This window comes from Podarcis vaucheri (assembly GCF_965113315.1).
Source record: "Podarcis vaucheri genome assembly, chromosome: 1".
Lineage (NCBI taxonomy): Eukaryota > Metazoa > Chordata > Lepidosauria > Squamata > Lacertidae > Podarcis > Podarcis vaucheri.
The window spans coordinates 117,805,517-117,877,605 of record NC_138759.1 but is presented as its reverse complement, the minus strand read 5'-3'; the positions used below and the strand labels follow the sequence as shown (position 1 = coordinate 117,877,605).

General features: G+C 42.9%; 1 protein-coding gene across 1 annotated transcript; it reads left to right on the top strand.

Moving 5' to 3' along the window:
* Positions 1-14,728: 14,728 nt before the first annotated feature.
* On the top strand, positions 14,729-66,002 carry AGPS (alkylglycerone phosphate synthase). The gene is made up of 20 exons (XM_082241443.1): positions 14,729-14,994; positions 27,249-27,338; positions 29,633-29,723; positions 31,828-31,948; positions 32,069-32,143; positions 34,333-34,404; positions 35,050-35,129; positions 36,288-36,368; positions 40,162-40,287; positions 40,581-40,689; positions 43,176-43,303; positions 45,766-45,817; positions 47,719-47,795; positions 49,050-49,162; positions 52,728-52,797; positions 53,767-53,828; positions 55,478-55,567; positions 56,681-56,780; positions 57,414-57,471; positions 63,807-66,002. Exons 1-20 carry the CDS (start codon positions 14,804-14,806, stop codon positions 63,926-63,928), a joined length of 1,908 nt encoding a protein of 635 aa, XP_082097569.1. The 5' UTR covers positions 14,729-14,803; the 3' UTR covers positions 63,929-66,002.
* The last annotated feature ends 6,087 nt before the right edge of the window (positions 66,003-72,089 follow it).

Sequence of the window (72,089 nt, the reverse complement as noted above, 5' to 3'; positions counted from 1 at the left end):
TGCTTACCCAGAGCTATTTGCTTGAGACATGATTCTTCAGCACACATGCTCTCTTCTTGAATTAGATGTGAGTTGAGTGACTAGGTCATCTTGTGGCTTATGATAGGTGGGTGGAAGGTCCCCCTTTTTTGAACCAGGATTTGATGCCTTTGGTTCCTCCCTACACATTGTGTCTCACTCGCTGGATCATCACCTTGTCGTGGTGAGTGGGCTTGCACGTTCCTATGACCCTTGTGAGCAAAGCCATCAGGAATCTCGTACTCCCAGCAGGGTCACCCAAGGCAATGAGGTCAAAGGGAAGGAGCTAGACAAAGAATGATCCAAGAAGTCCTCAACGTCAGAACAGGCAGATGATAACAAGCGGTATGTTACAATGGCTATGAAGGATAAGAATCTACCGGTCACAAATTCACACACCGGCATCTTCCAAAAACCCATCCCAAACCCAAACCCCAAAAGTCCCATGGCGATCAGCAAATGACAATGGGGGCAGGATCGTGAAATCTGGAAGCCCCTAGTCATGAACCGGCACATGGGCAGTGGATACAGATTCAGTCGTTCTGACTCAAGGAACAAGGCAGTTGAGCAGCTTGGGAGCTGTATCCATGACTGAGCAGCCCTTTTTAGGATCCACTCTGCTAACTCTGAAAAGGGGAGGGGCTAGAAAAAGTGCCCTAAACATAGTCTGCCTCCCCTTTTCCCTGACTGGATTACCGTGCCCAGTGGGGTCACCACCCAGTGGTCGTAAAAGACAACTGAACTTGTGGAACATGGAATATACGGACTTTGTCAGATAGCGAGTGTCCTGAATGCAGAATTGCCATCATTGCAAGAGAGCTGTGACGTTTTAACATTGATATTGCCGCGCTTCAAGAGACTCAAAGAGCAGGTGAGGGACAACGGATAGAAGAAAAAGGAGGCTACACATTCTTTTGGAAGGTCAAAGCACACCAGTGCAAGTAGATAAATAGGTACTGCCGTGGCAGGAAGGTAAACAATGTTTCCGTACGCTCTGGTTTACGTCACAGTGTTCCGTTGCACCAGAAGTGGCTTAGTCATGCTGGCCACATGACCTGAAAAGCTGTCTGTGGACAAACGCCAGCTCCCTTGGCCTGAAAGCGAGATGAGCACCACAACCCCATAGTTGCCTTTGACAGGACAGTGGATTTGTAACTGGCTGACTGACTGAACCCAAAGGGTGCTCATCAATGGTTCCTCTTCATCCTGGAGAAGAGTGACTAGTGGGGTGCCACAGGGTTCTGTGTTGGGCCCGGTCTTATTCAACATCTTTATCAACGACTTGGATGATGGACTCAAGGGCATCCTGATCAAATTTGCAGATGACACCAAACTGGGAGGGGTGGCTAACAGAGGACAGGATCACACTTCAAAACCACCTTGACAGATTAGAGAACTGGGCCAAAACAAACAAGATGAACTTTAACAGGGAGAAATGTAAAGTATTGCACTTGGGCAAAAAAAAATGAGAGGCACAAATACAAGATGGGTGACACCTGGCTTGAGAGCAGTACATGTGAAAAGGATCTAGGAGTCTTGGTTGACCACAAACTTGACATGAGCCAACAGTGTGACGCGGCAGCTAAAAAAGCCAATGCAGTTCTGGGCTGCATCAATAGGAGTATAGCATCTAGATCAAGGGAAGTAATAGTGCCACTGTATTCTGCTCTGGTCAGACCTCACCTGGAGTACTGTGTCCAGTTCTGGGCACCACAGTTCAAGAAGGACACTGACAAACTGGAACGTGTACAGAGGAGGGCAACCAAAATGGTCAAAGGCCTGGAAACGATGCCTTATGAGGAACGGCTAAGGGAGCTGGGCATGTTTAGCCTGGAGAAGAAGAGGTTAAGGGGTGATATGATAGCCATGTTCGAATATATAAAAGGATGTCATATAGAGGAGGGAGAAAGGTTGTTCTCTGCTGCTCCAGAGAAGCGGACACGGAGCAATGGATCCAAACTACAAGAAAGAAGATTCCACCTAAACATTAGGAAGAACTTCCTGACAGTAAGAGCTGTTCGACAGTGGAATTTGCTGCCAAGGAGTGTGGTGGAGTCTCCTGCTTTGGAGGTCTTTAAGCAGAGGCTTGACAACCATATGTCAGGAGTGCTCTGATGGCGTTTCCTGCTTGGCAGGGGGTTGGACTCGATGGCCCTTGTGGTCTATTCCAACTCTATGATTCTATGATTCTATTCTTAACTGTCCAAGTATCCTTTTCCTTTTGCCTTTTTTACCTTTTACATTGTGTTCCAGTGAAAGCAGGTCGTTGGTGATCCAGATTGTTAATCTCTGTTCCTCTCAAAATATTACTGTGTAGCCTTCTCTAAATTAGAAGTGTGAGAGAACAGCTTTTATAGAAATATGGGGTGGAGACCTATTCCACAGAATCCAAAGACCTATTCCACAGAATTCAGAATGCTAAAATGTTCCAAAGCAGTAGCATCCACCCCCAAAATTCAGGTTCTGTGTATCAAAAATATCTCTAGATTTTCCTCTTTACATGCATGGCAACGCAATCCATTACATAGAGAAAGCATCAAAGCCCAGATTCCTTGCATCACATTTCCGGCTTCTTCACACCTCACAACCCCTAGCAAAGTTTGACTTACCATTTTTCAGCCTCCGGAAAGGAAAAACCATACATAAACTTGCACAGGCATACACAAAGGTATAATTTTTGCTGTGTAGTCGCTGATATATTGTCAGGGGATGATTAGCTGCTTGTGCTTAAAATAGTGCCCCTTCAGAGTTTGTGCGGCCCCACAAACCTCTGTGTGTGACAGAGCTCCTCAGACATGTCTGCTCTAGTCACTAGTAGAGTCTGACAGTGGCTGCCTGCGGAAGCGCTTCCAGCAAAGAAGTTCCTTAACGGAAACGCGTCTCCTGGACTCACGACGTGGCAGCTTCCGGCGAAGCAAGGGTCTCCCTGCAGTTGCTTCTGACTCTCTCCCAGTCTTTGGGAGCCCTACCACCTCCCTTTCCTCTGATGTCAGTTCCCTGACATCCACCTCCCCTCCAGGGCCCCCTTCTCCCCCGCCCCTACTCTCTCCTCTGGGCGGTGAGGAGCTGAAACCCCGAAAAGAATCCTCTTCATCTTCAGACGTCTCGAACATTTCCCTCCATCGGTCTTCGTTCCGACTCGCTGAATCCTCCTCCACCTCGGAATCAGAGAACCCCTCCAACTCTTCTTCTTCGTCGGTGGTGGCGAAGTATTCCCTCCGGAACCTCGCCACTGGCTGGGGTTTACGAGGGAATCTCTGATGAAAAGCTTCAATCAAAACCTCGTCATCTACATCCTCTGCCCTGACCCAGGTGTTTTCCGACTCCGGCTCCCCTTCCCACATTACCAAATACTCTACTTGCTCTCCCTTCCACCTGGAATCGAGAATCTCCGCTACATGGTAGCTGTGTTCTTTTTCCTCCATAGCTGGTCCCCTATTGACCCTCCCCTCTCTGTCCCCTATATACGGTGACAGCAACGACCTGTGGAACACTGGGTGCAACTTCATGTGGTTCGGTAACCGGAGCCTGAAAGCCACTGGGTTGACCTGTTGCGTGACTTCAAATGGGCCCAGTCTTTTGGGTCTTAACTTCTTACAACCTCCTTTAAATGGTAACCCTTGGGTGGACAGCCACACCTGGTCCCCCACCCTAATGCTTTCCCCTTCCCTTCTGGTTTTGTCTGCCTGCCTCTTATATTCCTCCTTCGCCCTGTTTAAATTAAGTTGGAGCTGGCGATGGATCGCTTCCATTTCTTCAACGAACTGTTCTGCGGCTGGAACGCTCCAGTTCTCCCCTTCCCCCCCTGGGAAGGCTCGGGGATGACACCCGTGATTAGCCAAAAACGGGCTCATCCCCGTGGACACGTTCTCTGCATTGTTGTAGGCAAATTCTGCCAACGCCAGCTTCTCCACCCAATCATTCTCTCTGTCATTCACATAACACCTCAAATATTGCTGGAGGACACCATTAGCTCTTTCCGCCTGCCCGTTGGTTTCTGGATGACGGGCAGTAGAGAAATTCACCTCTACATGCAATAAGCTCATGAGCTTCCTCCAGAACCTGGAAGTAAATTGTTTCCCTCGGTCAGAAACCACCCTCAAGGGGGCGCCATGCAGCCTAAACACATTTTCCACAAACAATTTAGCGGTTTCTTCCGCTGTGACCGCATGTGAGCAGGCTATAAAGTGGGCCATCTTGGTTAACAGGTCTACCACAACCATGATGGCTGTTTTCCCTTTGGACCTGGGCAGATCAGTCATGAAATCTATTGCCACTGCCTCCCATGGCCTTTCCGGCGTGGGTAGTGGTTCTAATAAACCTGCCGGTGCCCGCCTCTCCCCCTTGGCTCGTTGGCATCGGTCACACCCTCTCACATATTCCCGCACATCTTCCCTGACCTTGGGCCACCAGAATTCCCTGGTAACCAGCCACATGGTTTTGTGTTGCCCAAAATGTCCTGCTGTGGGGCTATCGTGCAGTTGCTTGAGTACCTTTTCCCTCAATTCCCCTTCAGGTATGTATAACGCTCCCTTGTAGTACAACGCCCCATCTCTCTCCTCAAAACCCCCGGGTTTGTCTCCCTCCCTCCTGAGACCCCTGAGTTTGTCCTGGGCGTATTCATCCTGCACCGTTCCCTCTACCAGTTCCCTTTGCCCCACCAATGCCGCCCCACACACCCAGCGGTCCTCGGGAATGACATGGGTCTCTTCGGGTGCACCCTCTCCCTCCAAATATTCAGGTTTGCGTGAGAGAGCGTCCGCCCTAACGTTCTCCGGGCCTGGTACGTAACAAATCTCAAAGTTAAATTTGGAGAACTCCTGGGCCCATCTCAACTGCCGTTGGTTGAGCACTCGCGCAGTTCTCCAATACTCTAGATTCTTATGGTCCGTGCACACTTGCACCTTCTGTTGTGCACCAATTAGCAGGTGCCTCCATCTCCGGAAGGCCTCATGAATCGCAAGAAGTTCCCGGTCGTACACCGTGTAGTTCCTCTCAGATTTGTTCAGCTTTCGCGAAAAGAAGGCACACGGTCGCCACTCTGACCCCTCCTTCCCTGGCTGCAGAAGAAGCACCGCCCCTATGGCTCTGTCAGAAGCGTCTGTTTCGACCCTCAGCTTTTTTTGTAAATCCACATGTAGAAGTTGTTCATCCGAGGCGAAGGCCCTTTTCAGTTCCTCAAACGCTCGCTCCGCCTCCCCCGTCCAAACAAACTTCTTTTTACTGCTGAGACAGTCCGTGATGGGCGCCGTCAGTTGGGCGAAGTTTCGGATGAACTTACGATAAAAGTTTCCAAACCCTAGGAACCTCTGCACATCCTTCTTGGTCTTGGGTGTTTTCCATTCCAGCACCGCTTGAACCTTGCCGGGGTCCATGGCCAACCCCTTGTCTGACAAGCGGTACCCCAGGAATTCCACCTCCTTGGTATGAAACTGACACTTCTCCAGTTTCACCCACAGTCTGTTGGCTTGCAGCCTGCTCAACACTTCTCTGACGTCTCTCACATGTTGCTCCTCATTCTCCGAATACACCAACACGTCATCTAAGAAGGCCACGCAATTCTTGTAGAGCAAAGGCCCCAGTACGTGGTTCATGAAGGCTTGAAAACACGCGGAGCCTGTTTGTAATCCAAAAGGCATAACGAGGTATTCAAATGCCCCCAAAGGGGTGAACATGGTGGTCTTCCATTCATCCCCTTTCCTTATACGTATCAGGTTGTACGCCCCCCTTAGGTCCAGCTTTGTAAAAATCTTTCCTTTTCGCACCCTGGTCAGAATATCATCAATCCTGGGCATAGGAAAAGCCGCCGGCTCTGTCACTGCATTTAGGCGCCGAAAGTCACATACCAGCCTCGGCTTGTCCGTGTTTTTTTTATCCACAAAAAACACTGGGCTACCCCCCGCTGCCTTGGACTCTCTGATGAAGCCTCTCTTCAGGTTCTTGTCAATGAACGCTCGCAACTCCTGCATTTCCCTGTCTGACATGGCATACAACTTGCCTACAGGAAGCTGTGCTCCAGGGAGTAAATTGATCTGGCAATCAAAGGGCCTATGCGGGGGTAGTTGGTCAGCTTCCTTCTCGCTGAACACGTCGCTGAGATCAGCATACTGTGGTGGCACCTTCCCCTTCTCCATTACTTCAGTCCCTGCTAGGGTGGCTTGGGCCCCTGCTGACCCCTTTTCCCCCCTGCAGTGTTCTAAGCAATGTGCTGAACCGAAGGAAACCACTCTTTGATGCCAACCCACCAGCGGATCATGTAAGGCTAGCCAGCTCATTCCCAAAATAATGGGAGCGCCTCCCAAGGTGGCCACATTAAACGCTATCAGTTCTGTGTGCCTTGCCACCCTCATTATCATTGGGACGGTCTGCAAGCTGACTCCTCCTCCCAACAGTTCCCTGCCATCGATCGTGGTCACCTGCAGGGGGTTGCTTAAAGGGATAGTCTGTATCTGATGTTCAGCAGCAAACTCCTTGCTCATAAAATTGCAGGAGCTGCCTGAGTCCAACAGCGCCTTTATTTTTAGGGGGTGTCCATTTTGCAGCTCTAGCGACACTTCAATCACTAGAGCAGGTCGAGGAGCTTCTGGCACGGGCACTTTCACTGCTCTTTGGCCTGGCTGCAGTGCCCTGACTCTGGCAACCAGGCGTTGGCTTTTACCTGCTCCGTTTCTCCCTGCTCTTCCCCCTCAACTGCTCCCACCATCCCTTGCCATTCCTTCCTCTGGGGGCAGACTCTGGCAAAGTGGCCTGGCTGTTGGCAGAGATAGCATTTCCGGGCTCCCTTTCCCTCCTTCTTCGCCCCCTCACTGGGCTTTGAAACTGCGCGCGCGGGGGCTGTTCCGATTTCCATCGGCTCTGCCGGCGGGAAAGCTGGCTCAGGAATGTCTGGAATGCGTAACTCCTTCCAACGTTCCCCTCTCCCTTCCCGCCTCTCCAAGGCTCTTGCCTCCTGGCGCGCTCCAATGGTCAGCGCAGATTTGGTCAGCTGATCCATAGACACCGCCCTGGGGCTCCTGGCCAGCTCGTCCTTCACAGCTGAAGAAAGACCTTCTTCAAATAGCATCTGAATTGGTGCTGCCGCTAAATCCCACCCCAATCTGTGAATCAGCATGGTAAATTCAGTCCAGTACTCACGGACAGATCTGCTTCCCTGCTTGCAAGCCATTAGCTGTCTGCGCACCACCCCTTCCTCAATATCGCTGGAAAACATGATATCCATTGCACGAAAGAATTTCATAGTGTCCTTTAGGATATCGTTGTGCGTTGCCATCAGGGGTCGAACCCAGTCCCGCGCCCCCTTCTCAAGATGCCCAATTACGAAAGCAACTCGCGATTCCTCATCAGGGAACTCATCAAACTGCACATTCAGGGCATATTGCATCTCAGTCCTAAAGGCATGGTAATCCTTGGGGTCCCCCCCAAACTTCTGCACCAATCCTGGTACCTTTCTGGGGAACTGAGTGGTTCTCCCCTTTTTGTCAGCATCCTGAGCCCTTCTCTCCTCGAGCCTCGCCGTCTGCAGCGCAAGTTGGACCTCCAACGCTCGGTATCTTTCTTCCAAGCTTGGACCAGCTCCACCCCCTGCTCCTCCGGCTCCGGCTGGGTCGCTCATGATGCTTTCTCCTGCACAGGCAGCGTACAGAGACTGTCAGACTGCTGTCAGGGGATGATTAGCTGCTTGTGCTTAAAATAGTGCCCCTTCAGAGTTTGTGCGGCCCCACAAACCTCTGTGTGTGACAGAGCTCCTCAGACATGTCTGCTCTAGTCACTAGTAGAGTCTGACAGTGGCTGCCTGCGGAAGCGCTTCCAGCAAAGAAGTTCCTTAACGGAAACGCGTCTCCTGGACTCACGACGTGGCAGCTTCCGGCGAAGCAAGGGTCTCCCTGCAGTTGCTTCTGACTCTCTCCCAGTCTTTGGGAGCCCTACCACCTCCCTTTCCTCTGATGTCAGTTCCCTGACATATATTTTCCTGGCTTAACTTGGAACTGTTATCTTCAAGGTTGGAACAAACCGCTTAGCGCTTCTTTATTATACCAACAGCTTAGGTTTTTAAAATAAAACATTTCAAAATGGAAGGACAGAACATGGTAAGGGAAAAATACAGTGATGCATAGCTCACTTGGTAGAGCATAAAACTCTGAATCTCAGGGTTGTGGGTTTGAGCCCCATGTTGGGCAAAAGCTTCCTGCATTGCAAGGCGTTGGACTAGATGACCCTTGTGGTCCTTTCCAATTCTATGATTCTTTAAAATCATTATACGTAATAAGTAACAAATAAGCGTAAACAAGCATTGACTTACTAGGTTGTGAAATACAGAAGTTTGTCTTTCATGCTTTTGCTTTATTAGGGTTGTCTACTTACTAGAATCATTTTTAGATAATACTGTTTCATCGTGACCCCACCCTTGAGCCAAGATTTTATGGCCTTTGTGTCCTCACTACATCCAGTGAAAACAAATGTTGTTGGTGATCTAGATTGCTGATTTCTGTTCTTCTCAAAATGTTCCCCAAGGCAAAAGGTGAAGTTGGTGAACACAGTGGCGTAGTGTGGGGGGTGCAGGGGGGGGCGGGCCGCACCGGGCACAACATCTGGGGGTTAGGGGGCGCAAATCCACGGGTTAGGGGGCACAAATTACTTGCCTTGCCCCGGGTGCTGACAACCCACGCTACGCCACTGGGTGAACAAACTTAGTGTCAGGGAACTGCCATCAGTGCCGGAGGGAGAAAGTAAAAGCCAGATGGATTATAGAGAGCCTCCAGGGATCGGGAGAAGTAGCTCATCTTCTGGGGAAGAGAATAAATGCAGCTCCAGGAGTCGGAAGTGGCGAGGCTGTCCCAGGACTCCTTGCCTGGGAGAAGCGAGGAGGGAAGGGGTCCTCCGCTGCCCACGCCCTCGTTGCGCAGAAGGCATTCGCGCAGAGAGGGCAGGCGCAGACTGGGCGTAAAGGAGCTTCTCTGTTGGGGGAAGTTTAAGAAACGCCCACTCACGGATTCTGCCAGCGATTGAGTCAGCCACGGGTGAGTGGGGCTCCGGACAGATAAAGTTTACTTTGGCAGCCCAGCCAGGGAGATATTTGCCTGCTTGCTCACGAGCAACCCCTTGGAAACATAACATTTAGATTATAACTTATTAGAATTCAGGATGGATTCCTGGTAGCATTCTGAACTCTTATTTGCAACATCATATTTCAAAAAGGACACTTCTGCTTTGAAACTCTGATAAACCTTTCTTTAAAAAAACAAGAGGCTTCTAATAGCTTTGTGAGAAGTTTAGATTTTGAGGAAATCTGCAGAAGACCAATGAATTCAAGACAACAAAAGTAAATCCCCAAGTAAATAAATAAGTGAACGGCTTGAGAGAATGGATAGCCCTTGAGTCCTTTTTAGAACAAGTTAATAAACTAACAGTGCAATCCAACTACACGTACTCAGAAATATATCCTACTGGTAAATACTGATGAGTAAAGGATTGCAGCCTACATAACCAGCCAACCATTATGAGACCAAGTAGTTATTCAAGGTAGTATGTGCCCGTCTGGATGAAAATACAAGCTTTATCTTCATCCCAAGGTGTTGGCTGTACAATTTCTTGCAATCCTCATTCAAACGAACTCTCCGCCTAATTTCACCATAAGGATTATATTTACATCAAGTCATTTTTTAAAACAAAAGATATTTATTAAAGTTTTTTTAAAATATAACAATGGAAAAAAAATAAAAAGAAACAAAATACAAAATACAACATAAATACAGTTAAAAAACAAATAATTTTCCATAACATATATTTCTTACGCTTATTTCCCCAGACCTCCTCATACCTCCCTTCTTTGTATTCCACTTCAATTTGTTAGTTCAGCAAATCCTTACCATTAAACTTTTACCCATTTATAAACCTTTTTTCCTGTATCTCCTAAAGCATTACAGCTGGAAACCCCTTAGTTTCTATCCAACATCCTTCTAACATTCATTAATTTTACAATATTTCTGTAAATAGTCTTTAAATTTCTTCCAGTCTTCTTTCACCAACTCTTCTCCCTGGTCTCGGATTCTGCCAGTCATTTCTGCCAGTTCCATGTAGTCGATCACCTTCATCTGCCATTCTTCCAGAGTGGGTAGATCTTGTGTCTTCCAATACTTTGCGATGAGTATTCTTGCTGCTGTTGTAGCATACATAAAAAAAATTCTTTCCTTCTTTGGCACCAGTTGGCCGACAATGCCCAGGAGAAAGGCCTCTGGTTTCTTAGGGAAGGTATATTTAAATACCTTTTTCAGTTCATTATATATCATTTCCCAGAAAGCCTTAATCTTTGGGCACGTCCACCAAAGGTGAAAAAATGTACCTTCCGTTTCTTTACATTTCCAACATTTGTTATCAGGCAAATGATAGATTTTTGCAAGCTTGACTGGGGTCATGTACCACCTGTATATCATTTTCATAATATTCTCTCTTAAGGCATTACATGCCGTAAACTTCATACCTGTGGTCCATAACTGTTCCCAGTCAGCAAACATAATATTATATCCAACATCTTGTGCCCATTTAATCATAGCAGATTTCACCGTTTCATCCTGAGTATTCCATTTCAACAGCAAGTTATACATTCTTGACAGATTCTTAGTTTTGGGTTCTAACAGTTCTGTTTCTAATTTTGACTCTTCCACCTGGAAGCCGATTTTCTTGTCCAAATTATATGCCTCCATTATCTGATAATAATGAAGCCAATCTCTCACTATATTTACATCAAGTCATTGCATCACCATGTAAATACAGTTTGTGGGTATTGTTTATTGTACTTTCATGTCCATTCTGACAATCCTTCTGTGGGTTTAAGAATGTTTTCATTCAGGGAGAGGGCAATGGTTTTAATTAAGGATTACTACATGAAAATTTCATAACACTTTGTTTAGCAAGGTAGTTAGAAGTGGAAATGAAATCTTTTAATAATAATTGTGTATGTGTGCACGCGCTTTAATTTCTCAAGAGAGCTAGGCACACAGGTCGAACCAGAGCAAACAACGAGTGTGATACAGGCACAGCAATCCAAACTAAATCAATCCAGTATGCTTAGTGGCTGCCAACAATATTGTTGTTGTTTAGTTGTTTAGTCGTGTCTGACTCTTCGTGACCCCATGGACCAGAGCACGCCAGGCACTCCTGTCTTCCACTGCCTCCCGCAGTTTGGTCAGACTCATGTTTGTAGCTTCAAGAACACTGTCCAACCATCTCGTCCTCTGTCGTCCCCTTCTCCTTGTGCCCTCCATCTTTCCCAACATCAGGGTCTTTTCCAGGGAATCTTCTCTTCTCATGAGGTGGCCAAACTATTGGAGCCTCAGCTTCACGATCTGTCCTTCCAGTGAGGACTCAGGGCTGATTTCATTCAGAATGGATAGGTTTGATCTTCTTGCAGTCCATGGGACTCTTAAGAGTCTCCTCCAGCACCATAATTCAAAAGCATCAATTCTTTGGCGATCAGCCTTCTTTATGGTCCAGCTTTCACTTCCATACATCACCACTGGGAAAACCATAGCTTACAATACGCTGCATCCAAATCCAGCTCAGTGTTGACTGATACTGACAACAGCCAGCAGAAAGTGCCTGAGCTCAGCAGAGGACCAAATATTTGCAGCATCTCTAATGCCACCGGACACATTGCCCACCAACTGCTTCACCCCAACCCCCACATCTCACGAGTTGCGCCAACAGCAGCAATTGATCTAGTCTTGCTGCCAACACTACTGCTACTTGAGGGGGCACTCTCAGCATCAGGTGGTGGTCTGCCGCCCTCCACCAAGGGTACTGCCTTCTCCACTCTCTCTAAATAAATACATCCCAAATTGATAACAAATCCAATCCAATCACAATACAAACAGATAAGACCAAATTACATTTCAAATTAAAGAACATTTCAGAGGGGCTTCCCACGTTCTGGATGTCTGGAGAAATTGTCTCACACATCCCCCCACACACACTTTCTTCGCTGTTGTTATGCCCGTTTCCAAATTCCGATCTTAACCTCTCAAAATATCTTCAGTCGCCGGTGCATATCTCCTCTCATATTAAAGAAATCATTATGTCCATTCGCCTGCCGGAACACAGTTTCAAGACATGTTGTTGTCCATCAGTAAGAATTCTCAGCGCTGTCTCCCTCCCAAATCTGGGCTGTTGTACAAGTCTGCTTCATTTACAGGTTAAAGACGCCGTAAGCTCTCAAGTTGTTTAACAAGCTGTTATTCCAACGTTTTTTTGTAGCCCATTTCCTGGGCTGACCTTGTGGATGGGGTCCACCCGCCAGTTTTACCCGTGAGAATGTTTGGGGCTATTCTTTATAGTCATTAAGTCTGCTGCTGGGTTCCTGTTTGGGAGTGGAACCTAAGGAAACAGTATCAGTGGGAGCATCACTTCCTCACTGGTACGACAGCTGTTCCCCATAGTGCCCTACTTTGGAGGGCATAACCTGATTTGGATGCACTGCTCAAAAGAATTCGAAGAAACAAGTGCAAATACATTCCCATCTTCTTTAAAAAAGCAGTGGTTTTAAAGCACTGTACTGTCTTCACTTGTCAGTACAGAGCGGAGCATCAGAGTTAGCAATGCAGACATTAATGGAGATGAGTTTATCTTGAATTTACTGCTGGAATAAACGATCACTGCTTGAAAGTGAGCTGACACTGCAGTTATCCAGAGGTTATCTTCTTTAATCTAAAGATACTGCAATTGCAACACAGAATGCTGGCAGCCAAATGCTTTTGGAAGTCAAGTATAATGACTATATTACATCCATATTGTTCCAGTTGCATAGGCAGCAACTACCTGTTACTTTCCCAGCTCAATTTAAAGTGTTGCTTTTGACTGTTCCTCCCTTGCTTTGGATGCCAGGTTATTTAAAAGACCATGTGCACCCTTATGAGCCGGGCCCTGAAATGGGCTTGGGATCATCTACTCTGTGGCCTGCCCTCAGGATTTTTCATCTTGGCCAGAGCAACAGGCCTTTTCAGTAGTGCTTGCACATCTTTGGAACCATGTCCTTTGTGCTTACCTTTAAACTGACCTTAAAACGCTTTTCGATTAACCTAGGATTTTATAGATGTTAGCTGCCACCATTTTTATGAAGTCAGTTTCGAATGATTTCAATGATGATTTTGATTACGTACTGTCACATGCTATTTTTTACTCTAAACTTCTGAAAACCAGCTTATTTTGTTTTGTTGAAAATGATGTTTGAGAGGAAATAAAATTAATTTGAGAGGAAATGTGAACCCCACTGCAAAAGCATTTTAAAAATACAAATAAAAATACCCCAAACCATAAAGGTAAAGGTACCCCTGACCGTTAGGTCCAGTCGTGGACGACTCTGGTTGCGGCGCTCATCTCGCTTTATTGGCCGAGGGAGCCGGCGTACAGCTTCCGGGTCATGTGGCCAGCATGACTAAGCCGCTTCTGGCGAAGCAGAGCAGAGCATGGAAATGCTGTTTACCTTCCCGCTGGAGCGGTACTGGTTGGCAAGCCCTAGGCTCTGTGGTTTAACCCACAGCACCACCATAGAGAGCACCTGACAAACTAAGACCCATGTCCACCAAAAACCAACGTCTTACTTAACAGGGTCGGCCCAGATATTTTGGTGCCTGAGGCAAACTGCAAAATTGCAGCCTCCGTCCACCCTCCCTGCCAGTGAAGAAGAGCTGGGTGAAACAGGAGCAAAGGGGGAATAATATCTGGTTGGTCTGCCTAAAATCATTTTGTGATAAATTTAGCTATTTCTTCTCTGCTTTTGCATATCAAACAAAACAGACGTAATCTGAGATTTGGGGCTATAAGGAATATGAATCTTTTAAAAATTCAATTGACATAAGTGTTTATTGTTATAAGGAAGGGGTTGGATAGTTTATACAAAAGAGTTTATTCTAGAAACTTAAAACATTTTTGTGTACAGCAACTGTTGACTGCAAACGGCTGTGTCCCTGAGGGGCAGCCTCTGGCTGTGGAAACAAAAGACAGTTAAATCAAGAGAAGTTGCTTCACAAATCGTTTTTGTTGATTGTCGACTGCAGCAATAAAACTGCTATCACAACTTGCCATAGCACAGCAGATGTGGTTTCAAACTGGATGTCGAGATTCCTGTGGGATTGGACTAGATGACCCTGGGCTCCCCCAGCTCTACAACTCCATGATTCTATGTGATATACATTGGGATCTGCCTCGCTCCATGGATCCTGCCGCCTGAGGTGGCCAACTCACTTTGCCTCATGGGTGAGCTGGCCCTGCGCCTTAATAAATTGTGCCGGCCATAAACATTCCTGGATAGCTCTTTGGTTAGAGCGGGTGCTGATTTAACACCAAGGTGGCAGGTTCAATCCCTGTATGTGCCAGCTGCATATTCCTGCATTGCAGGGGGGTTGGACTAGATGACCCACAGGATCCCTTCCAACTTGACAGTTCTATAATTCCACCAAGGCTGCCCAATCAGGGCGACACCTCTCGTACAGGTGAGGTTTTGCAGGAGGGTTTGACATGCCTGGGTCGCTGATGGGCCAGGCCCAGCGCCAAGATTCCTACGTTAAGCAGGGGGAGGAGCCAGAAGGGGAGATGGGCGGAGCCACCGCTGGCGGGTTCCTATCGTTTTCCCGCCCTCCTAAACAGGCTTAACGGATAATGCAGTGGGTAATTTGGGCGGGGGGGAGGGGGCGGGGTCGCGCACGCGCGCCGCGCGGCGTGACAGCCTATAACTGCCGCGGGCCGCCGTGTTCGACCTTTCACCCTGACGCTGACGGCTCAACGCGGAAGCGCGATGGCGGCGGCAGAAGGGCCGGCAGGCGGCAAGAGCGGCGCTTCCCCGTCGGCTGCGCACCGGAGGCTGCGGATCCTCTCGGGCCACCTGAGGAGCGGGCCGCCGGAGGCGCACCTGTCCGCTGCCCAGTGCCGAGGGCGGGCGGCGCCGGCGCCGGCTCGCCCTCAGCCGAGCACCTTCCCCAAGAGGCGGTAAGCGGGTGGGGCGGCGGGGGCGGTTCCTCCCCGGTGGGACGCCAGCCGGACGGGGGCTTCCCGAGACTGGGGGCAAGGCCTCGCCCCGCCGCCCCTCGCGGAAAGGGCCCGAAGCCGGTGCTTTCCTTGCAAGGAGAAGGGGACGGAGAGGCAGGGAAAAGCCGTTGCCGCTTTCCGCTGTTCCTCCCTTTGGCCTCGTTTAATTCGAAAAGAGAGTTTGGGGGCACACTCAAGTCTCATTTCTCCATAGCATCTGAATTAGGAGATCATATGTAGGCCCTGGGCTAGTGCCTGGCTTATTAGAAATCTAGCCGACAGGGTCTGATTGGTTGGGTCCAGAGCATGGTTAATGCTTCATTACTTGCGGGGGGGGGGGGATGGTCTCTGATGTCTTGAAAAAGGTAGGTGTGTGGCTTCTCCTAAAGAAACCGGCTTTGAACACCTCAGACTGGAACAACTGTTGACCAGTAACAAATACACCCTTTTGGAGGATGATGGGGCAGCTGGAAGCATGTTTTGATAGCGGATTATTTAGATCTGTTCTAATCTGGGTTCAGGTCTGGCCATGGGCCTGAGTTGCCCTTGGTCTTCCTAATGGATGATATTTGCAGTGGGTGGGAGAGGGGGTGTGTGAGCTTGATCCTGCTTCTTGATCTCTGGCTTTTGAGACCATCGACCATGGTATCTTCCCTGACTGGCTCAAGAATGGGAATTTGGAGCACTGTGTTACAATGATTGTGGTGCTGCTTCTGGGACTAAGAGTGGGACTGGGAAAGTACTTTTCAGGCTTCTAGAGGTTACTTTATGAAGTGCTGCAAGGCACTATCTTAGCTCCATTGTTGTTCAACACCTATATGAAGCTGCCAGGAATAATTATTAGGAGTTGGGAAACAAGGTACCAGCAACATGCTGATGACAGACAGTTCTATTTCTCCATAACATTTGACTTGGGAGAGAGCATTGGAATCTGCATGAAAGCAGTGGCGAGATGGATAAGGAAATATAAGCTGCATTTGAATCCGGGCAGGATAGAGGCACTGTGGGCGAGTGGTTCCTGTGCCTGAGAAGTTGCTATGAGCTTCTGGTGCCATGTCCAAATAAAGAACTTGTACACCTGTCCCCACTAAGGTATGAACTCTATACAGTGGTACCTCAGGTTAAGAACTTAATTCGTTCTGGAGGTCCATTCTTAACCTGAAACTGTTCGTAACCTGAGGTACCACTTTAGCTATTGGGGCCTCCTGCTGCCACTGCCGCACAATTTCTGTTCTCATCCTGAAGCAAAATTCTTAACCTGAGGTACTATTTCTGGGTTAGCGGAGTCTGTAACCTGAAGCGTCTGTAACCCGAGGTACCACTGTATAAGGATACAGCTTCTGCATTATACTGCAGGGAAGACACACCCACCCACCTTCCTGTGTTGGACAAGAAACACAAAAGTTGAGAGCGCAAGTCAGTTGATGGTAATGTCCAAAGTAGCTCAGATTCAGTTTCCCCCATTTCTGTTACATGAAAGTCTTGAAGACCAAGTTAGTTAAATAGGAGTTATGGGGGGTGCGGTGGGGTAGGGTGTTTGCAGTTTATATATCTATGAACCTGTAGAGAATAAACCCATTTATGATAGCATTTATTTAACTTAACAGTGCATTTGGTATTTCACATTTCCATTATTGAAGATTATACTAATATGCCACTACAGTAGTGACATCTTGATTAGCAGCTGCGGCTTGGTTAGACCCAGAGTTCCTTGTTTGAATGCTTGAAATTTAGTATTCCTAATTAATACTTGACAGACCACCATGGAACATGAACAGGATGGGGTAGAATAGCCAGGTAGTCAAATCTCCTGCCTGTTTAAATTTTGGTGAACAAGCAGGGCAATGTGACTGAAATACTTACAAAGTTGGGTGGTAACTCTTTCTCTTACAGAATTTTCTTAATTAAAATTGCATACAGTATGCATAAGATTTCCCCGCCAGGAAATAGTGCATTTTTGTGGAGAGTTCATTGGGAAAGCAGTGCAAGGAGAGTGGTTTAACCTCCTTCCCACAGTGCCATGGCCGAGATCTGGATTGGATTCTCCTTCAGCTGCTATTTGCTGAAATTCAAAGCGGTGGAACGTCCACTTATGAATCTCAAGCATCTTGTCTTGTTTGGCTTTAAGAAACTTGTTGACTTTATCTAGATTTACTCTCAGTGCATAGTGCCAACAGCTCCCTCTCCCCCGATACCTTTTCTTAAGAAATCAACCTTTTATTTAGGTAAGGATATTCAGACTGTGAGGCAAATGGTTACAAAACAAAATGTGAATTACTTTGCTTGTTAAGGGAGTTTCCTGGTGGGCAGTAGGAGTTCACGGAATGTGTCAAGAGAAGAGTAGGGTAGCTGCACTGTGAAAGGACTGGGATTAAGTGAACAGAAAAATCATACCTTAAATGACAGCAAAGCCCGGCATACAATGATGTGCATTATCATTAAGTATTATGTGTCCTGCTAAGATATTATCACATGATCTCTTTAACCCCCGCTTTGCCCCTGGCAGGAGCAGACTTGCTATCTAAAGTACAGTGGTGCCTCGCAAGACGAAATTAATCCGTTCCTCGAGTCTCTTCATCTAGCGGTTTTTTCGTCTTGTGAAGCAACCCTATTAGCGGATTAGCGCTATTAGCGGTTTAGCGGCTATTAAAGGCTTAGCAGCTATTAAAGGATTAGCGGCTAAAAGGCTATTAGCGGCTTAGAAAAAGGGGGGGGGAGCGAAAAAAAATCGGAACACTTGCAAGACGTTTTCGTCTTGCAAAGCAAGCCCATAGGGGAAATCGTCTTGGAAGCAGCTCAAAAACGGAAAACCCTTTCGTCTAGCAGGTTTTCCGTCTTGCAAGGCATTCGTCTTGCGGGGCACCACTGTACTACTGACTGTATCTTCAGTCATGAGAAGCCAGTTGCCCAAGAGAGATCAGCCCATAGTTTTTGACTCCTACTTGTTCCTATGATTAAGTAAGCTTTTGCGTGACACCATTGATGGGCTCAGGTTGTTCCCGAGGCCGCAGGTAGTGCAGAAAGTGGTGGCCCCATGCTGCTCAAGCCCAGTATGCTTGCCCTGTATTAACCTTTATATACCCAGTAGGTTACTGCATCTTGCAGGAGCATTTCTCCTTCAAGTTCTGAAGATCTCAAAAGCTTGCTCTACAGTAACGGAGAGCTATGCCTCTTCTGTGGAGTGGCACTCCAGTTGAAATGTGACATGTACCTTCCTTATGCACTTTTTTTGGAAACAACGACATTCTTGTTCCGATAAGTAATTCCAGCTAGATGAATAGGTTTCTGCGTAGGTGTCCATTCTGTATTTCTTGTAAATTCATCTTTCGTTAGTTTTGTGCTGTTCTGTTACTGTTTTTAATGTATTTGGGACATCACCTTGGGCATATGTGAAAGTGAGAAATAAGAACAACGTTCTTAAACACACACACTTCTCTTTTTTCTGCAGCTGGAGGTTGCCTGGTGGAGAAGGAGAAACTATTGGCATTCCAAAGGGGTGGAGGGAAATTCCCAGCTGGTGGATCAGTTCCAGAACCAAGCCAACCTCTGTGGGCCATTAGACTATACCTACACTGTTGACAAGCCTATACTGCTTCCTTTTACCATCCAAAGAGGAAGCAGAGGCATATCTCTTAGTGCTGTGGTTCATAGCACTAAGATCAGTATGTCTGTTCTTAGTTCAGGAAAACCAGATCTCCATGCCTTATGTCTTATGATGACAGGCAACAGGTGTGTGTGATTTGCTTTTCTTCTGCTTACTTCCAACAGGGACATAAAGCAGGAAATTTCAGCAGCACCAGGCATGGCATGCAAGAGGACTGGTGTCTTCTATTACTGTGTTTCTACATTCACATGCCTCTGTCAGGGGTCCTGCTTGCTGTAACTACTGAGACCAAGAAAGTACACTGAGACTCCATAGCTGCTGGCAAGAAATGTGTTTTTGGTCCCCCATTACATGTTAGGCAAATGAGTTGTCATGCTAAGTCATACTCAAACCCATTGGAAGAAATGGTCCTAAGATAGTCATGACAGTTTTAAGTCCACTGATTTCAGTGCATCTACTCAGATTATCACATTGTTGGCAAGATCCATTCATTGACTCCCTTAATTTATACTACAAGTGAAACTTCAGACTGAGTGTTTGGTATTTTTGAAAGTCCCTTACTTTCAAAGTCTCCCTTAAAGACTTTTTAAAAAAATGGCTGTAGATTCTGTTGCAGATCTTTAAAGAAGAAAAATGTTCTGCTGCATATATTTTGTTTGGGTGATATTAAAGGTAAAGGTAAAGGTACCCCTGCCCGTACGGGCCAGTCTTGACAGACTCTGGGGTTGTGCGCCCATCTCACTCAAGAGGCCGGGGGCCAGCGCTGTCCGGAGACACTTCCGGGTCACGTGGCCAGCGTGACATCGCTGCTCTGGCGAGCCAGAGCCGCACACGGAAACGCCGTTTACCTTCCCGCTAGTAAGTGGTCCCTATTTATCTACTTGCACCCGAGGGTGCTTTCGAACTGCTAGGTTGGGTGATATTAGAGGTCCACTAAGTTTGGATGGGCTTGGTTCTCGGTTATTGTTTCTAGTAGCCAAATTTTTGATGCTGTATGGAAGCAAAGTACATATTGTCTTAGCCATGTAGTTTCACATTTCAAGCAACACATTCATCAGAGGATTAAAAATAGAAAACAATAAGATGATTTTTTTTCAGAGTTGGAGAATCTCATAGCTGTTTGAAAAATTTTCTTCAATATGTATCAAGAGCACATTTCTTACTTCAATCATTATCAGCTACTTAATGGCATCTCCTCTTAAGCCAACTGTCAGATCATATTTCAAATGAACATTTTAACCAACAAGAGAAAGTCTCAGTAGTGATTTATAGGAGTTTCAAAAATAATTGAAGAAAGGAGGATTTGCTGGTCTTTGCCCTAGGGACTGAACTCCACGGTTATTGTGGGGTTTGGGCAAGGTTATGTTTTTTCCATTCCCCCGTCACTCATCCACGTTCCTCAAAGATTTCTTGGGCCCACGGCAGGGAGTAATCCTTCCAGAACATTTGGTAGTTAATTCCTGTTATCTTTGTCCCTCGGATATAATAAGATACAGTAGCCATCACTAATCACCACTTAATTATCTCTGCCAAGGGTCTTGACAGAGATGACTAACCAGCCATGAGGTCTCCCCAGAAGTCCTGAAACCCACTAGATTTCTGTGGTTGTAAGTTGTTTACAGTTTAAGTTTTTGATACTGTCTTAATTGTTGTAACCTGCCCTGGGACATTGGGGAAAAGTGTGAGATGGCGGCAAAATTATTATTATTGTAAGCTGCAACCCAAGATAAAAGGGCACACCTAGCTACTTTAAAAGAATTGAGATTCACGGATGCTGTGATTACTAAGAACCAGCATGGTTTCTCAAAAACAAGTCATGCAAGACGAATCTCTTTCCTTCTCTCTCTGGATAAAGCTACAAGCCTAGTGGATCTTGGGAATGCTATGGATGTTTTCAGTAAGACAAGTTCCCCACCATATTCTTGTAGAGAAGCTGGTAAAATGTGGGTTGGATGAGGTAACTCTTAGGTGGATTTATAGCTGGTTGACTGACCAATCCCAAAGAGTGCTCAATAACTGTTCCTTATCCTGGAAAAAAGTGACAAGCGGAGTGCCACAAGATTCTGTCCTGGGCCTGTTGTTGTTCAGCATCTTTATAAAGAACTTGGATAAAGGAATTGAGGGGATGCTCATCACATTTGCAGATGACACCAAACTGGAGCTGCAGACAGAATCGGGATTCAATATGACCATAACAGATTGGAGAACTGGGCCCAAATTAACAAAATGAAATTCAATAGGGACAAATGTAAGGCTCTTCACTTAGGCAGGAAGAACCAGCTGCACAAATATAAGATGGGGGACACCTGGCTTACTAGCAGTACATGTGAAAAGGATCTAGGGGTCTTAGTAGACACAAGCTTAACATGAGTCAAAAGTATGATGCAGCAGCAAAACAAACAAAAAAAGCTAATGCTAAGCTGCATCAGCAGAAGTCTAATGTTCAGATCAAGGGAAGTAATAGTAACACACTATTCTGCCTGGCGGGCTCTGGTCCATGGAGTCACAAAGAGTCAGACACAACTAAACAACAACAAATTCTGCCTTGGTCAGACCACACCTGGAGTACTGTGTCTAGTTCTGGACACCACAATTTAAGGACATTGACAAGCTGGAATGTGTGCAAAGGAGAGTGACGAAGATGATCAAGACTCTGCAAACCAAGACTTATGAATAGTATAAACTCTGATATATCAGTTAGGTGGCAAATGGCTCCTTAAACCATTTGGAAGTCGCCAAAACGGAATGTCTAGTTGCCATTTTGGGGCCAGGAGGCTTGAAAGTTGTATTTTTCAACACGACTTCTTGATTCTTGAAATTTGCTCTGTGCAGATAAAATATCACAAATAGAATACTACAGGATGTGTTGTTAGCATGTGAAAACAGGCAAGTTCCAAGGATACCCAGGCATGCACCTCCACATGGTGGAGGCATCAGGTGCCATTCTGGCACCCGGGCATCTTCACTTGGTCGCAAGTGGCTGATAGCCAGGTGCAACATGCCTCTGGCGAATTTCAAATGCTGCTTATGAGGAATGGTTGAGGGAATTGGGGATGTTTAGCCTGGAAGAGAGGAAATTAAACAGCCATCTTCAAGTATCTAAAGGGCTGTCATATGGAAGATGGAGCAAGATTGTTTTCTCCTGCTCCGGAGGGTAAGACCTGAACCAATGGCTGCAAGTTGTAAGGGAGGAGCTTCCAACTAAACATCAGGAATGACTTTCTGATAGTAAGGGCTGTTTAACAGTGGAATGGACTCCCTTGGGAGGTTGTGAATCCCCTTCCTTGGAGGTTTTTAAGCAGAGGTTGGATGGCCATCTGTCATGGTTGCTTTAGTTCAGATTCCTGCATTGTAGGGCTTGGCCTAGATGACCCTTGAGGACCCTTGCAGCTCTGCAACTCTGATTCTTCCACTACTACTACTACTAATTATTATATTTCAGCCTTTGGCCTGAGCCTCCAACACTGTTTTTTGCTAAAACTTTGAGAGATAGTGCCTTTTGCATACATATCTTAAGTACTCCGTGAGAGGTGTGAGTTTTCTTTTTCCAGGTAATCTCTGTTATATTAGGTCTAATTTGAGACGAATGAACTGTCATCTCCTTATCAACACGATGAAGCCTTTCTGTGGTGCAGTGGTTAAGAGCGGTAGACTCGTAATCTGGTGAACTGGGTTCGCTTCCCCGCTCCTCCACATGCAGCTGCTGGGTGACCTTGGGCCAGTCACACTTCTCTGAAGTCTCTCAGCCTCACTCACCTCACAGAGTGTTTGTTGTGGGGGAGGAAGGGAAAGGAGACTGTTAGCTGCTTTGAGACTCCTTCGGGTAGTGATAAAGCGGGATATCAAATCCAAACTCCCCTTCTTTCTCTTTTCTGATCTTCCATATTTGTTAGAGTTGTAAATGTTTGTTCACGGCAATATATCATGGAGAGTTATAGAAGAATAGCCAATGCTCTTCAAGAGAGTTGTGGATATTGTTTCTGGTTGTATATCCAAAAAGAGTTCAGTTACATATTTCTGTGTTTCATTTTCAAATTGTGATCGCTCAAAATGTAGGCCATTTCCTCCTCCTCATTCAGTGTCAGTCCTGTATTGCTGCAATTCACAGAAGTGCCTCAGTATTTTTTGACATTAACTATTCTTCCGTTAATTTTATCACCAAAGGAATTTCCATAACTTGTTATTCAGCATCCATATCACACAAATTTTTCACAATCAAGCAACAGACAGGCTTAATCAGTTTTTCAGCTGCTGTATGTGCTTTGTCTGTTGAGCAATCAATTCAGCCAGTTGCTAAGATATAATTTGCATCTTACCTGAGACTTTACTCATTTTTTGAAATATGATCGTTGGCATTTCCACTGTTCCAACTGCCTTTCAAAATACTGAAACATTGCATTTTCGTATGTTTGGGGGCCATATTGGAATTGGAAAGCTTCTCACCACAGATCAGACACATAGATTGAGGGACATTTTCATCTTCAGTCCATGTGAATCTGAGACTTGGATAAATATCCACATATTGTTGACTAACTTTCTTTTTTGGAGGTCTGCTTAGACCTGCTACTGGCGTTGAATTAAACTAGTCTTCTCCAGTACTCTGCTTGAATGGTGATTCTGGATCACACCTAGGATTGCTTTCAGTATCACTTGATGCTCATGCTCTCATTTCAAAAAGATATCTATCCATATTCTGCAAATAAAGAAAGTGATTTTGATACTATACAGTACACTGGAGTGTTCAAATGTGTTTTGATTATTCTTTAATCTTCCTCCTGCACATGCCATCGTCTCCTGCTACACCAGTGGGGTGCACCGCACCTTTTGAGAACCACTGTGTTAAGTTGTCTGTTAAGCTATGGTGTAACATCCGCATTTATGATAGTTATCAGATTCAAGTAATGATGTGGGTGGTACACACAATGAAATTGTGTGTCTTTTTAAATAAAGGTGGCATCAGATTTGGAATTGTTTTCATAGGTAGATGTGCTTAGATATTTTATTTGTGTGTTAATTTATCAGTGATATGTTTACCAACCTGGGCTCATTTGGAAGGATGAAGGGATATAAATACGATAAATAAATAAGATAGTTGTGAAAATGACTTGGATTAGCAAGGAGGAAGGAAGTTCATTCAGTCTGCTGGGGTGGGTGTTTGGAATGGATGTCATTTAAATGAATTTGTTTTTATGTGCTTTTAAATGTGTTTTTGAGAATTGAGGTGTTAATTATTTTAAGCTACCACCACTGTGCTGTATGCATTGCATGGGTAGGTTAGAAATTCTCAGATTAATTAATGGGAGTCAGTATTTCTCTGTCCAGAAGGCAATCCGTGATGGTTTGTTTTCGATTTAGCTGGAACTATACTGCACATACTCAACTTGAGGGGTGGAAACTTCTAAAAGCTCTCCTTATTTTATCCTTGTATTTATATATTAAGCTTAAACAATTCCATAGTATACACATCTGTCTACCAGCGGGATGCACTTTGCTTGAACAATGGGACTTCCCCTTCATCTCCTTTCCCCTTGCAGTTCCCTTGTGTGCCTGCCCAGTCAGTTGCAGAGAGTAGAGGGAAGTTCTACATGAAACTCGATTTTACCTATGATTTAGATTTTAAAGATTGGGGGGGGGGGATATGAAGTTACTGAAAACTATTAGCCTGCTCAAATAATTATCTAAAAATATATGTATCTAAAATTACAGTTGTGTTAGTTAACTAGTATTGTTCTTGAAACATGAGTTTGACCAAACTGCAGGAGGCAGTGGAAGACAGGAGTGCCTGGTGTGCTCTGGTCCACAGGGTCACGACTAAATGACTAGACAACAATCTGTTCCAATTTCCATATTTGTTTTGTATTATTTCCATTGGCTAGATTACTAATTCAAGCATGCATTTTTTTTTCAAACGGACAGCTTCCCACTAACATCACCAGAGTTGAAGCCAATTGTCAATTAAACCTTAGGAGACACCAGTCGCACATTTTAATTTAGGAATGTGAGATTCAATGGCACGATTAATAGAGTGGGGAAATCTCTGAAAAGGATATGGTAAGAAGATGTCTTTAGATAGGATGGCTTCTTGCAGCAGTATTCATTCATTTATTTTCTTTTAGTATTCCTTTCAGTATTACCTCTTCCAAGAAGCTCAAGGTAGCCAATACATAATTCTCCCCCTCTCCATTTTTATCCTCACAACCACCATGTGAGGAAGCTTAGGCTGAGAGACTGTTCATTCAGTGAGTGTCCTAGCTGAGTGACCTTCGAATGCTTTGTCTGCCTGGTTCCAGTCCCACATTCTAACCGCTTCATCAGACTGGCTAGAGAGTATGAGATGTATTTGTGGTGACCCAAATTTCACTGCAAATTTTGACAAATGGGGGGGCATTCTTGATGTCAGAATGAATGGCCCCCATCAGGCAAGGATGGTGCCTGACATTTCCACTATCTGGGGATCAGTGGATCTGGGCTGTTTTCATACACACCAGTACCCCATCCTGTAGAATTCCATCAGTTATATTTTATCTGCGCAATCAGAATGAATTTCTGGAATCAAATTGCTTTTTCTGTTTAGCCTCGGCAGAAGTCGTCATTAAGGAAAAGAGGTCTGAATAGGCCAATATATATGTGGACTGTCCCTGAATCAAGTGACTTTTCTTCTTTAAGTTCTCAAAGTTCTTAACGTAGCTCACAGCTGTCATCTGAACTAGCTAGATTTTTAACTGAGAATCAATCCCAGTCAGCCCATCATTTGAAAAATAAGATTTTAAAGCCATTGTGCCCCAAAATGGCAACTAGAAATTTTGTTTTGGCGATTGCAACTTTGGTTTAAGGAGCCATTTGGCACCTAGTTTATATATGAGTTTCTAACACTACTCCCTGACTTAATCTGTATGAAGTGGTAGGGTCCAGAAAAGAAATCCAAATGACAATTGGCATGTAAGAAACACACATTTAATGTGGCTGAAAGGCACTTTCCAACCTTTTGCGGATGAATGAAGTTGAACACTAGTTACATGGCTTTTTTGTAATATCTGCTTGCTTTGATATGAAGATCTTACAAAAGGATTGCCTGCCTCATTCAAATACATGGAAATATTGCCACCTTGTGGGTGGTGCTTTGTGTGCCATAGCTCCCTCTTTATAACATTTCCTGATAACATCCGTTGTTGGATTGTGAACAAATAATCTTCCCAGACTTTTGATCCTTCTCCCCTGAATGTCTCCTCTCTCAAATGGGGGGGAGGGATGCATATGTTGTAAATTTTGTTGCTTTGTAAAAAAATATGAGTAGTGCTCTTTTAAATTTGGCAGCGCAAATCATAAAGCTGTATGTTTTGGATGGAGGAGTGTTTTAGAATTACTTAACATCCTGTTTTAACATGCTGTTCTCACAGTTTGAATTTTTCTAAGCATGGTTCTGTGGAAACATTTTGGGGGTGATTTTCTTAACACTGTAGAGGAATACATTGAAGGAGCAAGCTGTCACTGTCACACCAGATGGGTAGCGCACTTGAGTTTTTGTTTTATTCTTATCAAAGTTAAACCACCAGACACAGTTGCAATTCTAGTTTATTTTAGCTAGGTTAGGATTGCCTTTATTGAACATTTGCTCTAGCAAATTCTCACAACGGGTCTTTCTGCACACTTAAAGGGTGGGAAACTCAGGCTCTGGGGGCAAATGTGGCCCTCGGGGCCTTGGTCTGGCCCTTGAGACTTTTCTAGCCATATTTTTCATCATCTTTGCTTCACACCTGCCTAGAGTGATTTTCCCCTGGCTGGAATGAGTCTGTGCACTTCAATAATGCATCTTGGTTTCCTGGATGGCGGGTGAGAGAGGGTTGTGTGAATTTGTGCAGAAGCTAGTCTACTGTACATAGGTAAAGTTTATATTCGTTGCTCCACCCACGTGTGCCTGCGGTTTTGCCTGCCCAGAAGGAAATGTAGTCTTCAAACTGGAAGGTTCCTCATCCCTGGCATATACCCAGCACTCTGTTGCAAAGTTAGCCTCGCTTCAGGATGCAGATGTTGCATCTACAAATTTCATTCTAGCTTCACCTGTCCCCTTCTTAAGACTCTTCTAAATTGTGGGAGCAAGTTGCTGACAAACAAAAATCTTCCCTTCATTTACAACAATTGCATGTGGTGCTTCACAGTTTCAGCTGTCACATGTCAACATACCTACACACCTATGTCGTAACTCTGGGTATTTCATTAAGTAAATCAGGTTCTGGATAATGTCCTCCTTCAGAATGTCCTTAACATAAGCACATCAAGAACATTAAGCATCCTATTCTCAAGAGTGGCATCCAGACCTGTGGGAAACCTTCAAGCGCAAGAGCGCTGTCTCTCCCCATCAGCTTCCAGCAACTAATGTTCAGAAGCATTGCTGTCATTTTTGGTATACAGAAGCATTAATGTAACAAAAATGAGTGTTTATAAGCAGCTAAGGGGCTACATACAGCTTTGTACATCAGTTATATAATCATGCAGGCCGATGTAATGTTTCGTCAGAATGGACAGTGTCTTAGAATTATAACGTTGATAAAAATGAGCAAACAACATAGTGAACTAACAAGTCATATTCTTTTTATCCTCCTTTCCCTTTTAGGCAAGAAGTTTTTAAGTGGAACGGATGGGGTTACAATGACTCAAAATTCATCATCAATAAGAAGGGACAAGCAGAATTCACAGGGAAAAGGTAACATCCTTGTAGATACATAATATTTCTAAGGGATGGGGGGGCAGGAGGGATTTAAAAGCACGAAATGGATATTAAATAATAGGTGAAGTAATATCATTGGCTTTTGGGTGGGTTGCCCCTGTCAGGTATGTGGTCTGTTGGTTACCTTTATGTGAATAGTTCATCGGTGGCAGACTAAAGCCAAAGCTGTTACCCTGATTGTTGCGTGGATTTGTAGAAAGGGCGGGGGGATTGGAGTGTGTGTCTGGCCACTTCTACTAGACTGTAGTTTTTTGAGGCTTGGCTTTGTCACCCAGACTCAGATACTTGGGACGTTGTCTGACCCCCGCCCCAGCATAACTCCAATCCCATAGGTGATCTATTCCCTTATGCACATCTGTTGCTTCATCCTACATGAGCCAAGATGCAAGTTGCTGCTGCACTTCCAGCTCCCATCAACCCCGGCCACCATGGCCAAAAATCACGGATGATGAGAGCTGTGCTTCAGTCATGTCTGTAGAGCCACAGGTTAGTTAACTACAAGCACCAGAGGATTTGTCGGAATCCTGCCCTTATTATGTATACAGATGAGTTAATTATTCTTTATGTGAACGTTAAGAGGGACCCTACTGAATCAAACCAAGAGCTCATCTCATCCAACATCCCATTTCGTATAACAGCTATATAGATGCTTCCAAAAACCCTATAAGAAAGGCAAGAAGGCAATAACTTTGCCATACTCGTTGCTCTACTTGGCAAGGATGATCACTGAACATGGAGATGCTTTTTTGGCATCAGTTCCCATACCTTTTTTTATGAGAGGAGACTTCTCCATGAATTTGTCTAATCATCCTCTATAAAACTACTTAAACCACTGGCTGTTGCCACATCGTAGGATGGTGACTTTCATCAGCGTTTTCGGTTTGCTAATCCTGAATTCATTTGTCTAATACTTTGCTAAAACCATTTAAGCCACTGGCTGTTGTCAGATCATGCGATGGTGACTTTCACGGGCACGTAAAAGGTGTACTGCACATTTTGTGAATCCTGCTATCACCCAATTAATTTCATTGGGTAAACCAAAGGTCTAGTATTATTAGAGATGGCCAAACTTATTTCTATTTACTGGCTTCACAGTTTGCATAACTTTTATCTTTAAAAACTACATCCATGTCTTTTTTTTCTGAAATAAAAAGCCACAAATGCTGCAGCTCTTTCGTATAGGAAAGATGCTCTAACCCCTGTTCGCCTTGTCTTCTGTTCCCCAGCTGTAGTCTCCTAGTCATCTTTTCTTCAAAAGAACCTCATGCCGTATTCAAAATTTAGCCACACCACTTCTATTAAAGTACTGCAGCGCTTGGATTCTTCTTTTCTGGAAATACAGTATTTGTAATTCCTCCTGTAGTAAACTTGATGTCAGTTAATATGATGACTTCTAGTTTTTGAAGGAATAACTTCTCTTCAGCTACTGTTTAATTTTTCAGTCTAATTTAGGTGCCTTTCCCTCAGATTAATCCCTGAAAACTTGAAGGAAATAGGCTTCAACTTCTGATCCTTGTATTTGTCCTGTATTTGGCAGCTCTGCACTAATTCTCTTCAGATGCTGTCTTTGGGGCATCCTGAACTGTACACAATATTCTAAAAGTGAGTGTGACATGAATGATAGCAATTATGGCTTTTTATTTCAGCCCCACTCAGCCATTTTGTTGTTTATTTACCCAGACCAGAGAAATATGTGAGAACTCCTTAATATGCTTCAGACTTTGCTCTGTTAACTACCTTCTCAGGCAACAAGCAACTCACCAGATAATTTATGAATAAGTTAAATAGCACTGTTCCTAATACCAAACTTTGTGTTACTACCAAAAACAGCAACCCTACTCTCTGCTCAAGATTTTAATTAACTGCTATCTGTAATAGGGTTCTTGTCCCCTACTACTATGTTTTCTTCATCTGTGGTGGGCTTTCAGAAAGCATTTGGACAATGCATTTGTACAGTATATAACTGTACAAAATTGGGTGTTTATATGACTCGGGATTATGAAAGGTTGTTGAGCGATACTTTCCTTTGCAGAAGCTGTTCTGGCACTTCACCCACAAGGCTGATTCTTCTTTCTGCTTAAGAATGGCTCATATTAAAACTCTTTGCAACTTAGCTGGATAGGCGAGACTGACACATCTATAATTTCCTGGATCCTCAGTCCCATCCTTCCAGAAATTACATACTCTTTGTGTATATTTGAACAAATAAAATACTAGATTTGTACTAGCTTCAGGCTAGAAAGAACTGACTAAAATACTTTCGAATTCAGGTATCGGCTAGGTGGTACGGTGTTGCCTTTTTTAGTAGACTGGATGGAGAAATATATGAGCGGAAGTCTGGAGCATAAAAGTACTTCTAGAGTAAGTATATAAATGAACATCTAATTTGGTATAACTCAGTGCGACTTCTAAGATTCCTTTGCATGCAGTTGGAATAAGGTTTAACCTCTGATCCATCGCCATTGTCCTTTTTGTACTATCTTATATCCGAGAACTTGGACAGAGGCCTTTCCCAAGCTTGCTACCAATGCCCTGTGGTTCCTTACTATATGGTTCAGTGTGAATCTGTGTCTAAAAATGAAGTACCTTAGTTAATCTGATTTGATTAGGTTTCTTTCCTCTGTAACCTTTCTTAGTAATGTTACATTGCTTCCTTTTTGACACAGGTTGAAAATCCTTTTCTTTCAACAGACTTTTAGTGTTTTGCTTCTGTATTTTATATTTTTATTTTTTTAATCTGTTTTTTTATAATGTTACGATTTACTAGTTCTCAGTTGCTCTGTGGATAAAAAAGCTGGGATAAATATTGAATAGCTAACATACTAATACTATGTTTCTGCAAGGTTTCTTGGTCACTAATTGTTTAGTCATTTGATCAGTACCTTTACACCTGCCCTCCAGATACTTGGCCAATTAAGTGATCAAATATAGATGGGCAGGTACACTTTTAAGTTAATAAAATTCCAGCACAGGTACCTGCTAATTCCAGATGCCCTAGTTAGCTGTGAAGCATTGAAATTGTTCCCTGTACCACTGGTCTCCATCGTTTTTAGCAAGTGTGCCACAAGTCAAGTCCAAAATGAATGTGCCAATGTCCTTTTACTTTGGGACAGTTTGACTCAGCTAGCATGGGGGGAGGCAGAGAAGTCCCCTCCATGCCATAGCTGGGATACAGGCACCACCTACTCTTGTCCACAAGTGCCACAAACCACGCATGCAACAGGTTAGCAATTTTATTACCGAAGGTGAGGACGTATTTATTTTTAGCTAGTAACATTGGCACAAATTTAAATGTATATTAAATCTCCTACAAGAGATTGGATTGTAAAGCATGTTTTTAAATCCATGGGAAAGTGTGTCCTGGTTGTCAGATGGAAGTTTGGGAAGCAAGCTGACATGATACAACTTGGTTGCTGTTGAGGTCTAATCCTGCCCCACTGCTTTGCCTGCATTCTTACGCTAAACTGCATTTCTAAGTATTGCAGTAGAACTTGTCTAGAACAATTGCTTTGCAGTGCGATTGTTAAAGCATTTGGGGCAAACCTAAATGGAGAAGTAGATGTCTTTCCCAAGGAGGAGAATGTAATAAAGTATAGCCTGAGCTAAGGATCTCCTAAAAAGGACTTGCATTTCTACTAGAGTTAAATGGAAGTGAGTTGGATAAATACAATTAAAACTTTCAGTTCTTAGAGCCTTTACCTTCCATTCATTCAGTGTAATCTACTTCAGACCAATATTTTAGAGGTCAGTGATACTTGGCGGCTAGAGTAGAAGCACCATGCAGAAGAATATCCCTTTTTCAGTAGAAATCTGTGCCTCTAAGCTGGCAGTAGCTCAGGCAGGCAGAAATGAAGCAGGGAGGAAGCAAGTGAGATAGACATGGGTACCCTCCTTTTCTTTTAACACCATTGGTTTGGGCAACCCAGGTGTTGACACAGGTAGCAGAAAATAAAAGTCCTTTGAAATATAACAGTGATGTTGAATGAGCTGAGTGTTGACCACAAGAAAGGTAAAGGGTTTTACCCAATTTCAACACCAGTAAATGGGTTTGAGTCATACTTTACCTTTGGCCTCTGGTAAGAACCATCAATGGTTTGTCCTTCCTGCACCTTCCCTAGGACTATTTAAAACCTTTGTGACCCGAGGAATGGCTGCAACAAGGAAGGCCAGGCCAGGAAGCTATTGCCATCAGCTTCCAGTCAGCTTAAGAAGACTGCGTTCTCTAGCACTTTTTGGTGTTAGTATTTCAAAACTGTGTATCGCCCTGGCTGCCTTGTTAGAAAGGTGCTATATAAGTGCAATAATACAGAGAAATAAATAGTTTGAAAAGGGACAACACAAAAACGAATTGGTTTCCCAAGAGCTTGGCATTTCTCTTCTTGTAGAAGTACCTTGCCTCTCTGCGAGAGTTGATTCTTCTGAATATGTGTGCTGAGCACAGCTGTGTTTTTCTTTTACATTGAAGGCATCCTTGAATCTTAGTGATGTGCCTCCTTCTATTGCAAATGAAGAATTTATCAAAGACCTCCAAGCTGCTAAAATATCATATACCCAAGAAGCAGAAGCTAGGATATTCAGAGCTCATGGTAAGAACACACACACACACACACACACACACACACACACACACAGTGCATTTTAACTGTATGTTTATTTTTTAACTTGACATCTTTGTAAACATCGCCCCCCCCCCCTTTGTACTTTAGGTCATTGCCTACATGAACTATATAAGCTCAGGGAAGGAATGTTTCAACGAGTTCCTGATGTAGTTGTATGGCCAGGTAAGCTCTTTAGAATGTTTTTCTCATTCTTCAAAGGCTTCCCCCCACCCTGAAGTCCAATATAGCAAAATACAAATCTGGGGGCGGGGGATGAACTTGATATTGGAAAGCACTTGCAGATGTTGGCAGAGGACAGAATCTCATCCAGTACTTGGTCCAGGAATGTTGTTTGGAAGTCTGCCAAGAATGCTGCTTATGCAGCCTGGTGAAAAAGCCTTTGCAAAACAGAGGCTCTGCTTTACTTGTTTGGTCACTTTCCTCCAAAGTGAAAGAAAACCGTGTCAAAATTTTAAAGGTAGATGCAACATGGGCACAGGATCAAAACATACAAACGTGTGAAAGACTTGGAAGCTTTTTTCAGTGTGTGCAAACCTTTAATTTTCTGAAGATGAAATAAAGTTCTGATATGGTAAGCTTTCAACCAGATTTTCACGGGCAACGGATTCTTGCTAAAGAAAGAAACCTGAGCCATGCTAGCAATTTCAAGAACATGTAATTTGCTGTTCAGAATGCATTACATTGGTTCTTGTTTACAGTTTCTGTGATTTACTGGCCTTTACCCAGCTGGCTCCTTCCAGCTGTGCAACTTAGATGCTGGGAAGACTTGGCTCAGTAGCCTTTATTTTTATTTCTAGTTGTTAATACCAGAATATTTGCTGGGGTGCTTTCTGATCATTTTCCAGAGAAACCAAAGCTTCTTCATTTATGCTCCATTGAAACCAACATAGCAAGTTAGTCGAAACCAACTGGAGAGTTTCATGACCCACTTTAGATGGATTCAGGCCACTGCTCTAAATCTTTCCTATTGACTGTTCTTGCTAGTTTATTTTCAACTTGTTTCAAACTAGCAGAAATATATAGGGAGGAATGTAGTGCTACGTAAGCTTTTCAGATTTCCAGGCAAAATAATCCCCTCTCTCCTTGCCCCCTCATTCTGGGGGTTCTCATGACCTCTCCAGAGCCAGTGGAGTCCTTGTGCAAGCTCCTGCTCCTGGGATGATTCATTGGTTGAATCTAGCCCATACTTTGTTGTCTGTAGGATATACCGTATTTTTCCGTGTATTGGACAAGGTTTTTTGACTCAAAAATCACGTCAAAAAACTTGGGTCGTCCAATACACGGATAGTGGCATGGCTGGGGGCGATGGGAGAGTACAGTACTTATTTGCACCTCCATCTCATAACACTTGGTGCATCCATAACTACTTCAAGCACTAGAGTTTTTACCAGCTTGGGCTGGTGCACCAACAATGTCCCTTCCTCCAGAAGCTGAATCTGGCCAGGGTTGCTTTTCAGTAACCTCCAGACCTGAGTACTATAAAGCACTTAACACCAGGCTGGCCTTGAAAAGCTTTTGGAAGCTTCAGTTAGTGCAGATTCCTGCCACCAGATGGACTAACACCCACCAACAATCAGAGCATATTACAGAGTGGGACCAGACCAGTTGCCTATTGATTTTTGGGCTTGAATGCTGATTCTTGCTGCTTGAATGCCCTGTTGGGGACTGGAATATCTTATAGAATGCCTTTCCTTTGTGCACTCTGTTCAGTGTCTGAGGTCCTGCCTTGCAATCCCTCACCAAAGTTCATGCAGTTTTTGCTAGAAGCAGGCAGTTGTGGCATCGACCTTACGGAATGACTTTTCCAGAAGAACCCATTATGCACTATCATCTTGGACCTTCAGGTGCCAAGTTGAAGCCTGACTTTGTAGAAAGGCTTTTGGCTGGCTGTTGGTTTTACTTTCCTCCTGTGTTACTTCTATTTTCACAGCCTTGCATTTTTGAGCATCTCCTAAATCTGTAATTTGCTGTTACTTGAATTGTAATTTTGTTGTGAGGTTCTTTTTGATAGTTTTAGCTTTTTGTGTTTTGTTTTGTTTTTAAAAAAGGCAAAGTGTAAGCAACTTTGGTTCAATGTTTAAGAGGAACATGTGAAAAATTCAGAACCAAATAGATGATCTGGGCATATAGTTCTTCCCTGAGTCCCAATATTGGTGGTGCAGAGACTCCTTTTCATCTCATAGTGAAAGTGTCCGAAACATTGAGACTTCACTTCCTTAACTCCAGTATAGTTGTGGCCTCTGACTTCAATGTAACAGCAAGCCACTGTGAAATACTTTAGTACATTTAAATTTTAACAGAGATCACTGTCTTAATATACGTTAATTCTCTATTTATACTTCTGTTTCTAGAGTGCCATGATGATGTGGTTAAAATTGTGGAAATAGCCTCCAAGCATAACGTTTGTATTATACCATATGGTGGTAAGTTACATAGCAATTTTATGCCTTAAGGAGAATAATTGTCTTGTTTTCAGTGGCCAGAATCCAAAGTGCTGCTTCAGATATAGCTAATGGCTTTTGTATGCCCAGTGGGATTTATTTTTATTTTTATTTTTATTTTGAAGAGCAGACTCCCTTGCTATGTTGCCTTTTGCTTGAGGAAGCCTCCTCCCAAGTTCAAATGTAGCACTGTTTATTATTTTAAAAATGATTTGAGCCCCATAGTTAAGTACAGTGGTGCCCCGCAAGACGAAAAACTCGCTAGACGAAAGGGTTTTGCGGTTTTTGAGCTGCTTCGCAAGACGAATTTCCCTATGGGCTTGCTTCGCAAGATGAAAACGTCTTGCAAGTTTGTTTCCTTTTTCTTAACACCGTTAATACAGTTGCGACTTGACTTCGAGGAGCAACTCATAGAACGCGGTGTGGTAGTCTTTTTTGAGGTTTTTGGTGATTTTTGAAGCTTTTCCAAAAATTTTTCGACACCGTGCTTCGCAAGACGAAAAATTTGCTAGACGAAAAAACTCGCGGAACGAATTAATTTCGTCTTGCGAGGCACCACTGTATCTGAGAACTAGCACGAAGGCACGTGAACGAAAAATAACGTCAATGCGTTTCTTGTATCTGCAGGAGGAACAAATGTTTCTAATGCTCTTGAGTGTCCTGCTGAGGAGAAAAGAACGATTGTTTCATTGGACACCTCACAAATGGTATGTGGAAAAAGCATTTTCAGGCAAAACTGTGTAGAATGTCAGATTGTAAAAAGTATTTCAAATACCAAAAACATAACTTAAGCTGACTTCCCTCACATGGTAACAAAGACTGTGGGGAAGGTGACAATGGACATCTTTATAAGGCCTCGGCTATTTTTTGTTCCTATCCAAAAAGTTAAGTATTTTGTAGGATCAGCATGCTTGGTAGCAGAGTGAAGATTTTGAGCCTGGCTTTCTCAAGTCCCAAGCCCAGCACTCTAAGCATTATGTCACGTTGGCTGTCTGTTGGGAGCATAAAGACTGCCACTGGGTTAGATAGCTAATTGATTTCATAAAGCATGAAATAGAGCTTTCAGCTTTCGAATAACTTAACAGGTAAGTTTGGAGGGGGTGGGAAGAAACACTGTGGTCCTTCTGTATACAATGCAAGGTCAACCATCTTTATTTCAGTGAATTCGTGCAGCATGAAGATGTCGTTACTGATCATCAGTTTGTCCAGAATCCTTTCTCTTAAAACTTCTGTAGAATATCCCCTTCAGGTTTGCGCATGGGGTGGAGCACTGCATGGCGTGGCATTTGCCATACTTGCCCAATCCCAGTTCATAGTGCAGCACTCAAGTAACTAGGGTGAGGTGCCCCAGTAGAAAACAGGATAAGGTTCAGCAATTAATATCTGAAGTAGGCACAAGCACATCTTGTTCCTTTTTAAAAAACCTAGTCTCTAGCAGGATTGTGTAAGGGGGAAAAATCACCTGTTAATCTTCTTGCATCCTTTACTACTCTGACTACTTCATCTGCAAACAATTTGCTAAGACCATATTGATTGCATTGGTAAATTGATGCATAGTTCTTATATGAATCCATGGGCCTCAGTTCCCTGTGGATATTTTTGCTTTAGGCTATTGGGCCTACATCATTACAATTTTAGTTTCTGTGTGAAACAGTAATAGTTCAGACAGGCAAAAAATATGTATGTTTACACCTTCCCATTTCCAGCCCCTGAAGGCACAATCCTATAGATGTCTGCTTGGAAGTAAGCCCTATTGTGTTTAATGGGGCTTACTTTCAGGTAAGTGTGTGGAATTGGCTAAACGCTATTGATTTTGTCAACTGTCAAATTGTTTCACAAGTCTTACTTTGGTTTCTTTGTAATAGAACAGGATTCACTGGATAGATGAGAAAAATTTAACCGCTCATGTTGAAGCTGGCATTGTTGGACAAGACTTGGAAAGACAGGTATCTTACTCCTTTGAAAATGACTTTCGGTTTTTACATTGCCAAATGTACTGTGTATATTTTCCAGGTTGTTGAGTCAGCTCTGTCTTAATCATTATACCGGTTCGTGTCTTGCAGACATGACCGCGCCAGGGTAGAAGTTGCTGAGATAGTAGTGTGAACATGCTGGGAAAATGAGCTTGGGAGAGCACGTCTTTGTTTGAGACTTGGTCATGCCACGTGATGCCTCAAATCTTCCTGATGTGGCGCATGTGGAAGGCATTGAGGCATCGCTCCTGACAGGTGTAAGTTTCCCCTGGCTCACTGCCAGAAAGCAGCATGCCCAACACACAAGCCTGGTGGGACTTCATCTTGGGATTGGTTGTTAGCATCACATTCTCCCAGATTCTTTTGGAGAGGTAGCTGTAGCTGCCTTGCCAGTACACCTATCCAGGTTGGTGTTGATGGAGAGGTTGCTGGTTATGGCGGAGCCCAGGTAGACAAAACCGCCTACCACCTCAAGCATGTGGTCACTAGTGGACTGCAGGCGACATCCTGACCCAGGATGTTGGCCGTCATCAGGCTGGTGGTAAGGTTGAACTCCATTCAGGCTGGGACAAAATGGTTGGTGAGACTCCGTAGAGCTTCCTGAGAGTGTGTTGTCGAGGCTGTTACAAAAAAACCCCTCATAGATAAGGACCCGCCACGCTTTCGTTTTGGTGTGGAGGCATGCCAGGTTGAATAGAGCCCTGTCGCTCCATGAATGGATGTACACACTGTCTTCAGTTGAGCTGAAGGCATATGAGAGCTACGGGGAGAAGAATATGTCAAAGAAAGTTGGGGCAAGAATACAGCCCTGTTTCACATCGCTCTTAAAGGGAAGGTGTCAAAGGATTGCTGTAGATCAGGGTTTCCCAAACTTGGTTCTCCAGCAGATTTTGGACTACAACTCCCATCATCCCCAGCTAGCAGGACCAGTGGTCAGGGATGATGGGAATTGTAGTCCAGAAACACATTTGGGGAGCACTGCTGTGGAACTTGTCTAAAAGCATTCTCAAGTCCTACATACTTTAAAATATGTTTGAATCGTTAAGTTTTTAATATGTAACGCTGTACTGTTTAACACTGATTGGGAGCCGCCCAGAGTGGCTGGGGAAACTCAGCCAGATGGGCAGGGTATAAATAATAAATTATTATTATTATTATTATTATTATTATTATTACTTGCGATACTTAGTAATAGACTTTCTGTAGACGAGTGATCCTCCTTTAAAAGGGTTCTGTAGCTTTTTCCAAAGAAATGATTTTTGTTGCAAACTACGAACACAGCACTTTCTGATGAGATGGCCTTTCATACTTTTTATTTTTATATCCTCTTACTGTTTGATGTAGTATTTTAACCTTTCCAGAGCTGTAGCTTTTTTTAAAAAAGGTTAGAATTAAAATGCACAGAGCATATTCTCTTAATTTAAATGACATTTTTCCAGGCTAGTAACTTCGGATGTTTCACTAACTGTTCCATTCTTGAAATGCCACAGACTCTTGTCCCACTAGAATAAGGCATAATAGCTTCTTTTGCTGAAGCTTTTTTTCTTTAAAACCAAAGCAATTCCTGCCATTTCTCTTGGGGGGGGGGGGCTTCTTCTGGATCAGAAAGATTGTTACTCAGTGTATATTTTTATATAATCAGAACATATTCACAGCACGTTGGTCAACATATGAAGCATGTTCAAGAGTACATACTCAAGTATTGTGGTCATGTGGTCCTGTAGGTGTTCCTCTGCAGAAATATGTGTTCTTGTTCAAAAGAATTTGCATAGCAAGGGAATTTGACATTTGACAGTGTTAATCCACAGAAGCTCCAGCAGTGCCTATGCTTGCAATCTGTCCAGAGGATGCTAGGGGTTTGGAGTGGTTTTTATTTTACTTTTTAAAGCTTACGTTTCATATTTCTAATAATAAATTCATATACCCTGCTAGGGATTTAAACATAACCCTCCTATAATGTGGCTGTTTGGAGGGGATGCTTCTTTCTTGATGTTTTATGAGAGGGCAGTATATAGTATACATTTGTAAGTAAAACTGTGCTAGCCCACAGTCTTGCGGTTTACATTTTAAGAGCTCAAGACTTGCTGTATTATCAGATCTTTAAGATAGGGAATGCCAATCCCCGCATCATTGAAATGTCATGGTGACCATACTGTAGCATGTAATAAAGCAAAAGAAATGGGCAGATATATATATTGCGTTTAAGCACTTCCAGACGCAGAGCAGCAGTGCTGCATGCGTGGACTTGCTCTTCCTCTCCTCACTCCTGCACCCTGAAAATCTGCTCCATACTGTCCCCACAATACTCCAGAGCCGATTATTTAGGGGGTACAATGTGTGATGCAATTTAACTAATGGTGTGTTCTGGTGGATGGACACAATTGCATATTACTCTTATTATTATTTTACTAATAGAAGTTGTACCAGAAAACACTTGGGAGCTATTCCACCCCATAGGGCATTCTTGAATAATCCATCTCTCGGATGTTTTCAGCACATAATGTGGTTTCAAACGCAAGCCCATGTGACCAGTTCCTGTGCCAGTTGACATAAAAGACTGCGCTGCCGAGCAGTTTCATTGGGAGAGCTTTGGGGGGTCAATGTATAAAGGCGTTTCATTCCATTTTTGAGGCAGTGCAGATGGCAAAGCCCAACTAATAAAGAAAAATGAAACCAGTGACAAATGTGTAGAAATTCCTCATCTGCATAGCAAATATACTGTAGTATTGCACATAGAAATCCCAGCCAGATGGTTGTATATTAAGTTGCCTCTTCTTGAACGAATGGAATATAATTGGTTGCTCAGGATTTCTACAGACCCAGCTGCATATTACCAGAACCATAACTAAGTGCTTGCTGTATTGTCTTTTAAGTGAAATCTTTTGAGCTGTAGTCTTCAAGCTAAAATTGTGTCATGTCAGATTTTCTTAATAAGGGATCAGATTTAGGTTTTTGAACTGTGGGGATAAATGAGGCAAAGCTAACAGCTACGTTTAATACATGCTACTGAGACCTGGGTCCAGTTCATACAATAATCTTTGGCTATTTTCCACCCTCTTCTGATTGTGTATTCATGGGCACAGTACAACATCAGCTTGAGGTATGTGGCTTTGCAACTGTTTTTGCAATAAGGGTGGTGTTAAAAGTACTGCCATGATAGAATCGTAGAGTTGGAAGGGACTTGGAACAGTAATCTAGTCCAGCTGCCCCCCCCCCCGCAAACGATGCAGCAATCACAGCTAATGCAAACGAATTGTCTCATTGGTGACTCGTCTGTGTACTTCTGGGTGATTGTATACCAGAGGGTGATAATGTGGAGAAAATTTACAGATAGGTAGCCATGTTGGTCTGCCATAGTCAAAATAAAAAAATTCCTTCCAGTAGCACCTTAAAGACCAACTAAGTTAGTTCTTGGTATGAGCTTTCGTGTGCATGCACACTGAAGAAGTGTGCATGCACACTTGGTATCTGAAGAAGTGTGCATGCACACGAAAGCTCATACCAAGAACTAACTTAGTTGGTCTTTAAGGTGCTACTGGAAGGATTTTTTTTATTTTGGAGAAAATTTGGTAGGCAAAAAGTACGGTTCTGTTTGGAGTAATCATGTTAATGAAAGCAGATTTTATTTTATTGGTGCAAAACAGCGGGCTTTCCTGCCCGTCTCTGGAAAGACACGCATCTACAAAACCAAATTCTGGAGTTCAAGTTTCATATCCTTAGAAAGCTGTCCGTTACACAAATGCTGTCTTCTTTTTCACGTGTTTAGCTGGGTGAAAGCGGTTACTGTATGGGCCACGAACCAGATTCAATGGAATTCAGTACACTTGGAGGCTGGGTGGCGACGCGAGCATCAGGCATGAAGAAAAACATTTACGGAAACATTGAAGACCTGGTAATAATCTCCCCCCCCCCAAGCAAATGATCTCATTACTGTTCATCGGTGTTTGATGCTTGTTCTAGTCTTTTTGTCAGTTAGTGGAAACTTAGGTTGTTCTGAAATTCCAAAGATAGTTTAAAAAAAACAAAAAACCCAGTCTAGTCTTAGAGAGGCAAAGTTGAATATTAAATGTTTTGATCAATAGTGGTATATTTGGGTGTAGGCTAATGATGGTTTTGGTATGCTCACATGCTTTTGTATGTTTCAATTCGTATGTAATTTTTAGGCAAATATATTTTATTATACAGGTGGTTCATATTAAAATGGTAACCCCAAGAGGTGTGATACAGAAAAGCTGTCAAGGACCGCGTATGTCAACAGGACCTGACATCCATCATTTCATTTTAGGATCTGAAGGTATGCATCAAAATAGAATTGCAGTTTTTGTGTGCAGTTGTTTTGAGCCACAACTCCTCTCATCCCTGACCATTGGCCATGCAGGCTGCAGCTAATGGAAGGAGTCCAAAACAACTGGAAGACATTGGATTTGAAAGGGCTTATTCCTTTTGCCATAAAGAATAAGATTTCTACGGTTGATGCCGTTAGATGCAGTGCAATTTCAACACCGTACATATAGCTGTAGACCTATTTTGGTGTGATGTAATAATTTGTACTGCTAAGGAAGAGGCTGGTGCCTTTTTCTTGGAGCAGTGCCAGATTAGTAATGCCTCTTGCTTAACGCTAACTCTCCTGCATCTTAGACTGCATTTCTAAACGCACTACAGTGGTACCTCAGGTTACATACGCTTCAGGTTACATACGTTTCAGGTTACAGACTCCGGTAACCCAGAAACAGTACCTCAGGTTAAGAACTTTACCTCAGGATGAGAACAGAAATCACACGGTGGCATTGGGAGGCCCCATTAGCTAAAGTGGTGCTTCAGCTTAAGAACAGTTTCAGGTTAAGAATGGGCCTCCGGAACGAATTAAGTACTTAACCCGAGGTACTACTGTATTGAGTAAGCCCCACTAAGCACAGTGGAACTCTGAGTAAGCATATCTAGGGTGCTTTTTGCTTTAGCCACTCCTCTTAAAAGTCGTTATAGCTTGGATTTTCTGATCATAGAAACTCTGTGTTCTATGTAAGGTGAAAAAACTAAAACAAATGGAACATCACAGCATTTTGTAACAAGGTAGCCCTGTGTATGCAATAGGTAAAAGGTGAAACACCCCTGGATGGTTAATTCCAGCCAAATTCGACCGTGGTGTCCGGTGGTAATCTCTGCTTTCAGGCCAATGGAGCTAGCATTTGTCCACAGACAGCTTTTCTGGGTCATGTGGCCAACATGACTCAACCACTTTTGGCGCAACGGGACTCCGTGACTAAAGCTAGAGCACATGGAAACACCATTTACCTTCCCGCCACAGCAGTACCTATTTATCTCCTTGTGCTGGTTTGCTTTTGAACTGCTAGGTTGGCAGGAGCTGGGACAGAGCAACGGGGGCTCATCCCATCGCAGGGATTTGAAATGCCAACCTTCCGATCAGCAAACCCAAGAGGCACAGTGGCTTAGACCACAGCGCCATCACGTCCCTGTTATTCAATAGGGCATTACAGTACAGAGTACCTAGGTTCCTAGAGGTGCTTCATTTGCAGTGGACATCCAGCTAAATGTTGGATTACAAGAGTACAGAGATGAAAATTCTCTGTCGGGATTAAGTAGGGACAGTATAACTCTGGTGCGCTGTGTTTGCTGAAGCGTTAAACTAATTTATTAAAACCGTTTTAGAGTTCTCATTTGGAATAAGGGAAAAGTGATGGACACGTGACAGATAATGTGAAATTGCCCTTCTTTTAGTCTACATTGTCATTTTACAAAATCTGTGCAAGCCTATCAGCTTGCTGGACTGAACAATTCCCTCTCTCCCAGCCCCTTCTCCTGACCTCCCCAGAAGCCATTGCACTGGGCTTCAATTGATGCTGATACACAATGCTGCACAATACATTTCTATGAAGAAATTCTGAGGCACTCTGTGTTGTAGTGCATTGACCCATTTTATTTACTACATGCAGTAGCTCAGGCATGGTGCCAAACCATGGATTGACTTAGTTATAGATTAGAACCCAGACTATTTTGACTACCAAACATACAAGGCAGCCATAGTTATAGAGCTGCTGGTTTGCTTGCAGTTTCTTTCTGTTTCAGCACGCTTCCACTGGTTGGCTGGGCACACGCTGCCTTGTTTCCCAGTACTTTTTTCTGTTCTGTTTAAATGATTGGCAGGTGCTGTCAAAATATGAGAAAGCCTCTTTTGATGTTCTGCTTGATACTAAACAGTGCAAAAATTTCTTTCTATATTGGTCTTTTTGGAAGAAAAACACCTAGCACACTAGTTATAACTTGCCCTTGGTGCTTATTTCCAGTGCTTTTTTTCTCTTTAAAAAAATGTTTAGGGGGTACTCTCATTTTCCTACTCATATTGAAATACTGCCCCTCAATGAGGCCAAATATAGATTCACAAAATGTTTAGGGGTATGCGTCCCCCCAGAAAAAAGCACTGCTTTTATCATAGTTTTAACTACACTAGGTTGAAAGAGCAAAGCTTTCTTCACATTATGATGGAACTTTGAAATTACATCAATATTTAATCTTACGAATTTTATTTATACAATTAGAAAGCTAATCCTCACAGTTTGATGAATATTGCATTAACTGAACATTACTGTGCTAACTGAACACTGCCGTTTGGAGGTTCTGGAATAGGAAACGTTTGTTAAAGAATTGGGCATGGTTTTCAAAATAAACAAAGATGGGATTCTTAATTTTGCCTATTAAATCACAAAATGATTTTTGTAAATCTTTCGACGATAGCAAAATGACCATTTCCCTCTTTTTATAAAGGAACCCTTGGAGTGGTAACAGAAGTTACAATAAAAATTCGACCAATCCCTGAATACCAAAAGTATGGGTCTATAGTATTTCCAAACTTTGAGAAAGGGGTGGCCTGTTTAAGAGAAGTAGCAAAGCAGGTAAAGTAACCTTATCTTCAAGTTGTGTTTTATTGCACTTTTTATTTATTTATATAAAAAAGAGTAGTATCAAAATGCTTTCACTAGATGGCATGCTAATGCTCTGCTCTGCTGTCTTTTTCTTGAGGCTGGGCAATATGCTTAAAGGGGAAATCTCCCACTAAAGCTTCTGGGAGATTGCTAAATCGAATGCTAAGATTTTATATTTCTCTGGTTTGCTTTCCTAGATTTGGTATCCCCCCCCCCCCCGCGCTGTAATTAGGCAGCAGCTATTGCTTCAAACTTGAAAACATTTACAAATTAGCATAAAGGGGCTTGGGAAAATGTATTGCCAGCATACTGAGTTCAGGGTGAGATCTGGGCCAGTTAAAGTATTCAGTGTCCTTATTTAACAAATGACTCATTGTAAAAATGTTGCCCTTTACATCCTTCTCCCTCTTCTTTATTATATTCCCCAGTCAGTCCAATAAATAAGTAATTCCCTTATTCTGTACCTTTTCCATAGGTCAGTCAGTGTTTGTTTCCCCCCACCCCCTTTGTTAGAATACCTAGTTTCTTGGGTATACACAAAATGTGTGTGCATCTGTCTGCACACAATTATCTTTTGCACTGCATATAAGTTCTGTTCCGTCTTTCTCAGTTAATGGTCGTATCCAGCTAAGTTCTACTCAAAGTGTAGTCGTTTCCATTAATTTCAGTGGGTATCCTCTTAGTATGACTAACATTGTCAACAACCCAACATATATATATATATATATATATATATATATATATATAACCATTTGCTTACAATTTCTTCTATTTTATTATTGACATGGGGAACACACTCTTTTTAACAATGACAGGGCATTATTAGTAGGTCCTAGAAGGTGCGCCAACTCTCCCCCCACTAAACTTGAATATTTTCCCCATTGTTCCAAGTAGTTTCTAAAACCTTACATAGCATTGATCCATAGAGAGCTGGTTCTATATCTTAAATGTATGTATTTGAGGCTGGACAGACTACAAACAGGGATATCCTATCAAAGGCCAGATGTTGAGCTAATGTAATACAATGCAGATTTTGCAAACCACATTAATCTTTTTTTTTTTTAAAAAAAATAATTTTTATTAACAGGCCAATCACATCACATTATCCAAATCACATTAGTTCCAAATTATACAGCCAAATTTTAAATTTTGTTGGGGGTGCCCATACATCAAGCTCCGCACGAGTCCAAAACTCTGCACTAGTCCAAACATCACTTATATTACTGCTTTAATTAGACTGTTCTATCCAGTTCAATCCAGATAGTCCTTTATTACTTTCGTTCTCTTCTTGTTATCGTATATTCCTTTCTTTGCGATCTCTGATAATTTTCACAGGCAGATTAGCAGGCATCCTCTGTGTGGGTTTTGTACTCTTCAAAGATCATATCGCCCAGGGACAGCCTGTGTTCAACGCTTCCATAAAAAGAATTAATCTTCGGTCTGTCCTTTACTTTTCTCAGGCTTGCCAAATAAATCAAATGAGTCAGGAGGCTCTGTCATGTCAAACTTGCATTCCAACATTCCTTCTCTTTCGAACGATCCTGATTCTCCTCCCCCTGTCCTTCTTTCTCCGGCAAGCCTGTCTTGGCAAGACGCCATTTTTTAACTGCGTCATAAGAAATTTCCTCGTTCTCACCATTCACCAATCTTCTCTCCTGTTGTAATCCATCCCACACAGTTCTTAAATTTCTGCTTGTGATTAATAAAAACGCAACGATCTTATTTCTATCTGGGGTGAAGGGTTATTAATATCACATCGTGCAAAGAGGGGGGAAAAGTTTTTTCCTCCACCCCCCCCCCTTTATTCCAAACATACAGTCTCCTAGTGGTGATTCATCAGAAGATTTACTTATCCACCCGTCACTCCCGATCACAGAGATCCATTACTCAGCAGTCTTATCTCTCGAACATTACTTGATATATGTGCTTCAGCTTCGTTCCAATCGTATGTTTCCAATTATAATTCCGAGCTGAAGCTAACCAGCACGCGCTAATTGGAATCGGCGTCAGGAAGATCTGACTTCACCGAGGGCTCATGCCAAGTGTTCGGCACCCCCATCTCTCGGATCAGGGGTGCATTGTGAACACCGCTGGCAAGACAGCGCCCCCCCACCTCCTGGGGGGGTAGGAAGACTGCATACTTCCCATAGCAGCCCCTTAATTACCTTGTGTGGGTCAGAGAGATGTTATTGTCGGCCATCTTCCAACGCACCACCTGGTGGCCCCCCGCAAACCACATTAATCTTAATCAGTCTGGGCCTCTGTGTTAAGATTACCGAAAGTGTTTTTTTACAGCATGATGTAACTCCTTTATAGAGGTTCAGTATTTGACTGTATTTCATCCCATGCCAGATTTTTCTTTAAAAAAAATTACACAATTGCTTTACTTTCTATCGGTGTTCTTTATTCACATGCAACTTGTCTCTTTATAGCGATGTGCTCCTGCATCCATTCGCCTTATGGACAATAATCAATTTCAATTTGGTAAGTTTTTACTAATTTTGCTCATGATTTGCTTTTGTAAACTTGCGCCGAACCTTGTGGTCTGATAGCGGGTATTCTGTGACCTTGGTGACAGGGGATCGAAAATTAAAAATGTGCCCCCTCTTTCCCATACTCCCTTGTCATTCTCCAATTTTTGCCTCTCCCAGCTTTGGTGCCAGTAACCATAGTTCATTGTAGTGACCAATATCTAGAGAACTGCTTAGCTAGTTCTGCATGGCTAAGGCAGTTTTGGACTTGTGGTTCTTGAGCATCCCCTGCTGCCTAGCAAACAACTTTTGCAAATAAGTTGGCTTGTCAGCTGCCAAAGAAAATTGTCAAAGAGCTTGACCTCTTTGAATCTAGACTTGGTTAATTCTAACCCAACATTTGAAATCAGAATTTAAAGGGACGAGGGCACGATCTGCAGTTGGTTACTAATCCCAATGTTTTCAGTTCATTCCTTTGTGCCATTCATCACTGACGTCAGATGGAGTTGATTATGCAGTATGGATACTTTGATTATTTTCTATCTTTCTGCTCACTGCACTGGGCTCTCAGTGACTCACATAAAATCCAAATGCAGTCAAACCATTCTTCAAAATTAAGATTGTAGTGTCTTAATTTATTGATTCCTCCCCCCTTTAATTAAAAACCTCTTGATCAACTGATCAGGGGCACCTTAATTAGACAACACATTTTTAAGTGATTTAAAACATACATAGTCTCATTTATCTTAGAGGCATTCCTACGTTCTCTCGCACAAGAAGAAAGGTTTCTCCACACATGCATCATCTGAAAACAGAGCATACTTAGTTTTTCAATTCTGTTTATTAGTATGCATACTTTCGTAGGTTTAATCAATTAAAACTCACATTATTTTTCAGCTTCTTTGATTGGATGGTGTCCCTAAAGAGAGAAAGCTTAAAAGCAAGACAAAAAATAGACCCCCATAAAGTGCAGCAGCAGTCATTGTACTAGCAGTCTCCCCCAAAAGCTTGTTGAAATAATAAAAAGAACTGTCTTGTGATTCTTCCATTTCTTTCCTTCTACCATTACTTTGTTAGTTCATTCTCTTTAAGAAAATTAGAACATTTTGGGGCAGACAGAGCTTGACTGAGGAAGTTGACTTGGGGCTGCAGTTAATGAAGAACATTTGATTGTTCTAGAGTTGTGGGAGCAGCCTTAGTGAACAAGGGTTCTTTGTTGCATTGGGGGCGTGAAATACCATCTCCCACCCCATTCTGACTTGTCAGCAAAAGCTAGATAATGTAGGCGAAAATAATCTGAGACTAGGTAAACATCTCCTAGCACTTCTACTATAGATAGCATTGAGTCAAAGTGTAAGATTGTTACAGAAGTAGTTGTGAAAAATCTCTTACGTGAATGTCTCCACTAGATGAAAAGCTGATCCACAAACAGAACTTCAGAGCTAGGTTTCTCCCATCGGGGTGTGTGTGTGTTTGTAATCAGTAAAATAAACAGCCAAATTAACTTTTGAATGCATGAATATACAAGTGGCTTCTAAACAAACAAAATTAGGGAATCTACCTGACTTTATGGACAGGGGCCTGGGGAGTAGCAAATACGTCTGTTCTCTGTGGTGCAGAGGTGGTCATTCTGTAGGAAAGAGAATCACAGACTCCTATTTTGATGCACTTCTGTAAGCAGGCAAAGAATTAGACTTGACAGATTGCACCGAGTTTTCAGATTTCAAGGCATTTATGCCTAAATATGCAGGGTTTCCATAAATCCCTTGCTACAGTGTTAGTGGTAAGAAATGGAGCACTTACTAATAAAAAACTTTAAGCTCCAGCTTTTCAGTCGCATTTCCAAATAAAATTCTGAACTCCATTAATATAGTTGTCTTACATTTTTTTTCCTTTTTCCTAACTCTTGCCAAGGACATGCTCTTAAACCACAGGTTTCTTCAATTTTTACATCGCTTCTGGACGGGTTGAAAAAATTCTACATCACAAAGGTATTTGATTTTTATCCTCGGCCTCTAATTAATTCAGATTCTAAAAGCTTTGGACACACGTGCATGCAAAAGCACACTGTATAAAATTGCATGTTAGGTCTTCTCTTCTTCCCCCACACCAAATCTTAACCTGGATTTTAAAAAAAAGAAGTATGCTGAATGTCTACACTAGTGCAGAGTCTAAGGGTGCAAATGGCAGAACAGCATCTGCCAGCTGTTTTAGTTGAGAGTAGTAGCACAACGGGACATGGGTGGCGCTGTGGGTTAAACCACAGAGCCTAGGACTTGCTGATCAGAAGGTCGGCAGTTCAAATCCCCGTGACGGGGTGAGCTCCCGTTGCTTGGTCCCTGCTCCTGCCAACCTAGCAGTTCGAGAGCACATCAAAGTGCAAGTAGATAAATAGGTACTGCTCCGGCAGGAAGGTAAACGGCGTTTCCGTGCGCTGCTCTGGTTTGCCAGAAGTGGCTTAGTCATGCTGGCCACATGACCTGGAAGCTGTATGCTGGCTCCCTCGGCCAATAAAGCCAGATGAGCGCCGCAACCCCAGAGTCAGCCACGACTGGACCTAATGGTCAGGGGTCGCTTTACCTTTACCTTTACCTAGTAGCACAACACAGGTGGGGAAGAGAGGTGGGAACTTCTGGTGTCAGAGTTCCTGCATTTATCTGAATGAGAAATATTTTTGCGCGTGCAAGACATCTCTTCATTGACTTGTTGGCCTCTACCATTAGGGTTGGGGGAGGAAAATAGCGAAACCATACACGCCAAGAGGCTGTTCCTGCTAATCTTGATGCCAGCATATTAATTCTGTATCCTCCATTATTTTAGCAGCAGAAGTTTGTTGAACTTGGAAAGTTTCAAAATGACATTTCATGTTCAGAGAACAAAGATTCACTTATTATCAGAAACATCCACATGGCAGTACTTGTAATTGGTTACAGAATAGAAAATAATGGATGCTTTACAACACTTTGGTTGCTCTTTTCCCCCCTGCTTGCATTTGTAAAAGTAATTTTCAGATTGGTTCTCTTGACGGCCTCCTCTTAAGCTTTCAAATATGTGCCATGTTACCTTGAAATATGCCTCTTGTTTATGCTAAAATGCTTGTGAGTCAGCTTTAGAAGAGTTGTATTGTGTTCAAAATAAGTTAGGAACATGAATATATTGTAAATGACTTAAAATGGTGGATCAACATGAATAAAGGTATCTTGCTATACTACCTTCATATAATGGAGATGCCTGTCTTTCCACAGTTCAAAGGATTTGATCCCAATGTGCTATGTGTCACCACCTTGCTTTTTGAGGGAGACAGAGAGAAGGTTCTTCAGCATGAAAAGCAAGTTTACGATATTGCTGCAAAATTTGGGTATGAAACCTTCATATCTTAACAGTTAAGCAATGTTTTGAAAAGTCCAAAATCTTTGTAGAGCTGAAAACCAGAGGCCTTTTATGAAAATTTATGGAAATCATGAGGTATCATGCATTTTTCTATAATACAAAACCATTTTGGAAAGTGAGAATGAAATTGTAGACATTAACTAAGAGGTTAGTGCATAAAAATGTACCTGAAAACACAAGAGAGTCATTTGAATTTGCTTGAGCACAAATGTTTGTTGGGACTTAACTGTGATACGAAATTGAATACATTTTGCCATAGTCCAGTTGAGGTCAGAGCTATTTCCTTTTCTTTGTAGCACACGAAAGGGACTTTTGTGACACTAAACAAACAAATCTTAACGCACTGAAGGAGAGCATTGTTTTGAGCATTATACTTTAATACTGTGCATTATTGACTAAAGCTGTGACTCAGGCCAGCCTGTTTTAAAAAGGAAATTGTATTTAATCAACAGAACTTGATTAATTATATGTATTCCACCTCCTGTCACTGATTGCTCTGTGCTGTTACAAAGGAACAGAAAACATTTCACTTTAATAACAAGCTGAGTAATGATAGGGTGGTTTGTGTCCATCTGGTTTGATTGATTACAGGACTAATCAATGAAACCACGGTGAAGATATTTGTCTGGGCCACAACTTTATTTCCCATTTAAGCAAATTATTACTTAAATCACTATGTTTAATGGGGAAAAACAGACACTTTGCAAATGTTCTGCGTTACAGGTTCACTAACCTAATATCTGAATGACATGTTACAACGCTCAACCTCCCAGTCTCACCAAAATGTCCTTTCAAGGAGCAGTGAATTGAGATTTAAGGGGCAGGCTGATAGGGGACAGGAGTAAAACACCTTCTGAAATACAGTGGTACCTCGCAAGACGAAAAACGTGCAAGACGAAAGAATTTTCCGTTTTTTGAGTCGTTCCGCAAGACGAATTTCCCTATGTGTTTTTTGTGTCGTTCTGCAAGACGAATTTCCCTATGCGTTTTTTGTGTCATTCCGCAAGACGAATTTCCCTATGCGTTTTTTGAGTCGTTCCGCAAGACGAATTTCCCTATGCGAGTTCTTGCGAGTTTGTTTCCTTTTTCTTTAAGCCGCTAAGCCGTTAATAGCCGTGCTTCGCAAGACGGAAAAACCGCAAGACGAAGAGACTCGCGGAACAGATTAATTTCGTCTTGCGAGGCACCACTGTATAGATACTTTGTGAACAGTAAGCAATTACAGGATAGCCTGGCAGCTTAAAAAGTAGGAGCTGTCCCACATTCTTGGTCAAACATCTCTGCCCTATCATTCTTTTCTTCTGTTTGCTAGCCTTGAAGCTAGAAGATGAGAACTGGAACAGACAGCCACTGTTAGCTGTTTTGGCTACTAACCCCAAAACTCAGCTTGTTCCACCTAGAGGGTGTTTTCCTTGTACTTGCTGCCCCTTTGCTCTTCTGCCAGAAGAACAAGGGGATAAAGTGTTGTCAGCTTATCCAAGAATACCCCACCATGTTGCCCCAGCTGTCGGCTGTTGCCCATGGCTAGTTAGAACACTGCTGGGCTGCACATGCCTGGTTGGGTTTCAGAGTTTTCTCTGCCTCAAATGTGCCAGTGAAACTGAAAACGCAAAAGTCAGCTTACAGGTGAAGTGCCTATATAGCCAGCAGCACAGCCAGGCTAAGTTGCCATTTCGGTTTTCACTGGGGGGAGGGGGGCCTCACTTGAGGGAAACAGGCATGTAACAAAGACCATGCTTACATGCTGTTTGCATAGAAGTGTTCTCCTTGGCCCCTGAGGTCTCTGAGTTGAAGCTGCATGCCGTTTTTCATTCATTACCATTTGGTATTTGAGAAAAGCTCTTAAATAAAAGAAAATGCTGCTGAAAATAGCAGACATTTCTCTCACAATGTCTATCACACGCTGCTATATCTGAGCAGGCTGAAAGCAAAAGAGTATGGTTACCGTAACATCCGTCATAGAGCTTCAGTATGCTGTTGACAACATGGTGTTCACACGCTCAGAGGATGACCTCCAAACCATCCTAAATATCTTTGCAGAAGCTTACGAAAATCTTGGCCTATCACTCAGCATCCCAAAAAACCAATGTGCTGCACCAACAAGTACAAAATAACCCCTCTGCAGCACCACAAATCCAACTCGGTGATGTAATGTTGGAAAATGTCAATCACTTCTCCTACCTGGGCAGTTATCTTTCCACAAGGGCCAACATTGATGCTGAAATCCAGCATCGCCTGAGCTCTGTGAGTGCAGCTTTCTCCCGACTGAAGTGCAGAGTGTTTGAGGACCGGGACATTTGCAGGGTAACCAAAATGTTTGTTTACAAAGCTATTGTACTACCAACCTTACTGTATGCTTGTGAAACATGGACCACTTATAACCTCCATCTCCAACACCTCAAAAGATTCCATCAACGGGAAGACAGGCGAACTAATGCCAGTGTACTGGAAGAAGCAAAGATCACCAGTGTTGAAGCAATGATTCTTCAACATCAACTTCATTGGACTGGTCATGTTGTGCAGATACCTGATAATCGTCTTCCAAAGCAACTACTCTATTCCAAACTTAAAAATGGAAAGCGTAATGCTGGTGGTCAACAAAAGAGGTTTAAAGACTGTCTCAAGGCAAATCTAAAAAAATGTAGTATAAACACCAACAATTGGGAAATACTTGCCTGCAAGCGCTCCAATTGGAGAACAGCCTTTACCAAAGGTGTCTTGGGCTTTGAAGACGCTCAAACTCAGGACACAAGGGAGAAACGTGCTAAAAGGAAGGCATGCTTGGCAAATCCACACCGCAATCAACGTCCGCCTGGAAACCAATGTCCCCACTGTGGAAGGACATGTGGATCCAGAATTGGCCTCCACAGTCACTTACGGACTCATTGTTAAAACCGTGTGTATGGAAAGACAATCTTACTTGGTTATGAGTGATCGCTAAAGAAAGAAAGAAAGAGGTAGTCTTATTTCATCCTGCCAGGTAGCAAAAATCTCTCCCTCTTGTCCCTTTGGAATCTCCAGGAGGCCTGAGGTCTATTTTTAAAACTAAATGAGGATTATGAAGGGAAGCTGGACAAAATCTAAATTAGATGTGCCTGTTCTTTTCAACCTACCAAACTAGCAAGAATCAGAAGGGTAGAGGTGACTGTTGCTACTTGAATTTTAAAATAGTAAAAGTAAATGAGATATGATTGCCTGTCACTTTGATATTTTGTTCCTACATGCCTTGTATTTTATTTTTTCTTCAGAGAAAATGAGTTTAGGCTGTCCTGCCACTCTGTTATTTTTTGGGGTCAGCTTCTCAAATACACACACATTTAAACTTAATAGTATTTATTTAGAGCATTTGTACCCCAGTCTTCAGCCAAAATGGCTCCCAGAGCAGCTTCCATAAAAATCAATTAAAACGGGGCATTTTAAATGAACTTAATTTACCTGCCTAAATTCTTGATTGGAAACAGCCTTGCTGTAAACCATTTCATGCCATAGGATTAACTGATGTAATTTGATATTTTACCGTCCTTAAATTATAGCGGTCTGGCGGCTGGAGAAGACAATGGACAGAGAGGATACATGCTAACATTTGTCATTGCTTACCTTCGGGTAGGTCTCTTACTTTATTTTTTAAAAAACTCAGTTTCCCATTATGTACTGTGCTGTTGTGTATATGAAACAAGGTGGGGGGAGGTGTTGCATATTTTAATGGTTCAGAGTTTTTTCACATGCAAAACAACAACATGCATATTGGGCTACTCTGCTTTCTTGTTACACTTCCTAAAAATTTGTGCAGTTAGAGTTTTGCCTACAGGATGCACACCGACCCCATGACAAATGAATCGGTCAGCTTTAGTTGTTTGGGAAGGATTAGATGGGGAGGAAGTTTGAATCCAGGTCTATCCACATTCTCTCCTCCCACCCCACCCCAAAGCAGCCTGGACAAAGATCTCTCAGCTACCTAGCCCTGATCATCTCATTAGGTAGATATATGAAGGTCAATAGCCACTGTTCAGGAACAGGCCAGCAATGAGGTGAGGTGAGGCCATTTGCTTCCGGCAGCAGATCTGACCCCACCATTGCGCTGTTATTGAGGAGAGGTGAGGGGAAGACAGGGTCCTAGAGTCGTCCCTCCTGCTTCCCAAAGCCCAATTAGTGCTTTTCCAGTTTGGGGAAGGAGATAGGGGGGGCTCTAGGATCCTGGCAGAGCCTTACACCTCCTTCTCAGAGCCCAGTGCATCACTTAGTCTGCTTTGGGGTCTGTGGTACTGCCTACTAAATACTCAGTGGCAAATCTCTTCCTGATTAAAAAAGCACACGACTTGACCTGATAACATGTCAGCTGTGTTCCTGATGTCTAAAGGCTGAAAAGACTATAGCAATTTGAAGTAGTTGGTAGAATAAACAAATTTATGCAGTAGGTCCTGGGAGTATGCTAGGTCTCTTTAACAAATTAATATTCTCAGAATATTAATACACTTGAATGTTTTGGGTTCTGTAATTATACAAAATAGCAGGTTTGAGGCCTATAGATACATAACTTTAGGAGTTCTAATCTGCAAATGATCTCCTCTATAGGACCTGGGCATGGATCATTATATAATAGGAGAATCGTTTGAAACGTCTGTTCCCTGGGACAGGTAAAATCAGTGCATTTTCTGTTTTTGCATTGTCTGAAGTTGTAAAAGCTGTGCACCATATGAAAAGGGTCACTAAGGTTTTCCAAAATTAGTAAGGTGAGATTATACATTTTTCAGGCCATGTGTGACCAACTTTAGCAGCAGAATTTCTAATGAGGGTTCTTGTTGAATTAAACAAGCCACTGATTTTTATCCAAGAATATATTGAGAAAACAGCTGATTTCTCTCAGCTGATAAGCAAGTGAATGGCTTCCTGTATACATAACTGTTTTCCGTAGACCATCCAAATCTAGTCCTATTGTTCTACGATTCCAGGAGGCCATTGGGCTCAGATAGTATCTAGAGCTTCATCATGTTCCACATGCATAATTGTTCTTAACTGTTATCATTTTCCAAATACAATTTTCATGTCCTACAACATGCATAAACACAATTTTCTGGATTAGGCCATCCATTTCTGAGAAGCTTCTCTGTATCTATACTGTACATTACATACCTTTGACTTCCTTCAGGATCATGGCAGTTTTGAAACAACAAATGTAGATTTAGTTCACGTGAAATACTTTCATCCCATGCAAACAGTTTGCAAGCCATGCCCATTGACATCTTAAAGGTAAAGGGACCCCTGACCATTAGGTCCAGTCGTGACCGACTCTGGGGTTGCAGCGCTCATCTCGCTTTATTGGCCGAGGGAGCCGGTGTACAGCTTCCGGGTCATGTGGCCAGCATGTCTAAGCCGCTTCTGGCGAACCAGAGCAGCGCACGGAAACGCCGTTTACCTTCCCGCCGGAGCAGTACCTATTTATCTACTTGCACTTTAACGTGCTTTTGAACTGCTAGGTTGGCAGGAGCAGGGACTGAGCAACGGGAGCTCACCCCGTCGCGGGGATTTGAACCACTGACCTTCTGATCAGCAAGTCCTAGGCTCTGTGGTTTAACCCACAGCGCCACCCGTGTCCCTATATTGACATCTTATATAGGAGCATTTACAAAGTAAGTGTGAGCCATGTTATCTGTTGCAGGATTAACGTTAGGAGGAGCTTGGCAGAAATATACAGTATCTGCTTTGTCAGATTATGCAGTAGATACACCTAACTAGAAGAGGATTCCTAAGTGGTGAGCTGTTGGGCAAAATATTGCAATAGATGCCACAGCTGTAACAAAGAAGGACATGTTTTCGAGAAACAAGGAAATACAGCACGTGCGTGTACACACACACACACACACACACACACGCTGTGTTTATAACTCTTCCTCCACCAGGAGCAGCCCATTAGTCCTGGAGAGCTATGTGACTTTTTACATTTATTTTCCTCTGTAAACTCAGCCATTTTCTTTTTGCACTGCAAACGTTAGTATGTCTAAACATTGCATTTGGAATCCTATTAAACTTTATTCTTTTCTGGCAACCTGTGTTTTAAAGCAAACAAGCTGCATTTAACCTTGGCTCCCTAACGCTTATAAACTTACAGATAAAATTGCACAACAGACTTAATCATTTCTTTTAACGAAACAAAATGTGCTTCAATTTAACATAAATTGTTAAAAAACCCTACTGAAATGCAATATAAATCTCACACAAATCTCTAATAAATATGTGCACAAAATAAGTGGACATTTCTTTCAACTTCTGTTATATTTTGTTTCAGGGTTCTAGACCTTTGCCGAAATGTGAAGGAAAGAATAGTAAGAGAATGCAAAGAAAGAGGCGTTCAGTTCCCACCTTTTGTTTCCTGTCGGTAAGACACACTAAATTTCAGCTGCCTGTGAAATTGAATGAAATCAGTCTAAATTTAGGGCAGTAGCAGTCTTGATATTCTTTTGATTTGAGGTGGTTGGAGGGAAAGGGCCAGATCTTGGTTTTGGTACACCACGACCATACTGTCTGGTAGATCCACCCTCTCCCACTACCCAATGCCAGGATTGGTGGCTTATCATTTTTTTTCTGTACATATGCAAATACCAAAGTGTAACAGTGTGTACATTATGGCATTGGTGAAGCAGAAGTGTACCTAGGTCAAAAAAATCAGAATTGTACTTCTCATTGTGTTGCTACTTTTCCCCTTTTGGCCCTATTAATGAGTACTGATAGCCATTTTTACATAGTAAAGCTATCTTGTATTTATTTCCCATTGTCCATAGCATAGCTGTCAACGTTTCCCTTTTTTAAAGGGAAATTCCCTTATTCCGAATAGGATTCCTCGCAAGAAAAGGGAAAAGTTGACAGCTGTGGTCCATAGTGGTCTTCAGGAGTGTACAATTAAACTTCAAGTATAGTCCTTCCTCCTCCTCTTCTTCTTCACCTTCTTCTTCTTCTTGTGGTATACTCCCCCCACCCCCCTGTAATTGCACCTCAAGTATTTTAATGTGTTAAAATGAAATTGTTGGTTCCGTTTTTTAAGAGGCAGCTTTTGTGCCTTTCTGGTCATTGCACCTCAAAAAGTACATTGTAGAGTTGGAAAAGGTTCAGACAAGGGCAAAACAGTCCTGGGGATTGGAGTTCATAACATGATACGTGGCACGGAGAAAGCAGATCTAGAAAGGTTTTTCTCCCTCATTACACTAGAACTCTTGGGCATGTTGTGAAGCTGAATGTTGGAAGATAAAAGCAAGTGCATAGTTAAATCATGGAGCTTGCACCTACAGGTGATGGGCACCCACTCAGATATCTTGGAAAGAGCATTCAGCAAAGGTTATCAGCAGCTGCTAGCCCCAATGGCTATGTTGTGCCTCCAGGATGCTGAACTCAATGGGCCTCATCCAGCAGGGTCGGCTTACGTTATTATGTATACAACAGTGTGGTACTTGATCTAACAAATACCATTTTTACATATTAAAAAAACAACTCACAGGGTGACGCAGACCTACGATGCTGGCGCCTGTGTCTATTTCTATTTGGGCTTTAACTACAGAGGATTAAGCGACCCTGTTCACGTTTATGAAGAAATAGAGGTAATTGTAACTCTTTGTCGCTTTCATGTTATGTAATACTTGGCTGTAGTAACTCATTCACCATAACAAGTAAAACTGCAAGTTAGAGGCAGACGCCTTGTGGTCAGAGGTTCCGCTCATGAGATCCTCCCACCAGGAAAAAGTGGGGAACAATTTCTGCCGATTGCTCCCACCCCCCACCCCCGAGAAGCCGCTCCAGAAGGCTGGCGAAACCTACAGAACAAGGTCGGCAAGGATAAGTGTGGAATTGTTGTCCCCCACCCCACCCCCTTCCTTAATTCCACGAACAGAAGGAGCCCTTTTTGTAGATGGCTCCAACCCTGTACATGTCAATATTCCAAGCTGAGATGCTTCCTTATCTTTGCCAGCCTTTGAAAGGAGTTGCACCTCCTTCGTTTATGTGGACTTCCAGTAACGTGTGGTGGAAACCTATCCCCCAATAGGAGGGTGGGATACACCCTCCTATTTTGCAATATGCAAGCCGATTCTAAACTTGGCAGAATGTGTAAATAATCTCGATTGCATTGTGTTGTTTGTTTGCCAGTATTTAAAACGAATGAAAGGTGTGTAATTGTCCAGATTGCTACATCAACTTTGAGCTTAGTGGCTAATTAAGTTATTTGCATTATTTAGATGTCAGCTAGAGATGAAATCCTTGCTAACGGAGGAAGCCTGTCACATCATCATGGAGGTAATGTTTCCAGTTGCTTACGTAAGCAGTGTTTGATACCTGTTTTTGTTAAACCTAGCATTGTGGTTAACCTAGCATTGTGCAGTTAAACCTAGCATTGTGGTGCTACTCGTGTTATGCAGGAGAGCTTTGGGAGACCTATTATGAACACGACTTTCAAGGATTTGACGTGGTTATCTTCTGCGATGACGCTGAGCTTGGTTCAGTCCATGTTTTAAAGCGAACTGATCTGATTTGCATTTCATGTGCTAATACCCAGATCCATAACACATAGCTATTCTTCAGATTGCACACTTCTCCAAATGTTGTGACACAGTTAAGTAGTAGAAAACGGGATGGAGCAGACATATGACTGAACACACGTGTGAAACTAAGTGATTAGAAATAGACCGATACTTCCAACCCTAGATAACGCCTATTTTAAGTGGTTGTCAGAAGAAATATTCTCCTGCGCCCCAGCCAAGGGGCTGCCGATGAAAACCTTTCTGCGTCAGGAAGGTGGCTCAGGAGCACATTAAGCCAGTGCTTCTGGATCTGCACGGACTCCCTAATGGTTTCTGAGCACAAGTTGATATGGTAGCATCTGTAGCTAGTTGGCACTAGTCTCCCTCCTTTCCTATGATTGCATGCCATCATTATAACTGCAGTATGCTAAAACCAGTGGTCTGACAGTTCTCTATCAACCCTGTGCTATCTGTATGGTAGTGGGAAGGAAGATAGTAGTATACCCGGAGCTGCCTAAGCCGTCACTGACTGTTCCAAGGCTGCAGTATTCAGTTTGGGGTTAGGCCATGTGGGTGTCTTGCCCCTGCTGTCTTATTGGGTCCTCTGGCCCTTCAAGGGTACAGCCTGACCACTACAGCAGAGCACCACACACCAGAAACATGATGAGACCCAACAGGCTGAGCCTAGAGAATTTCTGTACACATGTTGGAGAACAGTATAGCTCAGCTGGTAGAGCGTGAGACTTTTAATCTCAGGGTCATGGGTCCAAGCCCCATGTTGGGTGAAAGATTCCTGCATCACAGGGGGTTGGACTAGATGATCCATGTGGTCCCTTCCAACTCTACAATCCTATGATTCTATGAATCAGGATAAATATATAAGTATATGCAAAATATTACGTCAAAGTGCAAGTAGATAAATAGGTACTGCTCCGGCGGGAAGGTAAACGGCGTTTCCGTGCGCTGGTCTGGTTTCGTCAGAAGCAGCTTAGTCATGCTGGCCACATGACCCGGAAGCTGTACGCCGGCTCCCTCAGCCAATAAAGCGAGATGAGCGCCACAACCCCAGAGTCGGCCACAACTAATGGTCAGGGGTCCCTTTACCTTTTTGTATGCAAAATGTCTTACGGTTGCCTGTCCTGGTCCTAGAGATAGAAATATGGCATGCAATACCGTTGCAAAAACTGAACGTGGGAGAATTTACTACAATGGTGTACAGTGGTACCTCGATTTTCGGACATCTCTGTTGCCGAACGTTTTGGTTTTCAAATGCCGAAAACCTGGAAGTAAATGCTTCTGCTGCGTATCTGTTGTTTTTCACACTTTTCTCTGTTGACTTGGCAGACCGCCCTTTGCGCCTCGGTTTTCAAATGTTTCAGAAGTCGAATGGTCTTCCAGGAGGGATTACATTCGAAAACCGAGATACCACTGTACAAGGAATTATGAAGTCAATGGCTACAATCCCGGCACATTGGGTGCTTTCCCCCTTCATCTTGTAAATCGCCTTGAGATGGTTGTTTAGAAGGCAATTAATAAATCAATGGTGGCGATTGTCTTCTGTGGCGTAGAGCACATGACGAAACAAGCTTGAAACTCCCATTTTCCCGCTTTGCCAATGGCGTTTCTGTGGTGATCTGGTCTAATATTGTGTGTTGAATTCCTCCCGTGTATCTTAATGTTCCTGGAGTTTACTGTTCAGGATTAAACTGGTTGTATCCTTTTTTAAAAATTATTATTATTTACTGACCTTCAGGCCTTCCCATGACATTCCCAGCATTGCTTTTTAGTTCCTCTGTGAGGAAGAATATTGATGCAATTCCTCTTCAGTGTTTGCCCTATAATTGTGATTAATAACAGTTGCTTTCACTATCTGGAAACAGACAGCCTGGTTAGTCTGCCTACAATCATGTTGTGATAAATGGAGCTATTTTAACTCCGGTTTTGTGTATCAAACAAAACAGATGTAGTCTGAGACTTGGGGCTATAAGGAATATAAAGCCTGTTTAATTCAATCTTCATGGTGTTTGTTGTTTTAAGGAAGGGACTGAATAGTTTATACAGCAGAGTTTATTCTAGAAACTTAAATAGTTACCATTTCCGCATGCAGCAACTGTTCACTCTAAGGGACACGTTCCTGAGGAGCAACCACCTGCTGTGGAAACAAAACATGAGACACTTAAGAGAAGTTGCTTTAAAAAAAACTTCACAAATAAACCAACGAAGAGCAATAAAAAGGTTAAGTATATAGGTAGCTCATTTAATCTAAAACTCATTGAATGCCAGCCTTCAACAAGAGCTCATAATAGAGAGAACATGGCATAATGAATATGCAGTGTCAACTAAGGGCTTGAAGCAAAATGTTCAGCGAAATTCTCCTTGCCTTTTTCCATCCAATGGTCCAGGCGCTGATATGTTCTCCTCTCCATCCAGTGGGAGAATATTTTCATTGATTGGGGCAACTAGGGTGTACTTTCCACCCTCCCATGTAGAGCCAGTCTGGACTTTTTCTTCTTCACTTCCATGCCCTCATCACTATTCTCCAAAATGCCAGAAAAACAGGGGAGTGTGGATTGCGGACCTTTCCATGTCTGAGACTTGCCTTAGCAAGTCTTATTTCTAGCCACAGGCTGCTCAGTGTTGTCAGTCTCTGGTACCAGTCTACAGATATGTCCTGGGGATTCACCTAAGCATCCCATCAGTGGAAGCCAGGAGCAAGGACTTCTACTTCTGCAATAGTCCTCTCCTCCCTGCCCCTTCCCAAAATTGGCTTGGGGAAGGGATTGGGACAATGCCTAGAACAGTGTGTGTGCGTTGTAACATCTGTTGAGCTGCAGTGCTTGCACAGACTGGAAGAGTTTGATGTTGAATTGCACCCCTCAGATTATGCTAAGCATAGCAGAATGTTATAACACATTTTCATTGATGATCCTGGAGTATTACGAGTATAAGTGCCCAGAAGGAAAACACCATGTGTGGTGAAGAGGCTCTCAAAAATCTACCAAGAGTTCTAGGTTCTTAAATACTGTTAGTGATTAACAGTGGTGTCCAAACTTTTTTCGAAAGAGGGCCAGATTTGATAAAGTGATGGGCCATGAGGGCTGGCCAACATGGGCCATGTTGACCTTTTTTAAGAATTGAAGGTTGAAGTTGTTGAGGTTTTTTTAGGATTTTACCCCAGGAAATAAACTGCCACAGGGGCTGGATTAAACAGACTGGCAGGCCGACTTAGGCCCCCAAAGAGGACTTTGGACATGCCTGGATTAAAATGTCTTAGGCTTCATCATTTTGTACCTGTTTCCACTGAACAGATTGCTCAGCTGATTTATGCACACAAGGTTGTGGTTAAAAGCCATTGCCCCCCATTTAGGTGATATTTATGGGTTAATTGAACAAATGGTGGTTGTGCATTTTCAAACCAACAATTGTAGTTTAGAGTCTCAAGTCACCTAACTATGACATCAGAGCAGACCAGCTAATGATATTAAGAGGCAGGTGAAAGCAAGTATTGCAATGGATAACTGGTCAGGACTGCAAATAAGCCTAAATGCAGCCTGTCAGTCACGATAGGCTCTACACTAATTATTGCAAAAAAATACTCAATTACTATGCTACAGGTTGACTTGCAGGCAAAAAGCCTACAAGACAGAAGCACATCTAGATTAAAGGCACACAGCATGAATCCTTCATGCTGGTTGACACTTGCGTATGTCAATCACCCAGTGACTGCTGCACGAACAGATACTTTGGATCTGTGAAATAGCCGTCACATATCAGCTACCCCAGAATGGTCCAAGGGAGTTTGCTAGTAGAACGTATTCACTGAGAAGTCATGGATTTATGCAGCCAGGTGGACAGGAAGTTTGTATATCTCTAGCTCAGTGGTAGAGCACTTACTGTCCATGCAAGAATCTTTGGCATGTTCAGGTAGGAATGAGAAAGTCTCCCTGCAGGCCGCAAACACCGGCCAGCCGTCTGATTCAAATATTCTTTCTTTGTTCCTCAAGGAAGACAAAATGGTGTTGCTCCTTTTTTTTTAATGAAACCTTGGTTAGCCATAGTTGCGGTAAGCGCTAAGGACATGCAGCTTGTAACTTTATGGAACAAAGGGGTTAATTTTTTTTATCATCAAATGCATTCATAAAGGACCACCAGTGTCCGCTGTACGGCTTCTTCCCCCCCCCCCCGGCTTTCTGGTTCGCTAATCAAATGTATGTTAGATTTATTATTGCAAAAGTATAAAGCATAGAAAATGTGACAAGATAGATGTGTAAATTATCACTCTGACAGAACTAATGATGCACTCCGAGCACCTTCTGTTTTCAAGCACTTGGTGAGCGACTTCATTAAATATGCAATGGCTGTTTGGTGCAGCGGCTGAGAGATCAGTTCAGTCCCTCGTGGAATTGCATTATTCCTGGAGGTGGGGGAAAGACAGGCATGCTAGCTGTCGGACATCCTGCTGTGGCTTTAATGTGCTCCATCTTGTTGGACCAGTTGTTTTCGGTCTTCTTGAGACAATTACATCCATAACCACAGGATACGTTCGCCGAAACAATATTACGGATAATAGCGGATAATAGCATAGACTATTCATTGTCTCTTTAGCTCTAACTGGAATGTGGGTGGTTGGACATGAGAGATCTCTGCCGTCCTTGGAATGTCAGCCTTGCCAAATCGAGAATAGGAATATGGTTGCAGGAAAAGGCCCATCTTTTTCTCACGAAACGTGCATTTTCCATACTCTCTCCAAACCACGCTGCTTATACGTTTGAGGTTGCCTTATCAATTCAATGCCAATAATTGGCTTGTGCTTTTGCCAAATACTTAGAAAACAGATCAGGCTTTTTTTTCTCCTAGCCTACGCTGTTCAGTCAGCTCTGCAACACGGTTTGTATTCCTCAGAGAGAAGAAACAAAAATGCTCTGCTCTCCTTTGGTAATCCCCATCATTAATTATTTGAACGACACTTTAGGTAGAATGGGCCGTGCAAGCTGGGTTGAATTTAGTTGCAAATACGTGGAAGAGGCAGGGGCTGTGGCATATTGCCTTATACAAATGGATCATGCCCTTTGTTTGTTTGTTACATTTATATCGCAGCCTTCCTCCCAAAGGAGCCCTGGTTGAAGCTAGCAAATACAAACGGGTGTGTGCCTTGACTTATTCAGTCAATAATTGAAATACTTAAGTAATTAACAGCCATTAAAAGAACAACTGATGGTTAATAATAATAAAAATCTGTACTTTTATGTTCGAATGTTGTAGATCCACAACTGTATTTGAATTGTTTTTATTGTTTCATCACTTGCTATTGGTCGCCCTTGGGCTCTTTGGGGAGAAAGGGTGGGGGTATAATTTTAATTAATAAAATAAATAGATTATCATTGAAGTCAGAAAACTGAGTTATGATATCCTAGGCAATATGAGTACTAAGTCGCGCAAAAGTCCTGGCAACGTGTCATGGCGATCTTCGTTGTACACATAGTTAACAGCACAATCGTATATATGTTTACTCAGGCGTAGGTTCCATTGAGCTCAGTGGGGACATCCTTCCAGGTAAATGGCTATAGTTCAACTACCCACTTTTGTGAGAAACGTGCTTCCTGGCTTGTTAGCCAGGTTTTTTTGATTATTATTTTTTAGTAACTTCCTGCAGCTGCATCCACTTTGTGCATGTTTAAGTGCTCAACATTTAAGAAGCCTCTTTGTATGAAAGCCTGCATATTTTTGTATACATAAAAAAGAGTAAGCCTTAGGATTGGTGTTTCCTTTGCCGTATCTCCATATATCCTGCTCACAGCGTTCAAAATATATGCAGCTTTAATTTAATTTTTAATGTGACGCACCATCTTGGCCTAAACTTTATCTAAATTTCATACTTTGTAAAGAGAGTAGGCAGTGTGGAAGACAGGCTTCCTCTGGGAGTACATCGAGCTTAATGAGCTTGATAGTCTGGTGGGCTCAATAAATCAAATAAAGCAAAACATTTCTCATTTTTGAATAAAAGCATTTATCACCCAGTGTTTGTTCATTCATGGTCACAAGATTGATTGGCTCCTGCTATTATGGTGAATATTAAAGACTTTTTTTTTCCCCTTCCCTTTTTCTTTCCAGTGGGCAAGTTACGGAAGCAGTGGCTGAAAGAGAGCATCTCAGATGTTGGCTATGGGATGCTGAAATCTGTCAAACAATTTGTGGACCCCAATAACATCTTTGGAAACAGGAACCTTTTATAAGCCTGGTTACTATCCAAAGTGAAATTACAAAAAAAAGCGATCGTTTATGAGTCTCATGGCTATCCCAGTATCCAGATATAGCGTGGACCCAATTTGAAAGCTGTTTACTCCTTACATCTTTAATTTCCTTCAGTTAAATGTGATCATACAATTTACTCATAGCACACTTCCCACAGAGCACTCCAAAACGTTTCTCACACACAACCAGCCCAAAGTATACTAATGTCAATCTAACTGATAACCTGTTTGGATGGCTTCCCCTGCTATAGTGCAAGAATAGCCAAGGCGGATACTAAATGTTTCTGTCATAGGAGACGTTCTTGACAAAGCAGCACTCCTGAGAAGCAGATGAAAAATGGGTTTATATTTCTATAAAACAGCTTTTCTATTGAAATTTTAAACAAACAGGCAATGAAATTTATACCATGCTGCAATTTTTTTAAAAAAACAAAACCCGAAAATAATTTTGGATTCCTAGTTCCCCCTATCTGGTATTACTTGAAAGCATTAGTTCACAAAGTGTAGTCTCAATAGCATTTGTAACTTAATGTTCTGAACAATACTTACTGACTCCAAAAAGCAAACATTTATTTTTAAATACAGAAAAACACACTTTATCTTTGTTAAACAAAGTGTAGTGCTTTCATAATTTTGCCTTACTGATTCTTTTACAGGGCAAAATTTCCCAAGTAGACAAATGGTCCTGTTAATTCTGTTTCTCCAGAAGTGTAATTTGGCATTTTGGCCATTTCAATTCTGAAACAGTCTGTTTTAAATTTTGACTGCTAGCTATGAGTGTAATCATTTAGTCCACAAAAATAAAATGTCATGCTTTTCTAAACAGTATCAGAAAGCATTAGAATGAAACCTACCTTAGAATTGTTAAAATTAATTCTGTCTATAAATACCTACATTTTTGGGCACCAGTTCTTATTCTATATATACAGCTGAAAAAACTTTAAACAAAAATATCTGAAATTGTGACACTCACCCCCCCCCAAATAACGTTTATGTTAATGTCTGCTAGCAATTGGTAACAAATGTGAAGTCTGAACACATCTGTTAAACATCCTGTTCTAATCTGACCACTAATTTTTTGCTATTTAATCTTAACCCAGCATGTCAACTCAAAGCAGTGTATGGTCAAATCATAGCTACTGCATTCATGCCCTAAAGCACCTTCAAAACAGACCCAATGCATAATATCTCATCATGACGATTGTCAGTTTGATATTTGTCTTACCAGAACTCATGAATGCAATCCAGATAGTCCTTTTAAAAAATTAATCCACAAAAGGTTTTTTTTTTTAAAAAATTGCAGCGTGATAGGCCTGAACAATTACTCTCTACTAAAGTCTGTACCTATAGTAAACATTAAGACTGAGCACAACATTAAGATTTTTGTTTCTTAACCATGTACAAGGTATCCTCATTGGCATCAATCTGGTTACACCAGGGTACTCAGTTTTGTTTTTGATAGGAAAAAAAAGAGTGCTTTCATGTGCCTAATGAGCACCATATCTAGGATCAGATGTTTGTTTCAGGGAATAAAATTGCCTTTTTGATAGCAAAAGTTTAATTTCCTGATTATTTTTGCTTGCTCTGACCAAGTTTATTCAATTTCCAAATGTGTAGTTTCACTTATGGTGCTTAATTGATTTACTTAATTATTATAGGTTTCCTAACCCTTTGTTACTGAAAATTGCACAGGGAAATGCCCTATGGGGATATTTTTCATAGGTTTATAGATAAATAGATGACAAGGAGTGTTCAAATCATGAAGTATAAACTTGTGTCTTGTTCACACTGTCCTATCTAATGAAGTAACTGGGGGGAGCTGCAAGAAGTGGATAGGTTTCGGGGGGCGGGAGATACAATGCAGATTACTGTGAACATATTGTAAATTGCTTTACTTACGTCTATTTTGCTAGACCTTATTTCGTTTTCTTCCTTGTTGAAATGGTTAAATTGTTTGGAGCGTTAGCAAGAGCACCTGTAAAACATATGCAAGTGTGTGAGTGCTAATTCAGAAGACTGAGATGCTCATTAAAAAGTGAAAATTTTCAAATGGAAAGCTATTTACAGTGTATTCATGACGCACCAGCAGGGCCAAAAGTATTGGTGAAGGATGCGCAATAACATCCATTTAGCTTTCTCTAATGGTGAGTTGCAACATCCTAGCATCTTTTGACTGACGTTGTAAGACTTGAACCACTTACTCTTGGCTAGGCTTCCAAAGGACCATATATGTGCAACCATACACAACGCCAGCATTCTTCTGGCCTTCAGGAGTGACATCTGGGAAGAGATGGCAGAGAACCCTCCAGATCAGTATCCAGTGTGGTGCTAAAGGTTGACCAAAAATGGAGGCAGGTATAGAGCTATTTTAGAGGCACACACTTGGTTTTGGGACGCCTGGCCATAATCTGAACCCTCCTGACCATTCATTTTGCTGAAGGTTCAAGATGTCTGCAGTATTGCAGTGCCTCATGGTAGGGAGGAGCTGGCATTCAAAATGCAACACTGCTTTCCATGCCCCCTTTCCATCTGACCAGAAGCAAACGAGACGCGTGACCTAGAGATTCTGTGTTTTTGCTAAAACCATTGGAACCTCTCATTGAATGCTAAGCTGGTGAAGCAGAGCTTTTCTTGGTTGCTTTAAGTAGGGGATGTGTAAAAACAACAACACACCACTGCATGCTGATTGGCAAATCTGAATTCCCAGCGCAATGCTGTGAGTGTCTTCAAATAAGGGGCGACTCAAATCCCCCAGGACGTACATAGTGTAACTCTTTGGATTCCTAGGATTTTTTAATCTTCTGTTTAAAATTTGAGCGTTGTAGCTGAACTGTCAGTGTGATATCTGGGCAGAGCATAATTCCGTTTGAAATATGGCATAGTTGGCCATATTTTCATTTACTGTTTTACTCCAATGCCACAGTAATGGGCAGGATCCAAAGAACCAGGAAACTTATTCCACACACCTGAGGCCTTGAGTGGTGTTTGCATGCATGGAGAATTGCAATCTGTTTAAATCTGTTAGGAGTTTCAATAGCAGTTTGTGGTGTTGTGAAGGGGAAGAGAATCTAGAATCCCACGGGTGATACGTGAGCTGTGTTGTGTGCTTTTAAAAAGCTCTTTAGGTCTTGGCTAAAACCCATTTTCTATTTTGGCAGAGTTCACACCTGTAAAACATGTTACTGACTGTTACATCTTTTTACAATGGGGTTAGAAGGTTAGATGCAAGGTCCTTGCCAGTCCATAGGTTTTTTTGGTTCAGAAATCTGTGGGAAAGTTGGGCTTCCTTCTTAGGAATTGTTTTACACTGAGGGTGCCTCTTATTCTTAGGACCAAACCAGGTTACGTTAAGTGTGTCTATGCACGAGAATCATAGTGATAGTTTTTAATGGCAGTGGAGTGGGCTATGTGGGTCTGGACTGCAACACAGTAGAGAGCTAACCCCTTCTGCTACCACTGCAATCTCAGTCCAAATCGGAGTCTGCCACAGCTGCATTTTTGTTATTATTGCACACGCGAAGACTTATGTAACATAACAAGTTTGGGGCCCTAGATGAAATTCACCAGTCTTGTCCACTAGAATACTAACCAACTAAAAAAATACATTTGAGCTTTTGGCTCATAGCGGGAAACCATGTTTATCATATACTGAACAGGTAATTGTACAACCACAGTTATAATGTTGAGATTATAAAAGCTTATTAATCAAACAAAATGTTTCTGAAATTTCTCCTTAAGCCGATTAAATTAATACTTTTTTCAAATGGCTGGTTGTTTTTGATTCATTGCCAAGTAACCAGAGAGGCTACAGCAGCACCTGAAGCTTTGGGCATCTTACGGAAATAAAAAAGCTTAAGGACGTGGTTCTGTAGCATTAACTGGGTAGATATAAGCTCAGTTTTGGGGGAGGAAAGGAGGAGGTTAGACCAGGCATAACCATGGAAGAAGACAGCTGTTTTCAGGTTTTAAGGGTGACCAGCAACTGGTGGTCACTAAATATCTTGGTTGATGAGGCAGCCTCAAGAGTGGTTGGATTTCTCAGATTTTCTTTTTTGCCTACCCTATAGCAGCCCCAGGGATCTATATTAGCCTGGTACGTTTTGGTGCAACAATGGACTACATCCTATGAACTATGCTGTTTTTGCCATTAAAATTGATTTTTGTGTGTGAGATGGATGGGCACAGATGATCTGGGGTGGTTTGGCTTAGCAGTGTGGGGTGAACACAAAAAGGGGGATAGTGTGTGACCTGCGCAGTCAAACCTCGGTTGTCGAACATAATCCTTTCCCGAAGCCCGTTTGGCTTCTGAAATGTTCGACAACTGAAGCACGGCTTCCGATTGGCTGCAGGAGCTTCCTGCACTCATGTGGAAGCCGCATTGGACGTTCGGCTTCTGAAAAACGTTCGAAAACAGGAACACTTCTGGGTTTTCGGTGTGTGGGAGCTGAAACGTATGGTAACGGAGGCATACAGGAGCCAAGGTTTGACTGTATCAGCCTCTCTAATATCTTCCTCTTAGTTCAGGCAGGCCAGCACTTATATGCAGCCTGTGTGGTTATTATGCCCCTGCACTTTTTTATCTTTGCTACTCAGTAGCAGGACAGGCAATGGAGGTTGTTGTGTAGTGGACAGGGGCCTCAAAACCAGCAGAAGGCCCATCCCACTAACATTCCCATTTCACACAGAATATCCTAGAGGATTAGATGCAGCCTAAGAGTATACAAGGGACACGGGTGGCGCTGTGGGTTAAACCACAGAACCTAGGACTTGCTCATCAGAAGGTCGGCGGTTCAAATCCCCGCGACAGGGTGAGCTCCCGTTGCTCGGTCCCTGCTCCTGCCAACCTAGCAGTTCGAAAGCACGTCAAAGTGCAAGTAGATAAATAGGTGCCGCTCCGGCAGGAAGGTAAACGGCGTTTCCATGCGCTGCTCTGGTTCGCCAGAAGTGGCTTAGTCATGCTGGCCACATGACCCGGAAGCTGCACACCAGCTCCCTCGGCCAATAAAGCGAGATGAGCGCCGCAAGCCCAGAGTCGGCCACGACTGGACCTAATGGTCAGGGTCCCTTTACCCTTTACCTTTAAGAGTATACATGGCCTACCTCTTCCTGATTATTATTTTTTTGGAGGGCGGGTGGCAAGATCCTGGAGGCAACACTGCTATATTACTGAAGCTATATTACTGCTATATTACTGAAGCTGCTAAGATGTTCAGGATCAATCCATTCCAATAAGTATGAGTGCTGTCCCGCTCCGGTTGTGCCTATTAGCTGATAGCATATAAACTACTGAATATATCAGTTTAAACTTCAAACCTCACCAAATAACTACACTGGGAAATGACTGGCAAGATCCAGAACAGATAGTTGGATAATTGTAATGTGTTTGTCTGGAATGAGCAACACAGGAATGGGTGAAGGAAAACAGACACTTGATGTTGACACGGAACACGATGCGAGTGCAATTCATCAATCCTGAACAGATGGAGCCCTAGGGAGCCAGAGGCAGCAACCTGGGCCAAATACAGCAATTGACCTTTACCCCAAAGGCAAGAATGACGAGGGTTTCATGTCGCAAACTTCATTAGGACAGAGATCCAGGGAACCCCGACTCCCCCAGCAGCAATAGCTTTCAAAATGTGATTAGTACGTTTCCCCCCTCTTAATTGTTTTTTATTGAGTTTTGGTACAGAAAACACCCAAATAGCACACAATAAGCATGGCAACCTTTCAATTACAACACTTGCAAATGTAAAAAGTCCATAAACCGTGTCTCTCTGATCAGGCCATTTGTCTTCTGCTATCTTCCAACAACAGTGCCGCTGGTATAACTGATGCATGTTTATGAGAGACTGAAAGGAGGGGGTGTCTACACAAACAAGGGGAAAGGAGAACCAAAAAGAGCAGGAGAGGGAACTCTAGTGACTAAGTAGGTCAGGGATATGTTGGAACGGTGCATCCAAAATACTATGCAAAGGGTTAATGCTGTAGTATAGAATTTTGTGATCACACACACACATGCACACACAGGCATTTTTTTCAGTTCAGTTATCAGCTGTGTGAGTTTTAACTGAGAGCAGCGTTTTGTGCTTGCTGCCTGCCTGCCTCAGAGCCAATCCGTAAATATCGGTCCATCCCAGATACAAATTCTTGTAAATATGTTTCAGTAAGGTAAGTATCACCTGCCTCTCTTCTACATTCAACCTGACGAGAGCAAGTACAGCAAACAAAAGCCATATGTTACTTTTAAACTTAGAAAGCAAGTATTGCATAGTTGTTGTTGTTTTCTGGGAGAAAAGAGAACTATAACTATTAAAAAAAAACTATAACTCTGTAAAGTATAATTACAACCTAATAATAATAATAATAATAATAATAATAATAATAATAATAATTTATTATTTATACCCCGCCCATCTGGCTGGGTTTCCACAGCCACTCTGGGCGGCTTCCAACAAAACACTAAAATACAATAACCTATTAAACATTAAAAGCTTCCCTAAACAGGGCTATAGCAGCCAACAGATGAGAGCTGGGGGGGGGGGGTGTCCACCATTAAGAGCTACCTTTGAGAGAGGACTCTGCACTTTCTCTGTTCTTGTTTTTGTTTAGATAGTTTTCTATCTTGTTGTATTATGAAAAAGATTTAATAAAATCTTTATTATTATTATTGCTTTATTTTTGACCACAGCCTGTGATTAACACAGGAGTAAAAAAAGACCAGGGAGGATAAAAGTGGCTGTTGGCATCTCTCGGGGAGCCTGCACATTTATGTAGGTCCCTGTATGCCAGGGGTGGAAAACCTTTCTTTCAGCCCACGGGCCACATTCTCTTCTGGGCAACTTCCCAGGTGCTGGGTGGCAGGAGTGCCAGCCTGGCCCCATGACCATGGGTACCATGCAGTGTGCATGGCCCTGGCAACAAAATTTGTGGGTGCCGGTCCCCTTTATGGTAAGGTTACCAGACATCCCCGTTTCCCGGGGTTAGTCCCCGGATTTACAAATCAGTTCCCTGACAAAATCCATCTATTTAGTAGGAAGTTAAAAAGTGTCCCCAGATTCATTGAAAAAAATCTGGTAACCTTACTTTATGGGGAATTCCGCGGGACCGGGGAGTTGGCACCTATGGCTGGGTGGGTCAGAGGGGAAAATAGGCAGAGGAATGAATCAATTTTGTATTGTTGTTATTATGTAAATTTTCACACCGCCCTTCGTCCGAGGATCATGGGGCAGTTTATAATATAAAACCAGAAAAATGAACATATATTTTATGCTAGGCTAGTTTCTACGCACACTCCCACACTTACATATCTGTCCTTGATTAGGTCCAGCAAGAGGCCTTGCCAGAGTCCAAGCACAGATTCCAGCCAGGCAAAAACAAGGGTGCAAAGCAGAGCTAGTGAGGAGTGTGGCCTGGGGAAATGGGTGTGGCTGTGGAGGAGGTGTGGCCTAAGGGCCAAGTAGGGAGGCTTGGAGGGCTGCATTTAGCCCTGGGCCTGAGGCTACCCAACCCTGCAGTATGCCATAGTTTGGCTTATTTTGATGTGCAAACCAAAGAACCCCCTGAAAAGACAGTAGCAAGGGCTTTGAAGTTGCCCATCAACAGCTGACTCACAGGTCACCTGGTTGCGGTTTTCTATTTAAATTATAGTAGCTATTTCCAAGCCAGGGACACGGGTGGTGCTGCGGTTTAAACCACAGAGCCTAGGACTTGCTGATCAGAAGGTCGGCGGTTTGAATCCTTGTGACGGGGTGAGCTCCCGTTGTTCGGTCCCTGCTCCTGCCAACCTAGCAGTTCGAAAGCACATCAAAGTGCAAGTAGATGAATAGGTACCACTCTGGCGGGAAGGTAAATGGCGTTTCCGTGTGCTGCTCTGGTTCGCCAGAAGCAGCTTAGTCATGCTGGCCACATGACCCGGAAGCTGTCTGCGGACAAACGCCGGCTCCCTCAGCCTATAGAGCGAGATGAGCGCGCAACCCCAGAGTCAGTCACAACTGGACCTAATGGTCAGGGGTCCCTTTACCTTTACCTTTACCTTTACTTGCTATTTCCAAAACATGTAGCTTATGCACATTTTAAAAAAAAATCCATTTTGTTTTGATAATACATTTGCACTTTCTTTGGTGAGGCATAAGAAATTGAAATA

What these genes read in the sequence shown, in the direction of transcription:
- AGPS (XM_082241443.1), top strand. Translation starts at nt 14,804, where the DNA reads ATGGCGGCGGCAGAAGGGCCGGCAGGCGGCAAGAGCGGCGCTTCCCCG. An exon ending in TTGTATTATACCATATGGTG is followed by an intron (nt 34,405 to 35,049) that starts GTAAGTTACATA and finishes TTGTATCTGCAG; the next exon opens with GAGGAACAAATGTTTCTAAT. An exon ending in ACGTTTATGAAGAAATAGAG is followed by an intron (nt 56,781 to 57,413) that starts GTAATTGTAACT and finishes TGCATTATTTAG; the next exon opens with ATGTCAGCTAGAGATGAAAT.